This window comes from Hippoglossus hippoglossus, chromosome 5, assembly GCF_009819705.1.
Source record: "Hippoglossus hippoglossus isolate fHipHip1 chromosome 5, fHipHip1.pri, whole genome shotgun sequence".
In the NCBI taxonomy this organism is placed as follows: Eukaryota; Metazoa; Chordata; class Actinopteri; order Pleuronectiformes; family Pleuronectidae; genus Hippoglossus; species Hippoglossus hippoglossus.
This window is the reverse complement of record NC_047155.1, coordinates 3212128-3283448: the sequence shown is the minus strand read 5'-3', so window position 1 is coordinate 3283448 and position 71321 is coordinate 3212128. Positions and strand designations below refer to the sequence as shown.

Genomic DNA, 71321 nt, shown 5'->3' with positions numbered 1-71321 from the left:
GTAAAACTTTAGCCGATGGAGAACTGTGTCACTTTAATCATGAAGGAATAACGTGATCATCAAAACTGGTCCAACTACAACTGTCAAACCTTTAAAGGATAAATGTGTCAGCCTTATCTCAGCTGCCGCACACACACACACACACACACACACACACACACACACACACACACACACACACACACACACACACACACACACACACACACACACACACATTCCCCTCCCTGACCTTTGACCTACCAAGGGCGAGCCCCTGTCTTCCAGCCAATAAAAAGTCAGTCAGCCGGGCTGCCCACGTCACAGATCAGCTCACGATGTCGAACCCTGAACTTACATCATTTAGTGACGTGGGTCAAAGTTGAACTGCAGCTGCTGGGGGGGGGGGGGGGGGTTACCACACCGAGTGGACACAGTGAAAACTGTGTGTGTGTGTGTGTGTGAGTGTGTGTGTGTGTGTGAGGCAGAGAGAACTGGTTACGTGAAGACGATGTTACGTCCCGTTGCTTAATAATTCCCCAGCAGCCACACACACTCCCTCACCCCTCCTCCTCCTCCTCCTCCTCTTAATGGGACATACCAGCCTATAAAAAGAAGGAACCCTCTCCAGCAGACACAACTGACCGAGACAGAGGAACAGACCTCAGCTCTCTCCTGAACGCAGCCCACAGACCCCTCAGCTGTTGAGGCCAAGCTGAAGGCTTCCTGCTCCACACGAACTCCTGAAGGTAACAAGCCGGGTTCTCTCTCTCTCTTGCTTTTCAGCCGCGATGCACAGGGAAGCTGTTGCATCATCCAGCAGCTCTGTCACATTTTTAACCAGCAAAATACTTTAAATCTGACAAATGAACGAGTGTGAACGCTGACTCTCGCTCTTCAGCTTGTTCGGAAATCCTTATCAGGCGATCTTTTGAATTTTAAAAATGGGCGCTGACGTTGACACTTACCTTGTGACGTCCTCACATCCCATTGACTCTTCACCATCATGCATTTCAGCTTGATTCAGCAAAGCATTTCACTTGGTGGTTGTAACTGAGCGTAATCTTGACCCTTCTTGTTTTTCTCCTCTTTCTTTCCCATCCTCGACCTTTCAGGCTCGTCCACTCCTTCTATTCCTCTCTCGTCTCCTTCTCTCCGTCTTCCGCTCTCTCTCCAGTCCGGACCACCTCCGACATGCCTCCTCAGCTCCAGTCCGAGAACCAGAGCGGACCCAGAGTCCTGCAGGGCGACCTCAGCGCCCTCAGCCCGGCCGTCAGGGAGTTCGTGGACGCCAACGTGACCCTGTGCCAGCCCGACTCCCTCCACATCTGCGACGGCTCGGACGAGGAGAACCGAGCCATCCTGACCCAGCTGGAGGAGCAGGGGATGATCAAGAAGCTCAGCAAATATGAAAACTGGTGAGTTCTCCTGGAGTTCAGGTTCAGTTTTAGATCTTGGGTCTTAGATGGATTTCTGAGCTGTCAGAGCTGAGGCTGTTTTCCTGATGCAACCTGCAAATCACACATCATGTTGTCGATACAGACAATGAGCATCAGTCTGACGTCAGCCTCTGTGCATAAACAACAAACCATGGAAAGATTCATGTTCTCAAAAACCTGTAAATCCAGCTTGTTCAGTCCCACACCTGACAGGCCAGCTGACGTCACACAAACATGAGCTCAGATAGCACGGCCCTCAGGCGAAAACTAATCATTTAATACATTTTTTTGTACGTCATTTTATACTCATGAACTTGTTTTGACTTTGCACAAAAAACTAAAGCGTGACAAAAAACTGGAAGATAAAACCTCAATGTCGTCTTCTTCCTCCTCTTCCTCCTCCTGCAGCTGGTTGGCCAGGACCGACCCGAGGGACGTGGCCCGCGTGGAGAGTAAGACGGTGATCGTGACCAGGGACCAGAGGGACACGGTGCCCACGCCGCTGGGAGGCGGAGTCAGCCAGCTGGGACGCTGGATGTCCCCGGAAGAGTTCGACAAGGCCATGGCTCAGCGGTTCCCCGGCTGCATGAAAGGTGGCGCAGAGAAAATTAAATGTTTGATTCCAATTACCCTGAAAGTCACATTTCATAGGACGAACAAACAAATACAAAAACATTTGTAAACCAAAAAGAACATTTTGGAAAATACAACTTCTTAATGTTAACTTGTCTGACTCTCCGTCCTCAGGCCGCACCATGTATGTGATCCCCTTCAGCATGGGTCCGGTGGGCTCCCCCCTCTCGAAGATTGGCGTGGAGCTGACGGACTCTGCCTACGTGGTCGCCAGCATGAGAGTGATGACTCGCATGGGGAAGGCCGTGCTGTCGGCTCTGGGAAACGATGACTTTGTCCGCTGCTTGCACTCCGTCGGCTGTCCGCTGCCGCTCAAAAGTATGTCAGCAACGTCATCCTGTTCCTGAAAAATACTTGTGCAACTGCTTTACTTCTGCAAATACTGCAGCTACAGCTGTTTCCATTTAGTCTCCCCTTATGAAACTTTTAAATTCACTACATCCAGATCTTTTTTATTTGGATCTGCACCAAATTTCACAACCTCAAATACCTCAAATACAAACTGTCCACCGATAACATTTTAACCACTTTGCTGCTTCGTCATCCAGAGCCCCTGGCGAACAACTGGCCCTGTAACCCGGAGGAGACGTTAATCGCTCACATCCCGGACCGCAGGCAGATCGTTTCCTTTGGCAGCGGTTACGGAGGAAATTCGCTCCTGGGCAAGAAGTGCTTCGCCCTTCGCATCGCCTCGCGCATCGCCAAGGAGGAGGGGTGGCTGGCTGAGCACATGCTGGTAAGGAAGAGGAAGGAATACATGAAAACAAGTTTAACATTCAGGGATCGATTCCACCCGTCCATCCAAAACTCTACAACCTATCCAGTCTTAACAAACTAAATATTTCTTCCTGTTCAGATCCTGGGCATCACCAACCCTGCTGGAGAGAAGAAGTACATGGCCGCAGCCTTCCCCAGCGCCTGCGGGAAAACTAACCTGGCCATGCTCTGCCCCACGCTGCCGGACTGGAAGGTCGAGTGTGTGGGAGACGACATCGCCTGGATGAAGTTTGATGATGAAGGTGAGAGGAGAAGCACACTCTTAAATTCAGATTAACATCAGGGATATAACAAGTAAAGAAATATTAACATTTCCCGTTTCCCTTCATCAGGAAACCTACGTGCCATCAACCCAGAGAACGGCTTTTTCGGCGTTGCCCCAGGAACCTCGGTCAAAACAAACCCCAACGCCATGGCGACCATTGTCAAGAATACCATCTTCACAAATGTTGCAGAGACCAGCGATGGCGGTGTTTACTGGGAGGGGATGGACCAATCGCTGCCTGAGGAAATCACCCTCACTTCCTGGAAGAACAAGCCCTGGAGCTCAGAAGACGGTAAGACCTTCACAAGATGAAAAAGACATTAGAAAGAATGAAAAATGTAGGGAAATGAAATTAGAGACAATGGAAGGTCAAAGATTATTCGTTTGACAATACTTGGACAAATTTAAAGATTGAGGACAAGAGTTAGAAAAAAAAGCTTACACTCGTGTCTTTCTCTCTCCACAGGCGAACCCTGTGCTCATCCCAACTCTCGTTTCTGCACTCCGGCCGGCCAGTGTCCCATCATTGACCCGCAGTGGGAATCCCCAGAGGGAGTCCCCATCGAGGCCATCATATTTGGAGGGCGCAGACCAGAGGGTGAGAAGGAACTGGGTGGAAAACCTGGAAACTATATCACTGATAAGAGAGAGGAAAGCAGAACGGGAAAGACTCTTGTCTAACTTGTGACTCTGGTTGGTTTCAGGTGTCCCTCTGGTGTACGAGGCCTTCAACTGGCAGCATGGAGTGTTTGTTGGAGCGGCCATGAGGTCGGAGGCTACTGCTGCAGCTGAATACAGAGGTCAGGATCTGTTCACGACATACGTTTATCTGAGTTTTATCACGAGCGAATCAATTCTTCTCAGCTGAAGGATCATGTTTGTCATTTAGTACAATGTGATCTTGGGATTAACGGCATAAAAACAAGTTATCTTGGCTTGGACATGAAACACACTTCAAATACACCACTAATACATTCATTACTGTAGTTTACCGGAAGTCGGAAAGATAGTTACTCATCCCCCGTCTCCGTCTTCTCTCCAGGAAAGGTCATCATGAATGACCCATTCGCCATGCGCCCCTTCTTCGGCTACAACTTTGGACAGTACCTCTCTCACTGGCTGAGCATGGCTGAGCGTCCCGGGGCCAAGCTCCCCAAGATTTTCCACGTCAACTGGTTCCGCAAGAGCCCGACCGCCGGCTTCCTCTGGCCTGGTTTTGGCGACAACATCCGTGTTCTGGACTGGATGTTCAGAAGGGTGAATGGCGAGGCCGGCGCCATGCCCTCCGCCGTGGGCCACCTGCCTTGCCACGGCTCCCTGAACCTCCAGGGTCTGCAGAGCGATGTGGACCTGGATGAGCTGTTCTCCCTGGATCAGGAGTTTTGGCAGAGGGAGGTGGAAGAGGTGAGGAACTACTTCACCACGCAGGTGAATGACGACCTGCCCGACGAGATCACACATCAGCTGCAGCTCCTGCAGCAGAGAGTGAAGCAGATGTGAGGAGGGAAAACCAGAGGGGACACGTTGGGCATGTTGGTGATTCTACAGCTTGTCCTACACATTGTAGAATGGAGAAGATAGAGGAGTTCCACAAGGTTCTGTGTTGGGACCAATGTCTTTTACCTATTATATGCTTCCTGAAGGCAATATCATCAGAAAGCACCATGTGAACATCCGTTGTTATGCAGATGACACCACGCTGTATTTATCTATTTGCCGTAAATTGGATTTAATTGAACTTAAATCATTCTAGAACATGACAGAAATTTTACAACAACATTGTAGAATAGAATTTTATTAATTCTAGAACATGTCAGAAATTCTAGAAGAGAAATATTTTAAATTCTGGAACAGAATGTGAGAAATTCAAGCATATTTCACTATTGTTTTTCTGAGGGAATGTTTTTACGAGGGACGCAATTTCTTTTGAGGATTTCTTGCTGATTTTTTATACTTTTTAAAATTGTGCAATTTGTTTATTTGTTCGCTAGAAATAATCTGTTTGTTGAGATTTATTTTTTGGGGGAAAAAAACTGGGAATCGTCACATGAACAAATGGAACATTCGTCATTCACCCCCACTCGTTAGCACCAAGACTTCTGATCTGAAGGGGAAGTGTCTCCTCTCGATCCACCGTGGAGCTGCTGCACAAGCACAACGTTTTAAACTTATGTTTAAATATATTCTCCAACTGTTCAACTGCTATTTAATAATAACTTATTATCGGTGCACATCACACAATCCTCGCCGCGTGGATTCATATGGACCAAAGAGTAAATAAGTCCAGGTTGACTCAAGTTTGTTTGATCTCTCAAATATGAGGGAAATATATGTTTTCTGTTCCTGATGTATTTTTTTTGTCTTAAATTATTTTTATACTGTCTCAGTCTCTAGGTTCTGTTTTGTTTTACTCTTGAATAACACAGAACAAAATAAAGGTATTTAAACGTATCAGGGATTCAGCCTCGTTTCTTAAAGGGTCTTGTTACTGCTGTTATTATTACAGATTATTAAAAAATAGAAATCAAACCTCCTCCGCAGGAATTCCTCATTTACAGACTCTGGAGGACAAACAGTTTCATATGTGTTTAGATGAGCATCTGTATGATACGACAAAAAACATTTCTGTTTGATAATCATGCAGGTCAGGAAAATGGCACGAAATAAAAACCAGATTCATCAGGCATAAAAATCCCGATTCAGCAAAATGAGAGAATGAAGCAGCATCAGACACAAGTTTTATTTTGTTAGTGTCTGATGCATAATCTATAAATTAAGACTCGAGTCTTTGTTTTACAATTTATTCACTTCTCAAAAGGATTATCTTATCTTATCTTATCTTATCTTATCTTATCTTATCTTATCTTATCTTATCTTAAATAATCAACTGGAAAGAATCGAGTCACAGACTTTTGTTCTTCGTCTGATCATATATGATGAAAAACACTGGAGGGTGATAAGCCTCAATCAGACAAACTAACTTTTTATATTGTAATAATGCTAATGTATAATGTAATGTGTTGTTGATCACCATGACATCAAGTATCTACTGGTTCCACTGGTTCAACTGGTTCAGACACGAGCTGAACAACATTCTGTCGACAGTGAACTAAGACTCTCACATCTGTACATACAAACAACACAGAGAAGTGACCTTTAACATTTTGTGCAGGAATCTGTTGTTTCTGAGGCATAATCCATAAATTAAGACTCTTTGCTTAACAATTTATTTATTTAGTTCTTTTCTGCAGATTAATTATGTTCAGTCTCTGAGCCCAGTGGCTAAATCATGTGACGACATATTAGTCTCTGGGAGCAATGGACATTATTTTGTGTCTCTAGTCTCTAATTCGGCTCCAGATAATAACAATAATATTATTATTATATCCATTATATATCCACAATTAACATATATGCAAATGTATCAGAGGTGAACCATTAAGCGTTTTCTTCCTTTGGCGAGCGAGGCTGCGTCTGGAGCTCAGCATTGGTGAAATTTAAAATTTGTGTGACAGTCTCCTCGGTGGTACACAATGGATGGATGGACAATATCCTGTTTGCATAAAATCTATTTTTGGTGAAGCTGATTTGTGGAGTTTATTTGCACTTAAACCAAAAATAATGACACAGAAAGCAACACAAGTTGTTAAAGCACAATCAGTTAAAAGCATCGTCCTATTCACCAGGAGGAAGAATCACCTCCTGACTGCAGGAGCTCAGCTCTCATATCTGCATCAGGCCCAATGGCTCCTGCTGAATCGCTCTTATTCTGACCCTTTTTTCAAATTTCAACTGAAAAGCTGCATGTCTCTGAAACTTTCCCTAAAAGTCAGAGTCTCAGGGTCAGTGATGAGCTCAGTGAACAGCAGATGCTTCTCAGTGGGAGGACGTTGTTCTTCACAGTGAACATGAATGAACGGCAGCAGACGCCTCCTGAGGAGGAGCAGTGATTTCTGAGCTGCCGACGCTGCAGCGTTTATCAGCTGAGAAGATGAAACACCTCCGCTCTTATCAGGGTGGAGGTGTTAATGGACTGTGCTGTTCTAATAGCTGCCAATGAAACATTAAAGATTACAACTGAAGGAAATGACTTTGGAATCAGATGGTTCTTCAGGTGATTGACCCACATTATGGAAATTTAGAGACTTTGTGAGTTTGTGTGACTTCACCCGGACACAGAGACAAACGGCTTCTTCCTCTTTCTCAACAGGAACATTATCACATCCTCCAATGTCGATATGATTACATCATTTATTTCTGTTGGATTTTTTATTAATCTGTTTGTTCTATCGTTGTCTTATCTGTTTGAAATAATGAAATAATGAAGAAGGAGATGAAAGAAATTAAGCAACGAAACATGGACGTATCAAAGGTGAGGCCTTATCTCTGTGTGTGTGTGTGTGTGTGTGTGTGTGTGTGTGTGTGTGTGTGTGTGTGTGTGTGTGTGGACGCAGAGGTTGCCGGTGACACACACTCATGCAGGGTCCCGTCGGACAATAACCCACGACTGGACGTCAGCGGTGACGTGGACACTGATTGGTGAACGATGACGTCAACGAGATGTCGCGGAATCTCCTGCAGTTTCCTGAAAGTTCCACACGTCAGAAACCACTGCATGTTCAGATATATACGAATTAACTGCCTATAAATATGTGATTCAATAAGAATAGTTGACTTTACTTTAACCTCCAATGTTTTATTGTAGCGTCTGATTTCTAAATGTGAAACTCACGCAGTAAATATTGCTGTTAAAGATTTCAACAATGCTACATGGTTTGTAGTGTCACATTTTAAAGTTGTGCGATGCTGCAGCTGTGATGTAAAATACTGTTGTGTGTCTTTTATTTAAGGAGAAGGTCAACTTTAATTTAACAAAGTTATTTTTCATGCAGCAGTTGTTGAGAAACAAATGTCGACCTCATACAGCAGCAAGAGGAAAAAACTGTATTTTTACAAAATCATTTTTCTGATTTGCAATACCAACATTTTCATCGTCTGTAGAACCAAACATGTCGGCCTGCACACGAGGAAACATATTCAGAGTATGAACAAAAAGAAACAGTCCCAGTCCTGACTGAAATCTACTGAAATAAAAAAGGTCCTCAAGTAGGACAGTGAAAAGGAAGCAGCAGGTTTGCAGAATCCCTCGAATGATCCTGACTGATCTTTGGAATCAGCTTCAATCATCAACCCACATTTGTCTAATCACCTCATTCATCGTTTTACAACTCATCCGCAACCTTTTCATCAGCTCAGCCAAGTGAGCAGTAAACCGGCCAGAGCACTGTTTGTGTGACGGGCACCGAGTCAACGTGTGAGGCAACGCACAGCGAGCGTCAGATAGTGGAGCGACGGACTGATAGTGGAGCCAGTGATCTGATAGTGGAGCCAGTGATCTGATAGTGGAGCCAGTGATCAGATAGTGGAGCCAGTGATCTGATGACCCAGCTGCTGGAGAGGAAACCTGGACCCAGCAGAGAGGAGAGTCACTCACTGGGAGGCTGATGAGTCACTGATCAGTAAGTGGCTCAGGTTCAACAGGCTGAGAAATCACTGACAGGTTCACTCACTGATCATTCACTGATCACTGAGCGATCACGCCTGCTCCCCATGCTGCTCACCTGCCGCTCACCTGCCGCTCACCTGCCGCTCACCTGCCGCTCACCTGCCGCTCACCTGCCGCTCACCTGCCGCTCACCTGCCGCTCACCTGCTGCTCACCTGCTGCTCACCTGAACAACAGAGTTTCTCTCAGGTCAAGACTGAAGCTAATCTGCCACATGAATCAAGTCAAACCTCAAGTCTCAGTCAAGTCAAGCCTTTGAATTTTATAAAATCAGGTCTAAAGATATTTGAGTTCAAATCCAGTCTCGGTTCAGGTCAAAGTTCAAGTCTCAGGTCAGAGTTCAGGTCTCAGGTCAGAGTTCAGGTCTCAGGTCAGAGTTCAGGTCTCAGGTCTCAGGTCTCAGGTCAGAGTTCAGGTCTCAGGTCAGAGTTCAGGCCTCAGGTCTCAGGTCTCAGGTCAGAGTTCAGGTCTCAGGTCTCAGGTCTCAGGTCAGAGTTCAGGTCTCAGGTCAGAGTTCAGGTCTCAGGTCTCAGGTCTCAGGTCTCAGGTCAGAGTTCAGGTCTCAGGTCTCAGGTCAGAGTTTAGGTCTCAGGTCAGAGTTCAGGCCTCAGGTCTCAGGTCTCAGGTCTCAGGTCTCAGGTCAGAGTTCAGGTCTCAGGTCAGAGTTCAGGCCTCAGGTCTCAGGTCTCAGGTCAGAGTTCAGGTCTCAGGTCAGAGTTCAGGCCTCAGGTCTCAGGTCTCAGGTCAGAGTTCAGGTCTCAGGTCAGAGTTCAGGCCTCAGGTCGCTCAAGACAAATCTCATGTGATGTTATAATTGACAAGTCCGAGTCAAGTCTTAATATATTTGATTCTCAAATCATTCCAGATAACAAGTCAATCGTTGTATTTTTCTCTGCTCGGGTTCCTAATTTCTTTCTTCCTAAAGTTCCTTGAGATTATCTACGTTGTGATTTGATTCACAAATGAAATTTAATCGAATCCTTACCGACAAATAAAGTTTTATTTTTAGATAAAATCTCAAATCCTGTTGTGATTTTTTTGACGAGTCCCAGTTTTAACTTATTGAATTCAAATCCAAGACACACGAGTCATTAAAAATAAAATCCACGTCTGTCGTGTGTCTCATTGTTGTGACGTCCGGCAGAAAATCAGTCAAGTCTCAAGTCTACAGCTTCGATCTATGTCTGTTTCTTCTCAAGGATCTGAGGTTTGACCGAGTGACAACTTGATCAAAGGATAAACATGTGGCATCTACATATCTATATATCTAAATATCTATATGTGGTGATATCTGCTGATTGGTTCAGTTACAGTGTCCAGTCCTCAGTGTTTGAGGCCACATGAGGAGACAAACAGGGTCCTTGTCTCTTCCTATCTCCTTCCCTCTTTCCCTTTTTCTCTCCTTCCCTTGTTTTACTTTCTCTTGAACATTATTAAGCTGTAACACATCTTTTTGTTTCCAGGAGGTTTGGTAACTCGAGAGTCACCGAGTCCGAGTAGCTGAAGAGATCAGGTCTTCAGGGCCGGTTCTGTAAGTTTAGTTTTTATTGATGAACATCTGTTAAACAATAAGATTAAATTAATACAGAATTAGATTCCATATGGTTGAAAAATACGTTAAAAGATTCACCAAATAAAAAAAACTGTGATAAAAAATGTGATAATAAAAATACAGATAATAGCAAAGATGTTTTTCAGTCAGACGAGTAAATGAAGAAGCGAAACGTTCTCCATGATTCATTTCATTTTCACAAACATGATCTGACATCAAGTCACGAGTCAGAAATTTAAAAATAAATCAGAGTCACATGTGCAGTTTTTCTAATCAAGTAAAAGAATATGTTTGTATAAACTGAAAGAGTCAGAGCCAAAAATACAGAAACTAAAAGGAAATATGAAACAGAGTCGTGTCTGTTGAGCGGAGGAGATTTTATTTTTAGACAGAATCCAGTGACTCATAATGCAGAGTGAGCACCTGTGGTTTTTCCTCCCGTCATTTCCCGGTTGATTCACCCGTTTATTAATAATAATTACCTGTTGTTTCCTTCAGCTGAACCCGTTTCACTGCACGTTTTACATCGTAGTTTTCTCCTATTGGACAGTTTATTTCTAAACAGTATTTATTCTTCCCTCAGTATTTTCCTGCCTCTTTTAACTTTTAATGTCCAAAACACAAGTTACAGAAAAACCCACGTCGCCTAAATCTCACTCATTAACTACAGTTACTTTGCAGAATTTGATTTTACAGATATAAATACACCGCTAATCATGTTTTCAAAGTTTATTCAAACAACTTTTTTCTGATGACAATCGTGGAGCTGATCGCTGGAAATACTTTAAATGGTTTGATTCCAGTCTGAAGCTGGTGGAAGAAAATCATTAGAGCCCGACTGATATGGATCCCCCCCGATAATATTAGGGAGTAAAAAATTTCAAATACAGATAAATCCACAGATATTATATATTACAAAATTGTCAATGATTCCCTAAGATGTTGATATCAAACCCCAGTGACACAGAAATGGAATTGGAGTTTGATGTTTTACACTTTAACCATAAACTTTGTCACAAATAACAAATACAACCAAATATACAGAACTAGAATTCAGAGACGTAAAAATTTAAACATACAGATTTTCTGCATTGTTCATTCAGTAAATTAAGTTTACAAATCAGCAAAAGGCTCAGAGATAAATCAGTCTGGCTCATGATGATGCAACATTTCATTCATCTGTAAAAATCAACCTATTCTCTGATCTGGTGTCCCCCCCCCCCCTCACTAGGTGCTCACTATGACAATAGTGAAACTACTAAATAAAGAGTAATTGCTTATTAATTTGAATCGTGTGGCTCCAAATCACAATATATATGATCTCAAGTTGCTTTAATACATAGTGACGTCAAAACGTTAGGAGAGAATATTCACTTTTAAACAAACTCCAGTAAAGAGCGTCACCAGCTGGAGGCGGATCGACATTACACAGATCCTGAGTGTATGCACAGGTGAAGGTAGATAAATGACGTAGTTTTCTATAATATATATTTTTTAATAAAAGTAGTTGCAGTATTTTTATTATTAGTAGCAGTAGTATTAGTAGTTGTAGTATTATTATTATTAGTACTAGTAGTATCAATAGTAGTAGTATAAAACCATAATAATGTTATGACCCTCTTAGTGTGATGGCGCCCTCTGCTGGTAACTTTATACATGACTTTATATGGATTTAAAGATTTTATTTTGGTAGGGAACCGAATAGTTGGAAGTTTCCAAAGTATGAATCAGTGGCACTGAAATAAAATAACATAACTTATACATGACGATAAATAACTAATAAAAAGTAAATAATAACCCTGGTTAACTTCAATTTTACAAGGTTTTATTGTGACGGTTTGATTTTGTTTCCGGCTCTCCGTCAGTTGACCGTCTCCATGGTTACAGGACAAACAGCTGATCTGCAGCACAGACCGTTACTTTGACATTTGACTCTAAAACAATGAAAATGAATGAATCCGTCAGTGTCACAGTTTCCAGGAAGAAACCGAGCGACACGGTGGTGAAGCGTCAGCGGGTTTACGACTTCCTGTACGGTGAGTAAACACAGGCTAACAACCCGTTAGCTTAGCACGTTAGCTTAGCATGTTAGCTCAGCATGATGGAGTGAAGCTTTGATGTTTCTGCTGCAGATCCTGTTCACACGGTTTCATCCGAGGTGGATCATGTCCGGTCCAGAGTCTCCTTACACAGAGTGGTGAGTTTTAATATGATGTCAGTGGGTGATCAAAGGATAAAGAATAAATATTATATTAGTAAAATAAAGTAAAATGATTAAACTCCAGAGCCTCAATCCATGGAGAGGTGACCTGAAGTGGTTTGAACTACTTTCATTCAAAACACTGGCACTTTACCATCTTATAAAACTTAGTAGAATAACTATATCAGAGATAAAGGAGATTTTTGACAATTAAATAAAATACTTCTTATAATTCATTAAAGTATATTGTTATGCTCTTCAGGATGGACCCAGATTTCTTAGAAAATAAAAGACAAATACTTTTATTAACTCTTTGATACTTTGATACATGCTTTTGCACATCTGATGCATGTAACTCTTATTTTATAATCCTCTACTAGTGAGAAAGAGAAACATGTACAATACTAACTAGCTGTTAGCTAGCTAGCTTCTTTTCTGGCTAGCAAACCATAGCTAGATCAAAAAAAAAAAACTCGAAATATAACAGTACCTAACTTAATAGACTGATCGATATGCATTTGAAAATATGCCTTTGATTTTCTTTATTCGGAGCGTCAGTATGGCGTCACAATCATTTCAGATTTACGGCTGAAATGGTCAAAGATGCTTTATGAAGAACAGGATGAGGAAGATGAGGGAACTTCTTAGTCTTGATTCTGAGTCTGAAATCTCCGATGACCTGGATTCTCCTCTCTACTGATCCAACTCTCCTGAATGAAGAAGGCTCCTTTGATGATACAGAAGATATAGATATAGGAGACTCATCTCCTATCACTTCAAGAAGGTTCCTTTGGTTCCTTCTCATCAAAGGAAGCAAAGGAGAAGAACATAAGAATAAAATATGATTAAACTTGTCAGTAAATAAAATGTTTACAAGTCGGACACTTAAACGAACGTAGAGCTGAATTGACGATGAGATGCACCGACACTGATTCTGTTTCCCCGACTCAGCGGCGAGTGCCTGACTTCGGCTCCATGTTCAGCAGCCTGCCGCACCACCCGGGGTACACTCTTCAGCTGGACCCCGCCGACCCCGTCCCAGCGTCTGTGGACCGAGGCTGGCGAGGCTACAGGGACCAGCACAGCGGGGCTCTGCAGCAGCTCACTGGGTAACAGCAGCAGCTACTGGGCGGTGCCAGTTTAAAAGTTTGAATTACTCCTTTCACATATACACTGAACCTTTCGATTATTGATTATTCATTCTGTTCCTGACAGGGCGATCCCAAGAAGGGACGAGAGTCATCGTGGAGCTGATCGCTGGAAATACTTTAAACGGTTCGATTCCAGTCTGAAGCTGGTGGAAGAAAATCATTAGAGCCCGACTGATATGGATCCCCCCCCCCACTGATAATATTAGGGAGTAAACAATTTCAAATACAGATAAATCCACAGATATTATATATTAAAAAATTGTCAATGATTCCCTAAGACGTCGATATCAAACCCCAATGACACAGAAATGGAATTGGAGTTTGATATTTTACACTTTAACCATAAACTTTGTTACAAATAACAAATACAACCAAATATACAGAACTAGAATTCAGAGACGTAACAATTTAAACATACAGATTTTCTGCATTGTTTATTCAGTAAATTAAGTTTACAAATCAGCAAAAGGCTCAGAGATAAATCAGTCTGGCTCATGATGATGCAACATTTCATTCATCTGTAAAAATCAACCTATTCTCTGATCTGGTGTCCCCCCCCCCCCCCCCCCCAGACCTCTGCTTACCTCCACACAGCGGCTTCCCCCTGACGTGATCTATGGTTTGCAACAGTAAGTCCAGCAGCTTCCTCACATTTCATTTACTTCTCATCCGTTTACGTTGTCCTGGTAACGAGCGGAGGACGCAATCCTCCCTTTTTTTGTCCCCTCAGAGAAAACTTTGTGACGGCTGGTGGACAGTATGCAGCACAGCAGCCCACACACGTCACCGTGGGGGTGCAGACGGACTACAGGGAGAATGAAACACAGACAGACCCATACTGCCCCGAGTATGTGATCCGACCGGGGACGACTCCGACAGAGCTCCTGCAGCTCGCTCCTCTGACTTGGGGTAAAGAGAATCAGTCCCATTCCCTCCAGGTTATTCAAACCAGTTTATCTGTAACTTCCCTCACATCCTAACCCCGTGGTGACTCCTCCCCTCAGGTCGCGGTCTGCCCGCAGGCCTGGCGGAGGTGGAGATGATCGAGCGGGCTCGGGCCAAACGAGTCTGGGAGGCGAGTCTCCCTCCGCTGGACGACCTGAGTCAGCTGGACAAGAGGAGGCGGATGATGGAGGAGATGGAGGCCAGGGAGTGGGCGTTCAGAGAAGAAGAAATCCAGAAGTGAGTGGAGCCGCAACATCATTACTAATCAGAAAATAGCATAAACATAAATAGTTAGGTAAACCACTGGCTACCTGTGGATGGATGGATGTGTGGGTGTCATGTCATCCATCCACGTACAGTCTATGGTTCAAAGCTTTGTTCCACTGCCCCCTAGTGGTTAATAGTTATCAGCGTATACAGCAGAGAGAGTAAATGCTAACACAACAGGTTTGAAGGATGTAGTCGACGTATCCAGTTCTCGGCTCATTAAGCAACGTCCTCTTACCGTTGCCGCCGTGTCCACCATTAAACGCGTGTCTCTGTGGGCGGGGCCAGGCTGCAGGAGTCCCGTCTGGTGGTGCTGACGGAGCTGTTGAGGCAGAGAGATGAGGCCCAGAGAGACTTCACAGACCAGAGACTGACCCACAGCTACTTCAAGCTCCTGAACCACAGGCAGGGCAAACTACACAAGACCCACAACCACTACACCCGCTGTAAGACCACCTCTACCTCTATGCTTCTGAATATTCATCACTGGAGGTTTTTGTTTCACTCACTGTTCATCTGTCTTTCCTTGTTGTGCAGCCCTGAGGAAACTGCAAGCGAAGGGCAGGAACATGAAGGGGCAGCTGAAGCAACTCGGCCTTAAAGACTCTGAGTTTGTCCCTCACTCCCTCAGGGGAACTTTCAACAGTGCTCACAGCAGTGCGCCAAAGAAACACCACTTGAACACATATGAAGGTTTGAATCTAAAAGGATTTTTGGACAAATAGATTCGAGCATCTTTCATCTGCTGCTTAGATGACGTGTGACTTTCTGTGAATCACAGGCCTCAACGACTTCGAGGCCCGATCCTCGACCTCGATCTGTCAGTTGCGGCTGAAAAGATCCAAAGACGTCATCAAGGACGTGATCCAGCCGTCTGTGAAGAAAGCGTTAGAACAAATGAATACATACAAGGTAAACGAAAAGATAATTCATCGTCAAGCACATTCGCCTCAGCTGTAAATACACATAGTGACCAACTGTGTGTCCACAGGCCCTGAGGGAGAAGAAGACGGAGAAGCCGTTACGGTTTCTGATCAAGAAGGAGAAGCCGGTTCCTCGTCCCGCCACGCCCATAGTGGAGGAGCCGCCAGAGGTGAGCGACTGGCCCAGTCTGATCCACACACTCAGCTCGATGGTTCTGCGTGATGGTGTTTGTTGATTCATCTATGTGATCCTCGTTAGGGAGACGAGGAGACTGAGCTCGCTGTCGTCCACCTGCAGAAACTGCTGAGGGGAAAAAGCGTCCAGAACGAGGTCTGAACATGTGTAACGGCCCCTGATGTTTGTTTACCTGCATGTCTGTGACCTTTAACCCCTGACTTCATCTGTGTGTGTGTGTGAGAATACGTTTTGTAGCTGATCGGTCGTGTCACGGACTCACAGACACACACACACAGTACACACTTATTGAGCAGGGCTGTGTTAAACTGAGGTCTGGCTGCTGAGGATGTTAATAAATATAAATATATATATTTCTGTCTGTGTTGTTGCACAGATGTTTAAGGGCAAAGAAAACCACATGGATCTCATCCAGGAACTGAGGACGGTCCACGCCCTGCAGAGACAAGAGCAGCAGCTGCAGGAAACCGACAGAGAGCTGATGATCACGCTGAAGAAACAGAGAGACAAACAGAGAATCAAGGTGAAACAGTCACACACAACAGTTTTACAAGTATTTCACATTTTACGACCTCCTCACTCACGGCTCCTCTTTCCTCTCTCAGACCTCTCAGAACGAGGCGTCCCAGGCCAGAGTGATCGGCGCAGAGCTGGAGGACATGTTCGACACCTTGTCCAAGGAGCTGATCCGTCTCCAGGAGGAGCGAAGGATCCACGCCTTCACGCTCCTGGCCGAGAGAGAGCGCCGCACTCGGGAGGCTGAGGAGAGCGGCAGGAGGCAGCTGGAGGAGCACAGACGCAGAGAAGAAGATGAGATCTTCAGACAAGTGCGTACATGGTTTCTGAGCATGTCGAGAAAATACACGTGTGAGCCGGTGGGGGCCATGTTCTGATGTGCTTCATGCTGTGTCACAGGTGGTGGAGATTCACCAGGAAACTGTGGACTTCTACCTGGAGAGCGTCATCTTGGGATCTGTGGAGCAGACGGCGGACGACCAGGCCAGAGAGGAGATCCGCAGGAGGGCGAAGGAGATTAACGACATAGTTTACGCTGCGGAGAAAAGGTAACAGACACCTCAGCATGTCCGCTCAGCTTCTGTATTCAGACATTCAAACCCAGAGATAACACCCAGCCGTGTGTGTGTGTCTGTGTGTGTGTGTCTGTGTCTGTGTCTCTCTGTGTGTGTGTGTGTGTGTGTGTGTGTCTGTGTCTGTGTCTGTGTGTGTGTGTGTGTGTGTGTGTGTGTGAGAGAAGCAGGAACAAACTTCAGTCGGAGGAGATCGTGTCAGAGCTGGTTTACAGTTTCCTCATCCCAGAGGTGGAGAAGATCAACATCAGGAGAAGAGGTTTGTCCGGTTTTACTGTTCAAAATCATAATCAACAACATCCTTTATTTCAAAATGTCAAACGACCAAAACAAAGGTGAAAAGTAAAGAAAAGGTAGAAAACACTCACTGACTTTATCTTTTCTCTCTGTCAGTTCACGCGAGGCAGCAGAAACACTTGCAGGCCGTTCGGAGCATCATTAACGAGGCCGCAGAGGGTTCTGGGATCCCTCCCTCCTCTACTCCTTCCCTCCTTCCCTCCTCTCCTCCTTCCCTCCTTCCTTCTGAAACAGCCTCCGTTGAGGAGATGAGCCGCCAAGAGCAGGATCAGCGGCAGGAAGCAGAACCTCAACCTCACTGAGTAGAGACCTCAACGACAGCTCCTACCGGGTAACTTGGAGAGGATCTGTGTCAGAACCTGGTCCTCTCACTACTGGGGTCCCTCAAGGTTCTGTCCTGGGTCCCCTCCTCTTCTCTCTGTACACCAACTCTCTCGGCTCTGTCATTCACTCACATGGTGATCTGCATCGGCCAATCAGCTGCTCCCTCACTGCGAGGGACAGCTGCCACTCAACAACATCACGACTGTCCTGGCTCCGAAACGGTGGAACGAGTTCCCCAATGACATCAGGACAGAAAGTCTACACATCTTCCTCCAGACTAAAAACACATCTCTTCTGACGACAGCTTGGTTAAGAAGATGATTTCTGATAAACAATTCAAAAAATTTAATAAATACAAAAATTATATTTTAAGTATGAGATACAGTCAAACTGAGTTGGGCTCTGATCCCCCAGCGTTCACCCTGCACCTGAGGAGGAAATTCCACTCTTCAGCCACTATGAGGCACTGTTGCTCTAAATGTAACAGATTTCTGACAGATTCTTTTAGTGATATGTTGACAGAAATGTTTCATGGTATTACACCGAGAGGTGTTTGTTATTTCGTTCACGCTTATTGAAAGAAATGGGGTAAAGAGAGGACATGGTTATGAAAGAGTCATCACGAGTTCCTGGTCGTATTTAAAGTGGATTTTAGGAACGACCTCAGATTTTAGGAACGACCTCAGAACTCAGCTCCACATGAAAGTAAACTTAAGCCCTGACTCCAGCTTCTTCAGCCAAACACTGATCAACACCATCAACTCCTCATTTGTCTCATTTACTCAGTTTATTGGTTTCAGCAAAGAAAGAAACTCCAAACAGATCAAACTACTGGATGTGAAATCAGTTTTCTTTGTGTCACCTGATCGCTGCAGGACTTTTGTTTCTGCTCAAATAAAAGAGTCTCAGCTGCATCAGACCTAAATACTGTTGTTGTTAATCGGACTGAACTTGGTTTAATATTAGAGAACTGACATGTTCTGTTATTATTGTAGTTTATCTTAATAGTTGAGGCTTCATAATTTGAGAGGTTTGGTTGAAGACTAGAAAGTTTAAATGTGTGTGTGTGTCTGGATGTTGGTGGAAGTTTGGAATGAACCTTGTTTATAATTTTGACATTAAAAGAGTCGCCTGAAGATTTGAATGGTGGCATATGTTTCTTGGAGGTGTGGGGGGGGGGGGGCGGTTTGGTTTGATGCGGGGCCCCTCAAAGTCCCTCCTGATAAAAATAGACACAAGAAACTTTGGTCCATCTGCTTGATCCTGGACAAACTTAATTAAACATTGAGGAAAAACTCAAATGAATAAAAAGCAGACGAGAAACAGACGTATTTATAAAACTTTTTTATTGGTTTTTTAAATCGAAGGCTAACTGAAATGTGTCCGATTCATACCATGTTCTGTGACAACAACGATAAACCATTGTCTTCTGTTTGTAACAAACATAGAAGAAAATAACAAACCCAGCAACACGTAGACCATCCAATATAAATTAAAATAAACTGTTTTAATACACAAATAAGCAATTATCATCATTGAGAATAAGTAGGCCTCTATATAACTGCGAGCCATGCTGTGACAGAAAACAGATTCAAAGCCTGAACTCTCCAGCACCGGGTTCATCTCTTGTTCTTCCTCCCGCTGTGCTGCAGTGGGAGATGAATGAGCCCGGTGCTTCATTTAAATTCAGGAGAATCCATCATTTTTCTACAAGAGCAGATCAGGGCTCCTTCATGTTTTCTGCTCCGGGCCGAACTTACAGATTCTCAGAGCTCAGGACCAGACGCATGAAGGAATCCTGACCACAACAAACGGATCTATTGTACAAGTCCCACATTTAACATGCGTGCAGGATTAAACTCGACGACGGGTGGAAGACTTCTACAATAGTCACTGTGGCGGACGAGCGTTGTGTCCTGCAAGATATCGAGGCTTGTTTAAATACGCACACATACATACTGCAACCGAAAGAGAGTGTATTCGTATATTTTCTTCAACATTGTCAGAGGAGCGGCGCCGCGCGGCGCTGATTCAGAGAGCAGAGCGAGCAGAAAACAAGAACACCACGATGCAGAATGAGCAAAAACACAAAGGAGCTAAACTTCTGCTTTATTTTCCACCTTTCTCCAGTTTACTATCGAGTGTTCGAGGTACAATGTTGTTTCTCCTCTTTCAGACGAGTACGAGTGGGTTCGACTGTGTAACTGAAATACTTAGAGAAACTGGAAAAAGGCGTCTAAAGCAAAACGTTCGTCCAAAGAAATGAAAGAAACAGAAAAGTTCAAGTCAGGCGTAACTCTTGTCTTTCTTTTTTCTTTTTTTTAACAGATGCAAGAGTTTTGTTTAGGATGATTCCTTCTTTGGAAAAATGTCTTTAACGAGACTGAAGACAGAAAACTGAGCTGCAGATTCTTTACGAGGTCAGACGGATCAAAAGCAGACAAACTGTTCATCGTCGACTTTAGGGTTACCAGAAACTTATGGAAGTTCATTCATGCCAGAAAAAGGACCGAAAAGTTGGAATGATAAAAAATATATATTGAAGACAGATACAAATTTACAATAAATCCCAGAAGATCAAATTTTTTCATCTCAGGGTTGAGACTCAATAGTTGATGTGGAGCTTTCAACTGTAGTACACAATCCTCCCCAGCAGATGGAGCTGTTTCACAGTTGCCAAGAAAAACATTGTTGGAATTAAAGAAAATTTAGGATGATACTGAAGGATTTTTTTGTCCACGTTAGCTTTTAAATTGAGATCAAAAGACTTTCTTGACCACGGAAACAGCAGGTAAATTCTGAAGTTAAGTCGATTCTTCTGTATTTTTCTGGCATGAATGAGCTTCCATACTTTCCAGACAAAAGTAGGGTCTGTTTTCTGATATTTTGCTGCCGTTCAAAGTGCCGACGACAACAAAAACAGAGTAATTGAAGAGTTTCTTTGCACCGTGATGTGTTTTTACAGTCGGGTGAAGTCTCCGTTGAGACCGGACACCAGAAGGCACACGTGTAGACGCTGGGCCAGGCGAGGAGACGTGATGATTAGCCAGGTAGCGGACTTGGGTTAGCGCGCACAACGAAATCGTACTTGAAGTTGTAAGTGCGAGAGCAGAAACGATCGACCATCGGCTGATCTCAGGTGACGCACGGGAATCACACTCACAGCGGCGCAACTAACATGCACACATCAAACTGGAAAAGGGCACTTTAAAAGCAGAAGTACATTTTCTTGTATTTACACGTCCTCCCCCAGTGATCTGCAGCGATTGCGTGTTAGGTAGTTTTACACTGTCGACGTTGGTTTGAGAAATGGAAAAAGAAAAGTTCTGTGTGATCAGTGGATTGATAATAAAATGACCTTTTTTTTTTGTTCTCAAGTGAATAAACAACAATAAAAACAACAATTAAAAAAAATTTACATTTAGCACACTACGTTAATATGACTAATATTATCAAAAAGGCAAATAGTAGGTGTATTGCAACGCTCTCTGCGGCATCACTATCAAAAACATCTTCATCGTCACTATACTCAATCTCATCATCATCATCATCATCATCATCATCATCCAATCATCACGTGAGACAGTAAGGAGGCGTGGCCTGGGATGATTGACAGCCCAAACTAGCCACTCACATTTTGCCCGTCTCAGCACAGGCAGGCACACTTGTAACGACATAGCAACAATAATATACGACGGACGTTTCCAGGGAGACCGAAAAGACGGCCGGCCAATAGCGGCAAGGGCCAGTTGGAAGGGAGCTCTGTCATTGGACAGCAGGCATCTCTAGGGAACAGGTAGAGCTCGTTCAGACAGGAAGAGGGAAGTGTGTGTGTGTGTGTGTGTGTGTGTGTGTGTGTGTGTGAGAGTGTGTGAGAGAGATAAATGTTTTCTCTATCTTGTGTGGTCCATAATAAGAGTGTGTGGATGAATGAAAGTGCACCTGTGTGTGTGGAAGGTCTGGTTCTTAAGTAAGTTTATTTAGTCTACTGTGTGTGTGTGTGTGTGTGTGTGTGAGTGTGTGTGTGTGCGTGTGTGTGTGTTTAGTTTCTGTCTAGACAGCTGGAGGTCTTTCCCAGGGCAAGTCTGTGTTGTTAACTCTTACTTTGCTTTTGGGAAAAGACGTCGTCCACTGTCAGGTTATAAAACGCTGTGTTGGCTAATATGCTAACTGACACGCTCACTTCCCTCACGTTAGCTTTAATGCTAGGCTAAAGGTGTGGCCCGTCCCAACACACACAGATTCTCATCTGCTCGGACAAGTTTGGGACATTTGGGCCCTGATTAGTTTAACTTGTGCACAATATTCAATTGAGAGTTTAAATGTCATAGTTAAGCAGTGGCTGCAGATTTCAGGAAGCTTCACCGCATCATGAAAAATAAGTAGAAATAGAAATAGTTGCTCTAATGTTTCTGTGTGTAAACATACGTGTGTTGGTGAAGTCAGTGTCAGCATCACATGAAAAATGTCTGTTTCCCCTCCTCCTGTTTTTTATATTTTGTATTGTCAGCCAGCGCAAGTTTCCCTGAAGCTACACTTTTATCCTAAACTATTCTTATTTCTTTTAATCTACACGCCTTTAAATTATTCTAACTAGTATAACCTCCTACAGCCCTGATCAGAGCCTGCTCAGCCTTTTCATACCCGCTGCAAACCCTCCAGAGCAGGGAACCAAACCTTATTCAACAGGGAACGAAGCCGGTCCCAAACACAAGGGTCACAGTGATGGAGGGAAAGAAGAGGACAGGAGAGAAGAGGTGAGGAAATACAGGTAAATAATACGTTTGGGACCAGACTCATTATCTCCAAACAAGGTGATTCAAACTTTGATTGATTCAATCGTCACTCCTTTGTGGTCATTGTGATTTTTCCTTTTCTTCAAGTGCACGATGCAGCCGAGTTACAGCAGCACAGAAACAACAGAGAGAAGAGAGACGTACACGAGAGAGAGGGAAGTGATTCACTAAGAAATGGCTTCTGATTATTTGTCTTAACTTTTCTTCTTCTTACAGGATGTTAAACTCAGGATTCAACACAACACTACCGATCTCACACTGTTGATCTGCTGCTGTGTTGTCCTGAGTCCTTTAAATCTCTCCTCTACTAAATTAAGCTTTTGGCTGCGGTTTGGTTGGGTCCCTCTGGAGGGCGCTGTTGCATAAAGACTGAACACTAGAGGGCGCTGGCTTCATTTGGGCTGTGGTTCCTTCACATCAATACAAACTAACATAACTTGTCAACCTCAGGGTTGAAAGAGTGACGGTCACTACGGAAACTTTTCATATAAGAGCAGCAACTTAAAAAAGGCTAAAACTAGAGATACGTTAAGATTCTACTTTAATTATAATCCAACCTTTATTTCCACACTGTTCAAGAGATGACACAAGACGAGTTGCTATTAACACTCGTGTCACTTTTCAACACTTCAGCGTGTCTAGTTTGAAACAACTCATCCTGCGCTGCGTCCAACACAAAGAAGTTAAAGAAGACGTAACAAATCTGAAACAGATGTAATTATTTTTGAAAGGAGGTAAATCAATCTTATTAATGTGTCGTCGTTACGAGGGCTCAGTATCGAACCTCGGTAGTTTAGTTGATGAGGACCGATTTTCGACAAATGTCAGAAGTTGGAATCAGATGTCGGATCCTTTTCACTTATTGTTTGATGAGATAATTCAGGATTCTCCAAAGTTTGAAGGTTGAAGTATGATAAATAAAGTCTTTGCATCTTTTAAAAGTGTGGCTCTAAAGATCAGAGAATTTAATCTCAACTTAACGTAAAGGTTTGACTGAAGTTTCTAAGTTTTATTCTGGCCGACGCTGGCTGACAGAAGATTGTTGTCTCCTTCCTGGTGCCGTAAAGTGCTCAGAGATGCCTGCAAGAGAGAAACTCGCCAGAGGGGATTGTGGGTACTTGTGTGTGTGTGTGTGTGTGTGTGTTGAAAAGGCAGGAGAGTTGCGACTCTAAATGAAACTGCAGAAACGTTGTGTTCATGTGTGTGTGCGTGGCCACGGCAGTGCACAGTCGGTGTATCACACATTTCGGGCGACCTGGCCTGGCGTCACTGAACCTGCGTCGTTCCCGCTCTCTTCTCACGCGACAAACAAACAATAATAATCTGACATTCAAAATAAAATAACACACAGCAGGATTTAACTACTCTAATTTCTTTCACTGTTACAATACACATTGTCTTGATTAGTTCAGACTTTTGTTCGATGAGACAACGTCTGATTAATGTGAGCAAACTCGTATGTGCTTGACTTGTTTGGTCGAGGTAGTGACAGCCTGCTTTGGGCTTTGGGATTGGCTAACGATTCGGCCACTAGGATGAGAGAGAGAGCTTCGAGCAGGGTTTCTGATTGGACCCACAGGTTAGGTTGGACGCTGACTTGTGGTTGGCTCGCAGGACTCGGACATTTGCATAAACCAGGGATTTTTATTTTTTTATTTTTATATCAATGGTACAGTAATGGTTGTTCCAAGTCCTTTGAATCAAAGTCAGAATCTCTCCCGTGATATGTTCTCATGATACTCGCCGCTGTGCACTGACGTGGCCCCCGACCCTCGACCCCCCCCCCCCCCCCCCCCCCCCCAGGCGGTTTCTCTCTTTGTGTTCGTTTCTCAATGGACAGAGCTCCTTCACAATAAAAGTCTCTCTCACACGTTCCATCTGCGCATACTAAAAAATAGTGCAATTCTTTTTAGCAATTATATAAATAACTCTAAATTCGTGCTTTTAAGTTTGCTCTCGGTTTGCATACATGTGTGTGTATATATCGTCCATTTGTAACATATATACATGCCAACATGTACGTAGCAAAATGTTCAACGTGAAAGTTGGCACCCCAACAGATTACAGATGTTTGTTTCTTTTCTTTTTTTCTAAAACTACACAACATATAAAAACAAACAGAAAAAAACATCTTCACTGATAAGAATCCACCTAGTTTAGAAAAATACCCCTACTTTCTCTATTTTCTCTCTTATCAATCATATTGCGGGTTTTTTCTGGGGTCAACAGTCTTGAACTTTGTGCAAACCTTCTTCAGAAAACATAAAACAAAAAAAAGGAAAAGATTTAAGCGACAACTCCTGCATCAGTTGGTCGATATAAGGCATGATGTTTAGCTCGAGGACGTTTTTTAGCACTGTGCTACAACTCGTAAGCTAGTTTTAAAGTAATGCTAGCGACGTCTAAACTCTTTGTGTGAATATTGTTGAGTGCTAACGTGTCTCAGTGATGCAGCTAAAGCCTGTTGCAGGAGTCGCCGCCAAACGCTGAACTGTGCAGTCGGGAACAAACTTACTGGAGTCAAAGCAGCGATGGGGGGGGGGGGAGATTATCACGAGAAAACAAAACAAATCCTGGAAGAACCAAGGAGACTGCAACATTTCACCGTTTGCCGGGATAGAAACGATCCTGTAAGCGTCGAACAAACAAAGAGAAAGTTCTACAGAAACAAACAGAACAAGTAAATATTTAGAATGAGTGAAGGCTAGTTCAGTCGTGGAGGAGCGATGAGCTGCAGCGAGAGGAGTTGCTGTGGGGGAGAAGGAGGCATCTGTATCCGCCTTCTCCCCCGCCTCCGCCCTTCAACCTCCTACTCGGACATCATCATCGGTTCATCCGAAGTGCACAGGAAACTGTGGAGCAGGAAGTACCAGATGTTCTCCTGCGACCATGCTCTGCAGGAATGATGCGGGTTCCAGATGTTCTTACCTAACGAGAAGCCGGCGTGCGCTGCTGCCTCTCGCTCCTAGCCCGATCCGTGATGAGGGGAAACCGTGTCAGCTACGACCACAACTAACCAGCCCTTAAACCTGTGGAGTTAACCACCGACCAGGTTGTTCCTTGTTGGCTGCTGACCGTTTCCCCAAAGTGGCGAGGCATAATCCTTCCTGCGGGCTAGAAAAGAGGAAACAGTACTGTCACACTTGCTGGGGCTTCTGGGATTTCTCCTTTGTATTCCTTGCGTTCCTGTTGTCCACACTTCCTTGCTGCTGAGGCGGAGGTCGGATCAGACCATGTATGAGCGAGGACGGGGGTGCTTGTGCGGATGGAACAGTCCGATGGTTGTGGCCGGAGTGCAGGGCTGTCGGGTGGTAGTAGTGCCCGATCACCTCGCTGTAGGCCGGGGGCGCTCCCTCTACTCGAGAGCCCTGCTTCTGGTGCCGGGACAAGGCCTCCTGGGCTTCTAACACACTGATGCCTGAATGGACGCTCGGGGGAGGAGCCTGCAGACTGAAAGCACAACAACATAGATAAAGAGGAGTGATACGAATGAAACCACAGTGATTGTAAGAGCAGATAATGAAAGAACTACTGTGCTGCGTTTCACAACATCAAGAATGACGGTGTGACAACCAGAGATATTTGCATTCCTGCCTAAGTAGAATTATCAACATAATACTTTAAACTAATTGTTAAAGACTTAAGCTGTAGTAAGGCATCACTATTCATTTGGTTTTCGGGCGTGTCTGTGTAATTAGGTGCCAAAAACCCAGATGTAATTATATAAACCTGGTAATTAAGATACCATGACCGCAGCCTTAGGATGACAAAGAAAACTGAATGTGAAACATGCCTCGTAGTTTAGGACGAAGTACAAACAGGTATGTGGAGGAGTTTTCATTTTGCAGGTCATAATGAATCTGCGAACACGTGACACTGCGTGGTTACCTGGCCTGCAGACAGGAGTTGGATGGGTCGAGGGGGTGGGAGTCAAACACTGTTCTGTTGGGCGGCGCTCGGACCGACTCGCGGTTCAGCTCCATCTGTTGCTCCGGATCTCGGAGCTGCAGGGTGCAGGGGCCCTGGTAGGGCGGCGGCTCTTCTCCGTCTGAGAGGGAGATGGTGGGGGGGAGGTCGATGAGGCTCTGGGGCAGGTAGGGGTACGTCGGCTGGAAGCGACTCGGGGCGTACGTGTGCTGGAAGCGCTGCGACTGGAGGGCGGGCTGCGACTGGCCGTGCGGCGGCTCCCGCTGAAGGTAGGACGAGTGGACGCCTCGGTCCGGAGGTCGAGGGTTGTAAACCTGGTGCCATGAAACAAACGACATCAAATTACAGCTGTGTCATGACGCAGAACATTTGAGAGTTGTTATAAACCTGCTTTATGTTTTCTTCTTTTGTGTGAACAGCTGGTTAAAGCTGAACTCACCTCATTCAGACCACTGTTTGTCCCGGTGCCCTCAGACGACCACAGACTGCCCTCCTGAAAAAAAACAGACACAGCTTGACAGTGAGAATCTCCTTCAGTTGATCTGTTGAGTCATTTCACTTTAGTTTATATACATTTTGTGCGTCTGCAAACAAACCCAGATTTCCCCAGATCCAGATGAGGGAGTGGATCCAATTAGTTTTTTCACAGTATGTACTCTACTGAGCTGCAGAAGAAGCTTGTGCACTACAGACAGACAGTTCTTTCCAGTTGTTTAAAGATATTCTACTTATTTACTTTTGCATGTAGCACTGAGAGAAAATAGGATTCATTTGAAACTTCTGCACATATCTCTATTGTGCCTTTTGTCCACTAGGGAGCTCCACTGATGCACCACAAACACTCACTGCCTTAGTACCTTTCTAGAGGTTCCCATTTTTATTTAAATGTTGTGTTTTCATCTCAGTGAAGCTGCACATATAAGATGTCCTCTGTCTAAGTACAAGTTAAAACTGGAAAACAAGTTAATTCTCAGATTTCACACATGTGGTTTTTGCTTAATTCCTCTTTGGTTGATAGTTTTTACACAAATTAAGTTTCGTCTAATCAACAACTGTGGCTCCGATAAATCTACATGATACTGGCCTGATTTCTTCTTCCCCAGAATATAAACACACTGTTGAGGAAATTGAAATCGGTTGTGTGTCGATGTCTTGCGGTGAAGAGACGACACTTCTTCACTTCTACAAAAACGTCGGGGAGAAACTTTTCCAGCGTTTGTGCAGGTTGTTGTTTTTTCTCTGCTTCTCATTTCCTGTCTGTCGGTCTGCCTGCGCGTGTCTGTGTGTGTGTGTGTGTGTGTGTGTGTGTGTGTGTGTGTGTGTGTGTGTGTGTGTGTGTGTGTGTGTGTGTGTGTGTGTGTGTGTGTGTCAGTGTGTCTGTCTGCTAATCCAAATTAACTAGGACACCATGAGTCCTCTGAGCTTATCGGGAGCTTCTTTGTGGGTGGGTGCATGTTCCTGTGCACATTTATGCCTCATCCTTTACTCATATCTAATTTGTAGACTGGAGCCACACACACACACCAACACACACATGGTGATTCAGTAGCAGGAAATTCAAGAAGCACAAGTGAAGTCATATGTTTGAAGAGGCCTCAGGTGCGAGTCAGTGGGTGTGTGTGTGTGTGTGTGTGTGTGTGTGTGTGTGTGGTCTAGGTTTTATGTGGGGACCTAAGTCTGTTTACACACTGTGGGGACGTGAACTCCTTATGGGGACAGGAAGTTCCCATTTAGTAAACCAATAACTTTTAGGCAAGACAAGTTTTGAGGTTAGGGGAAGGGACAATCTCGCTTTTTGCAATCATGACTAGTTTTTTATGAATCACAGGAGTCAAACGTTTCTCCACACAAAAACGCAATCATGGATATTTTTGGTCTGTGTTTTAGGTCCAGACGACATTTGAACTAATCTCTATTTGAGGCTATCTGGGAATGAATGTGGATAAACTATGTGATTAACGTGATTGGTCAAACTAGAAACAAAAACCAGAAGCTTCCGGCCCCCAAATCTTGTCCCTCATCGCCTGATTCCGTATATTTTCATATCGAAGCTGTTCATAGAGATTAGTGTCAGGGTTAATGTTAGAGTCATTGTTTGAGTAAGTTGAGTAAGTCAGTGTAACATCCTCTGAAGTCACTGACACGCGGCCATTTGCGTGTGTGTCTTAAGAAAGTCGTCACAAGTGTCGTCTGAAGAGTTGAGTCAGTGTGTTAGCGTTGGCCTGCAGCAAACTCTAATCACTATGATCACCTCCCGAAACTCTGCTTCTTCAAACTCTTCCACAAACAACCGTCGTTACTGAACGTTGTCGTTCAGTAACGACGGCTTCTTAACTCAGACTGAACCAAGTCTGTTGAATAATGACTGTAATTAACTGTGAACAAAAAAGAACATGTCAAGAGAGGTTTTTTTTACAAGATAGTAATTTTCCTTTGTTCACATATAGTTGATATATTATTCATATCATATTTTTAAGTTGGCAATCAAAAGCCTGGAGCCCTGAGTTTGGATAAACATCTCAACATCTCAAGTTACCCACATAACCAACAGTAATCTAACCAGATTCCTTTAAGAACTGCAATGTCAATTAACTTAACTTTACCCACATTGAGTCGAACGGAAAACACAAAGTCTCATTTCATGATTTGATTTTAAGAGAAGTTGAAGAGCCAAGATCTTAATTTAACCTGGTTACGCTCGACTTTCTGCAGTAAATAGATTTTTTAAATGTCATGTAAACCAGAAACCTTGTTTCCATAGAGAAGGACAGAGCTCTGCACGTAGCCATGTAAACTAACATTTTAAATAAATAAACACAAAGTCCAAATAGAGTTTAAACTGACGGTAAGTAGATGAAACGATGGAAACAAATCATTTTTCCACCTGATACTGCACAATAAATGTAAAATTGTAAATAGCATATACAAAAAAGCACACGTGTATGATAATGACTGTCAAGCTACAGCCGGATATCAGACCAATATCTGATCAGATGTGTTACGGCAGTTTGGTTAAATTACATCTAGAGACCGGTTTGTGGTGTAAATGTGGTGTTTGACTCACGTTGGCCAGCGGCAGGTGTCTCCTGCGTGTAGGGGCGTGTCTGGAGAGGAGCGAGCGTGCTGATAGGCGGTAGTGGTTCAACAGACAGGTGATGACCACCACCATCACCATCATCACCACCACGATCACCAGGATCTGGACGAACTCCAGCTGGGCTGCAGGGACACAGAGGACGAAGATCAGGGTCAGTTTACTCGTCGCGTTACAGTTGTACAACGTCCTCTGTGGCTGGAGAGGATTCTGGGGTAATGATGATGTCACAGTGATGTTATCATTGTTATTTTTGGCTTGAGCTCAATGTCTTTCACATAAACCAGCATAAAAAAATTGAGTAATGGAGTTTGCAAAACATGGACATTTACCAAGCAAGAGGAGTGATGAAAAAGATTCTATCCAGATTCTGACCCCAAAACACTTTATTTAAATAAAGATATAGGATAATAATGTTTTATTAGGGATGTAAAATCCAACATTCACAGAACATATGCTTTATAGGTTTCTTAATGCAGCCCGGTATTTCAAGTTAAATTCAGTTTTGGTGCAGAGGCTTGAGCCGCAGCTTCAGTTCAGACAAGACCCTGAACTAATTGTCTTTCCCAGATCTCTCTCTCCACATTTCACGCTTGACCTTCTGCCCCGTCATTAAAGGCTTAACATCCCCAAAAATATCATATTTATTAATAAAAAATAAGAGGTAAATGTGGCTCATACGTGGATTTTACATTTTTTTTTGGAAGGCTAGGTTACAAAATGGATCTGGCTCTGGTTTAAATAGTTTTTAGACATCAGTGATTGAATGAACAATATCTGACACTTCTGCTTAATATACAAATATGACAGTAGTGGTAATGATTAAAGATCTGTTGATAACTATTGATAAGTCTAAATAAAATCGATTAAAGTATCGTTTCAGTACATGATAGAATTATTGCTGATGTGGGCTTGTAAGTACATTTAAAAATAAACTAATAGAATAAAAATCAATCAGTTTATTGATTAGATGACACATGATTCAGTAAAGTTTAAATACAACACTGAGGTTTATATGTTTCTGTGTGAGAGAGAGAAAAGGTTTTCAGACAGAGACCAGACAGATCTATTCCTTATGCAAAGGTCACTGTGACACACACACACACACACACACTAGACCAGACAGGGGAAGCTTTGTTTAGAGACAGTCCGCTTGACCCCCCCCGCACAGACACACACACAGACAGACACACACAGCATTTTTCTCACACTTTCTTTCCACAGGGAGCAGACAGAGGTCAGGGCCAAGTCAGACACAGGAGCATAAAGTGGCCTGCAGACAACAAACACACACTCTCTCTTTCTCTCCCTTTCTCTCACTCACACTCACACACACACACACACACACACACACACACACACACACACACACAACTTCTCCAAGCGAACCAACACACAACATAAACTTGAAATATTCTGCATCAAGCTTCCACCAGTTTAACCTGTAGGTCCTCAGAAGGATAGAAACACGGCTGCTGTGGCTGAATTCACACTCTAGAGCCACACAGGTAAAAGTCGACAAACGCACTTCTGATACGATCAACACAACCAAAACAAAAGTCCACAGAGCTCATAGAGGCTAAATTTGAATGACGGCCCAAATCTGGTTTCAGAATAAAGCTGATGATGATGAACTTTGAGGTTAAATATAGATTTTACGGCAAACTCCACCTTGACCATTAAAGCATAATTAGAGGTCAAAACATCTTGACTTTATCTACTCGTAGACGGGTAATGATCCTATATCATATAATCCTATATCACAACACTGAAATATATAGCCTCTTATTACATTGTCTGGAAAGTCAGAAACCACTTTTCTAATAAGGAAAATTCAGTTAAAACTAATAATGGCTCATAATTGAATCAGAATTAGAAATCGAATCTAATTGAAATTGAATATATTGCAAATGATCCTGGGAGAAATTGGGTTTTCGTTACAGTTGTTCCAGAAGAGTCTACAGAATAAAAAGAGATATGAAAAATAACAAATTCAGAGAAAAATGTAAAAGAAATCTACAACCGTTGCTTTCAAACTATTTTTTAAACACTTACAAAAGCTAACCTATTGGAAAAACCTTGTACAAATGTGAACTGGCATTTATACATTTACTATAATTTGTAATTATGTCAAATAAACGCACAAACACGACAAGTAAAAACAATTTGAAAAACCAGGCCAACCAAAAGCCGTCGGAGGTGATACATTTTGAACGTTTTGTTAGATTTAATTGAAGAGAAAAGCAGCAAATCAACACATTTGAGAAGCTGAAAGCTGAAAGTTTGGTGTTTGCACAGTTTTAACTGAGCTGTTTAATTTTTCAAACATTCATTCAAAGAAATTCAATTAAAAAACAGGCTGAGCAGCATCACTCTCCAAACCTGCAACACGTCATCAACCTCCAGACTCAACAACTCAACAGACAGAATAAAATCACCACGTGCTACCAAACCATCGCTGTCTCCTACAGTTGAAACTCACCACACAGTTGTGTCTGAACACAGTTGTCATGGTGGTGTCTCCCTGGTGGAGGCTGCATAGTCTCGTCGCTCTGTGAGATCTTTGCCTTCTCTCCGATTGCAGATGTCTATATTCCACTGGTTATATCATGAAGGTATTTCCACAGACCGGAGTCCACGAGGCCAAATCAAACTAAAAGCAACAAAACTAAAAGAAAACTAAAAAAAACAAAAACTCCCCGCTGCAAAGGAACTCCACACTACATGTCCTGTGGATGCTCTGGTGTGTGGGGGTGTGTGTCCTCGCCGGCAGACACACACACTCTGAGCCTCGACCAAGCTTTGTCTGCAACTTATTCTCACACACATTCCCACACTGTCCAGACACACACACACACATTGAGGAAACAGCTGACCAGACCCCTCCTCCCGACCACCACCACCCCAATAGCTGTGAACAAAAGGGGTCGATGTGTAGGGGGAGGGGAGGGGGGGGGAGGGGGAGGACGAGACAGAGAGAGGAGTGAGAGAAAAAGTCGGGGGAGTGGTGGGAGCGTCTGGGAAAGACAGATGGGTCAGAGGGATGGACAGAATAATGATGAGAGAGAGAGACATGGGGGATGGGGGATGGGGGGGGGGGTTAAAGCTTGAATATCTCATCGGGACACGTGACAACTTCAGGAATTTAAATAAATAAAAAACTGATCTGCTCAGGAAGGAGTGAACATGATTCATTAAATCGCTATGGCAACAAGACGTACGTCAAAAGTAAGAAAATCATAATTTGTAGCAGCTGTGATGACGAGCAAATCTTTACACAACACTTTAAACGTACTAAATTAAAGGGAATCTTATGAGCGATTTTCAGCGCGTTGCTCAATATGCAACGTGCGGCCCGGCATGGAAGAACCGTATTTTACCATCTCTCTCCGGTAAATGTCCATGGCCGTAAAGCAGCAGGAGGCAGGACGTACACATTCGGCTGTGGAGAGCTCAGTGGTTTTGTTTACAGCTCATCCACACCGGCGTCGGTTCTTATCACCAACAGCAAATATTGTCTTTCCGAGTTGACGTCTTTGTCTGCGTCTTCTGGGTGTAAGGCTCAGGTTCCGGTTTCACGTCCTCCACGTGTTAGAAACGTCATCGAAGCGCCAACATCGCTCGTGATTGAATCCTCCGGACATTTTGCTGCTGTATCCTCACGTCACTCAAACGTTTTACTAGGGGGGCTGTGAGGACAAGTTCAGGAAAATGTCCGGAGCAACTGACAAACAAATATCTAAGTAGAAGACACAAAAGACGTAAATTGGGTGAGACGATGAGATGCGAGAGCTTTTGCAGGCTGACGCTGGTGCTGCACCACAACATGATTGCTCTGGAGAGTAGCTCCTGCTGGGTTCTTCGTATGTGAAAGACGAACTTCAGACAGAGTTTCACACATTTTCCGGAGTTCATAACAAAAAAAAAAAACATCACGAATGTATGGATTCGTGGAACATGAGGGAAAAGGGGTAAACGCAGTATAAGGATATATTGCATTGAATTACAACCGGCAGTCACAAAACACAGGATCAGAAATGTAAACAGTTTTCATCAGTCAATAGTCCTGAGGACAGACTTAGGATGATTATTAATTCATGTTTATATTATTATATTTTACAGTTTGAAGCTGTAACTCATGAGGGATAATGTGAACTGCTGCGCAAAACTGAGGTTACTGAGTTCACACAGTCACACGGTCGCTACACCCACTTTTACACTTCTGCTTCTATTTTAATAAAAACAGCAATTAACATAGATTAGATTCCTCAGGAAGAAAGGAAGGAAGGAAGACAGTCATAAATACTGTGGGAAAACAGAGGGATGGGTGAAGTAAAGGAGGAAGGGAAGGAAAGACGGGGGGGAAAAGGGCAGAGAGGACAAGTGAAGGATGGAAAAAGTAACAAACACAAACACACACATGAAGAAACATAAACACACACACAGAAATAATGAAATATAAACACATTCCTCTGCTTATTAAAGAGAAGTGTTGTCACTGTTAAAGGCAAAAGTGAACGGACACTTAGACACTCTGAGTGCCAGCCGATGTGTGTGTGTGTGTCTGTGTGTCTGTGTGTGTGTCTGTATGTGTGTGTCTGGGCACTCGGCCTGCTGACAGCTTGTCTGTCTCTGTGCTCTGTCAGCTGGTGCTGAACTGCATCTTTCTGCCAAATCACTCCCACAACTCTCTCCTCTCCTTTCCTTTTAGTCTCTCTCTCTCTCTCTCTCTCTCTCTCTCTCTCTCTCTCTCTCTCTCTCTCTCTTCCCTTTCATTCCCTTCTTCACAATTTCCCTTCCCCTCTCTCTCTCTTTCCTTTTCTCTAACTATTTCCGTTTTGTCTTTTCAAACACATTCTTTTCAAACACATCCACGAATGTCTTATTTTTGCAAAGAGATCAGAACTACTGAGTCACACTTCACTGTACGTCACCCGTACTTAGCATGTATATAAACATTTAATAATACATAATAAAAACAAATTGTTAAAGACACTATACTGTATATTAAGAAGATAGCTGATTTTGTTATTATGTAATAGATTTAGTTTTAACAATAACCATATATATTGTATTTTCCTTTTATTCCCACTTCCATTTAAAGGACCAGTATGTAGGAATTGATGCCATCTAGTGGTGAGCTTACAGATTGCAACCACCTGAATATCCCTCACTTCTCCCTTTCGAAGCATGTGCGAGAATCTATGGTGGCCCTCGGGTATCATAAAAACAACACAGGCCCTCTGTTGACCTAATGTTGATTCTGGGATGCTGTACAAACATGGCAGTGCAACATGTCGGCCTCCGTGGAAGAGGATCCACTCCTGATGTAGATATTATCCTTCATACTACTACCACGATACTTTCAGGTGATCGTGCACTAATGAAAAGAGCATGGTGAATATTATATTCCATTTAGTTCCCGTCAAATTTAACACACACACTATTATCATGTTGGTTATTACATCATTACTCACAGAGGCAGACAGATTTGTTTCACTGCTGACAAAATGTAATTTGCTGTTTCCGTTCAGCTTCTATGATTTGACGCATCATAATTAAAAGGAAAAACCTGCTATTGCTAAAAAATACTGCTCTGTCAGACCAGCTGACTGTGTGTGTGTGTGTGTGTCTCTGTGTGTGTGTGTGTGTCTGTGTGTGTGTGTGTGTGTCTGTGTGTCTCCCAGCCTGCAGCTTGTCAGCTCTCAAACAGAGGGAGGTCACGGGGTCAGTCAGCAGACCTCCTCCCTCGTCTGTCTTGTCTCGTCTCTTATTTTCCCCCCTCTCTTTCTCTCTCTCTTTCTTTCTCTCTCTTTCACTTCCTCCCTTACCTCACTCCCTCCGTCCCGCAGACCAACAGGAAAACTATTTTCTCATGTCATGTTTCCATCCAGATGTTCTGCACATTGTCAGAAGGTGTAACACGGTTACATAATATCAATACACCGGTTTTCCACTTCAGCCAGACAGAGGAGAAGATATATTTAAGCCATGTTTAAACCACTGACTGTAAATAAAGATGGACGACATGACAGCTACCAGAAGTGAAGCCAAATTTTCTTGATTGCCCCCTGGTGGCTGGCGGCAGAATTGGTCATAAATCTACACGTTAATGGTTTAAAGTAGCTATTTGAAACCGTGATCACTACAGCACAGACTCTGGCTTCCAATGACGCCATCGCCACATGATGACGACGTTGTATCTGGTATATATCATTTCTGGATCGAGGGAGGAAGTAAAGACGTCTTGTCCTTCTTTATTTACAGTCTACGGTTTTCATATCCATTCCAGCCATTTTTTGTGTCAAGATATAACACATTTTACAAAATGCAATTACACCGTCTCTTTCTCGCTTCTTCTGACATTCCATCTCTTTAGGTCTTTTCTTCCTTTCACTTTTGACTCGACAAAAATATTTTTGAAAGGACATTGAGAAAATCAGCTGGTGAAAAAGATCCTTAAGGCCAAAATCATGCTTCGCTGAAGATGCACAATAAAACGCTGGTTCTTCAGAAAATGGGTTTCTGGCTCACACGAGATCTCAGCTACACGTTCATACGTGTGATTCCTATGATAGAGCAGTAAAGCAAAACACAGGACAGGTTTTGAATCTGCCTTGGTTTTAAATCAACAAACATATTCAGCTCGTTGTTTCTGCTAAGTACAAACACATTATTTATTGAACACGTAGTTTTCTGGAACCTCTTTCACTGTCTGTATTTTGCACTGAATCCAGAAATACTGTGTCTACAGGTCAAAGCCGCCCACCACCCCCACACACTATTCAAAAGACTTTCTCTTTTTGTTCCCTTTTCTCCATATTTTATATAATATTCTGTTATATTGTCATTTATGTTTTATCCATTATGTCCCAGAGTTTCTCTATGTGCAGGTTTAAGAGCTTGTTTCAAAGACTTTACAATTTTTTTGCCAGGACTTATTATGCTGATCAAGTAAGTGATCAATTCATTAATTTAATTGTAAACTGCAATTAAGTCGTCCATTTTTCTACATATTAAATGCAGGAAACGGGACCTTGGTGTCCTCAGTGGTACAGCAGCTACAGTTCAAACTGTTGTGTTTGATCTTTGGCTTCAGATGCATGTCCTCAACTGTCCTGTGATGTCTTCAGTGGTGTGTAATCAGGCCTAAGACAATTTTACACATGGTTTCCAGTTTCAACAAGACGACCACTTGTACCTCTGATGAGGACACTCTCATGTGAATGTTTCCAAGTTTTCCTTCGAACTGAGGCGCTGTGGACTTTCTGTATTTCCTCACATAAGATTCAGTTGTCAGCTTGTTCACCAGCGGGGGAACAGTCAGTCACAAATCAAAATTCAAGCCTGTCTGTCACTGTCACACCCTCCGACGCACCAGCTTCAAATCCTCTCTGGTTAATACTTAGGAAACTTCCACACTGATACGGTTTAGTTTCAAAACTCATCACTTTACGTCCTGTGGCCAAACTAAATCAGAGACTGACCCAGTTCTATTTTCAAAACTCAGAGGCTGTGACCAATAACTAAGATGCAGACACTTCACATTTGCATATTTTTTGGTTCTTATCAGTCGACTACCAGCAGTGAATGCAAAGCATTGCTAACATTTACTGTCAGTAACAGTACAGGTCATAAACCCTGCGGGACATGGACCACACGTCAAACATAGATTTCTTAAAGATGGTTTCTGTCATTTGAGGTCGTTCTGATGTTTGTCCAAGTGTCCATGTTTCTGATAAGTTTGGTTTTCATTAGTTATATGATGCTATAAAAACCTGACTGACAGCTGACTGACTCACGATTGGTCGAGCACATGTATCGTCAGGAAACCGATATTGCGGTTCAATCCCCCCCCACCCCCACCCCCATCACTGCTGCCAGCGTTTATATCCGGGATATTTTGGCTTCATTTCTGGATTGTTGTAGGAAGTGGAGCCATCTTTATTTACAGTCTATGATAGGAAATAAAAGTCTGTTTGTTTTGATGATTTTTAAAAATTATCTGTCCCTTGTGAGTCAACAACTTTATCTAGATACGACACTGAACCTCTGCAGTATCCTTGTAATAAACTCGCTCCTCCTCTGGGCAGATTCCTGACCTCATCCGACTTTATTTGTCAGCACTGGAGTCACAGTTTTTTTTTTTAAAGTGCAACACAGGAGAAAAAAAACCATTAAAACAGTTTCACTTCTGAGAGAGAGAGAGAGAGAGAGAGAGAGAGACACAGAGAACGAGAACGAGAGAGAGAACGAGAGAGAGAACGAGAGAGAGAACGAGAGAGAGAGAGAGAGAGAGAGACTGCTGATCTCCTCCCTCCCTCTGTGCTGTTGTCTAGACAGGAGGCTGTAAGCCTGGCAGGCAGACACTCCATGGTTAATCTAAAGCAATTAGCTCATTTGTCATCCGCTGCCTGCTCTCCCTCTATCTGCCTCCTCCTCCTCCTCCCCGTCCTGCTGCATTCAGCTAAAGGTCACAGGCGGTCATTGTCGAGTCAGATGGCTCAGAGAGAGCAAGCAGACAGCGAGAAGGAGGAGGGGTGGTCAGGAGAAACGAGGGAGGTGGGGGGGAGACGATGACATGAGGGTAGAGGAGAGAGAGAGGAAGAGAGAAAGATGGGGAGGAAGAAAGAATATGGTGGGGAGGAGGGAGGTGGTGGAGAAAAAGAGACGAAATAAGAAAGGAGGACATAGGATGCAGAGGAGGAAGGAAGGAAAGGAGAAGAGAAAGACATTTAAGAGATTTAGAAAGATGCAAAGAAGTAGAAATAAAAAGGGAGGAGAATCAGAGAGTGAGGAAGGATTAAAAAAAAAGTTAGATAGGAGTGAGGTTATAAGGAGGAAAGGAAGGAGAGAGGATTTAAAAAAGAAAAATCAATGACGAAAAAGAAGAAAGGGAAGGAGAAAAGGACAGGAAGGGAGAGAGAGGCTTGCTAATTTCTCCCTCCCCCTCCTTTCTCAGTCCACGGATGACTCGACAGTCTGGGTAGTCAGAAATAGCACAGACAGCTGTGTGTGTGTGTGTGTGTGTGTGTGTGTGTGTGTGTGTGTGTGAGTGTGTGTGTGCGTGCGATTGAGAGAGTGTGTGTGTGTGTGTGCGAGAGAGTGTGGTTCTGTATGTGTGAGACAGAGTTATAGGTCATAGGTGCACACAATTTGCTTGCCAATTTCCATGAGAAAGGCTATTTGGAGGGGGGGGGGGGGGGGGGTCTCAAACACACACGTACACACACACACACACACACACACACAGAACTCTCCATTGACTTTGGACGCCACGGTCATGGTGCAGCCAACAAGTGTGGGAACTTTGGTCGACAAAACTCCCACTGTTGAAACCAGCATAGGGGGGAGGTGTGTGTGTGTGTGTGTGTGTGTGTGTGTGTGTGTGTGTGTGTGTGTGTGTGTGTGTGTGTGTGTGTGTGTGTGTTGAGGGGGATCAGTCATCATGCGTCCTTTTCTTGTTATCAGTCTCCTCTCTGATTCTCATCTGTTATCAGTCACTTTCAAATTCAATACGTCATTTTCAACATGTCTACACGTCACGATTCCCCTAAACAGGGCCCTCACTGTTGTATGAGTATTTGTGTCAAGTCTGCGATCACATTGTGCACATTTGAACGTAAATTACTTAAGCTGCTTCAGACACGAACTCTGGAAAAATAGGTGTGGACGTTTTCCGCAGTTTGTCTCACATATGGAAAAATGCAGCAGACGATTTTCCCGTTCAGATGCGTTCACAGCGATTGTGAACATTTCTGGGACGTTCAGACGAGGGGTCAGGCCTGGGCATGACGTATAAATTCCATTTTTGTTTACAGCATTTTTGTCATCGTCTTCTACATGTACGGCTCCTCTTTTTCATCCCGAGGTATTTGTATTCTCCCAGTTTCACGTGTGCCATGTGTTAGAAACCTTCATTGCATGTCTGAAAGCAGCTACATACACAAAACCAACGTCAAATCAAATAAAAACACCATATCGATTTACACAGAAACAGAATCTAACCCTAAAATGCATTACAGACTTTCTAGCGGTGGATAATTATTTATTAATTATTATTATTATTATTATTAGTAGTAGTAGTAGTATATTGATTATCTCATATTGTCCAATCGCTGTATTTTGCAGATCACAAAGCCACCATTTAAAAAAATACTGCAAGATGTCTTCTGCAAAACATATACAAAACCAGAATATCAATAGAAATTGATGAAAAAAAATGATAAATTCAAGTATTTTACATGAGGTTTGTATTTTCACAAACATGTGGACAGCAGAGGAAGAGCTAAACTCAAAAATGTTATCCCAAAGTTACCCCTCTCCCCGGCTTCCTGCGACTATTGGCACTCAAAAACATTTGCAGAGAGTTTGATGAAGCAATACAGGAAGCAGAGTAGATGAGTGTAAAGAGGAGACGGAGGATTAATCGGAGTAGATCAGAGCAGACGAGAGGAGAGTGGAGCATTAGTCTAAATTTAGCGTGCTAATCCAGGGAACTCCCATGTTAAACTGTGAGTCCCATCTGCAACGCTAGCAATGCTAATGCTAACAGCGAGAGGGTCGCAGACTACGAGTGGACTAAATATTGAGACCATGAAAAGACACAGGGCGTTGAACCAGCTCTCAACAACACAAACAGGGAGCTGTGACATCTGACCCACGACCTGACAGGTTTTCTAATGACAGGCGAGTTTGTACGCTTGATTAAGTTTGGGGATTATTATTAAATTGCTTCTTTGATTTCTATCAAGTGTTCTTCTTCTGTGAGTTACAGAGAACGCTACTGGTGCTGATCGGCGGGAAAACAAATAAATGCTCTGTTTTGAAATCCAGCGACGTGTGTGTTGTTATGTCGATGCACAGAAACTACTCGGTTAGGTTTAGAAAAAAAAAACTGTTGTTTGGATTAAAGAAAAACACTTTGCTAAGATTACAGAACATTCTGTCATGGTTAGAAAAATAAAAAACATGCTGCAGGTCACCGAACAGTCATGGACAGAAGAAACAAAACAGGACTGTTGGTTTCACGACGGAAATCCAAATAAACGCTGGATCAGCATCTTTATAAGTTTAAAAGGGTTCTAGTGATTATTTATTTACTTTCATCATCTCAGTCCCCCGGGTATATTCATATACACATGATGTTTACTTCTACTTCTACTGTATTAGCGCCGTCTATCTGGCTACGCTAACTCAGAGTAATATAATGTTACAAAAGAGAATTTCAAAGTAGGTAAAAAAAACAACTTAATATGTATTATTTACAGGGTTTCTTTATTTACTTTTGTTTGATTGTTTTGAATATGAAATAAAAAAAACACCACACTCTTTATGTCAGCGGGTATTTGCTTTATCAGCATGTGGACTTTGTATTTATTATCCTCTGTCTGGCACCTGGAGGTTCGTGTGTCACTTCTTGATTTTTGAAACCTGTAAGTTTCCATTTCAGCTCCGGAAGCAAAGAAAGAAAATGTAGAATATAAAACACAACGTCGCTCCGAAGAGGTAAATTCATTTCTATTTGAAATTAAGTAAGAGTTTTATGTTGCAAGTTTTTTATGTTATATTTCTGCTGATGTTATTTCCCTTCTTTTCAGAAGATGGTGATTAAGCAGCAATCAACGTCTGAGAATGTACGTCTACAAAAACAGGAAACTATAATAAGAGTCAATACCAAAGCAATATAAAATCTATAATGCAACGCACTGAGGACATGAAATCAGAGCGTCTAGACACATTAACACGTAATGCAAGACCTTATTATAACAGCAAGATTTAAACAGAAGTCTGACTGCACCGAAATCACAAACATCAGACAGAGACAAAACACAGACAAACGCAGATGACACAACTGGAACTGCAATGGACACACAACTACACACAAACACATTTATACACACATATGCACAGAGCGAGAGCGAGAGAGAGAGAGAGAGAGACATTAATGTTAACAAGTGAAAGTTTATGAAGTCACACAAATACAAAGAGCTGAAATCATTTATATCACTGCGCGACACACACACACACACACACACACACACACACACACACACACACACACACACACACACACACACACACACACACACACACACACACACACACACACACACACACACACACACACACACACACACAATGTACTTGCTGACCTGCTGAGTATTCTGTCTGAAACATATGAAAATCAAACCTCATTATCAGCTGCTTGTCTGGGTCTGCGAGTGTGAGTGAGTGTGTTTGAGTGTGTGTGTGTATGTGTGTGTGTGTGTGTGTGCAGTCTCTCATTATAATTCTAGCCGGAAGGAGCTAGACTACCCCTGTCGTCTCGCACCCCCGCACACACACACACACAGCCCAAGGTACACAAACACACACTGACAGACACAATCAGACCTTCGTGCACAAAAACACACACTGCTCTTTTGAATGTGAAAGAGAAAGGGAAGTCAGACAGAGACGCAGAGGGCAGGTCACATGCAGTCGCCTGTGTGTGTGTGTGTGTGTGTGTGTGTGTGTGTGTGCGTGTGCGAGTGCAGACTAGTGTGTGTGTGTAATGGCTTTGATCCAATGTGATACTAGACATAACAGTAATCATTAACAGTCTGTACTGAGTGTTTTTGAACACATGCACACATTCACAGTGCAGCAGGTTGCAAACTCACACAAGTGATATGGTCTGCACAGTCAAGTACTGCTGAAGTGCCTTTGAGCAGTAGCTTAAAAATCTACAATATTTTAAACTGTGTGGTAGGGTTATATGTAATAAAATTCCATTTAGTGTTGTTTCAACATCAGTTAATCTGCAGATTTCTCTGGAAAACTGTGATAAATGAGAGATTATCATCAAGTGTCTTATTTTGTCTAATAAACAAAACAAAACCCAAAGATGATTAATTTACTAAATCAAAACATTTTTATTTGTACATTCACATCGTCAGTTACATACTAAATCTATCTTTGCACAACTGCTGCCGAAAAAACAACAATAGTTTTATTACAGATTCTAAAACTCAATTTAAGTTGAAGTGACTCACAACTTTTTTTACAATACAGAATGGTTTATAGACATTATCTTATTTTATTCACTTATTTGTATTATATTATAATTTGCCTTTTTTTTTTTGTTGCTATTTTACTTTTTAAAATCGATTTTGTGATATTTCCCTGTGCATAGTAAAGTAAATAAAGTTTGATTGATTTATTAATTGCGACACACAATGACGATCTGAGTGTGACTAGAACTTTTTTCCTTTTCTCTTCTCCATGATTATTACAGACCGTTCAGTGACAATCAAAAAAGGGACTTAGTCAGAAAATATTCAAGGATAAATCTGTTATGCTGAAGCTGCAGGTGTGTGTGTGTCGTTTATGCTTTTAACACCAACATTACTGTGTGAATGTGGATTTTTAAACCTCGAAAAGATAATAAAAGAATCCTCTCTCAATGCCAGTAGACAAGTTCTCCTTTCAGGTTGTTTTTTCTGTCGTTGCGTCATGTTCAATGTCACAAACATGTCTTCAAACTAAACACGACTGGATGACATTCGGCTGCTGCTTGAACAAAGACAGATGTAATATGTGGCTGAGTTGACAAAGAGTCACAGACATTATCAACAGAGGCCACATGTGTTGTTGCATCACACTGGAAAAGAAGCAAAAAGTGTGCATGTCCACGCGGATGTCGTGTTTAGATATAACTGCCGAACGGAGCTGAGGCCAATAAATACCTGCGACTACTGCAGAGTTTTCTGACCCGGGAATGAACGTTGACTTTTCCCTTTCACACTGACGACACAGGCCAGATGTTGGTGTGTTTTTCTGTCCAGTGTGAAAAGAGCTTTAGATAAGGTGAAGCAAGGGGCAGTGAGTGGAAGATCAAACAGGGATGTGGGTACGTGTGTGTGTGTGCGCGAGCCAGACATGTTGTCCCTGTCCAAACAGTGTTTGGCTGCCAAGCCAAAACCAGCTCAGCCGGTCCTTACACACACACGTGCACACACACACACACACACACACACACACACACACACACACACACACACACACACACACACACACACACACACACACACACACACACACACACACACACACACACACACACACACACACACACACACACACACACACAAAGGGTCAGACAGACATTCAGAGTGTTCAGACATTGTTGTGTCTAGCCAGGTGTGCGTGTGTGCGTGCGTGCGTGTCTGTCTAAACAATGCTAATGACTTACATACACATCTATAACTTCACCGTTATATTAACAAAAAAATGTGTCCTGTAAAGTGGGTCTGAACACTTTCCAGAGTTTGCCTTTCACACATGAAGAACGCAGCAGGGAATTGTGCAGATCAAACACATTCACAACAACACGAGCCTGGGTGGAGCGTGTAGGAGGCAGCACATGAAATACATTTCACTGTGGACCGGCGTCGGCCCTTATCACAACAAGCGATGGAATCTCATCTTTCTACGTCTTCTACACACGGCTCCTCTTTTTCATCCTGAGATATTTGTATTATTCCAGTTCAACATCCGTCACGTGTAAGAATTAACCTCTGGATACTTTCTAGTGCAGGTCTGAGAGGGTATTTCTCTTGCTGATGAATCCAGTGTTATAACCCTCTCCATTAGCTATGACTCGCTTTATCCAGAGCAGCCGACTCCCATCACTCTACAGATCACCTGCCATTTATTCACTATACTATCCACACTACTATCTCAGACTTTCTGACTAATTCTGATGGGATCATGTGACTTTAACTTTCACCCGCGTCAGGCCTTTCTGGCTGTGACTGATCGTCTTGGTTTCACCCAGAGAACAATATAAATCAGGTCAGATAAAACTGTAGATGCTCGTCATTGGCCCCGAACCGACACAGACACCGGCTTAAATAAGTAACATTAACCCTCGACATCTGTGTGATTTCTCTCTCGGTGTAGTGTTTGATCCACCTTCTCTTTTGATCAGCACATTAAAGACGTGACATCACTTTAATCCCGCCTCGTCTGTCCTTGGTAGATGTTGAGACTGACTCGCATGCTGCAGATTGTGCCGTCCAGTCTGAATTGTTGTGTCGCGTCTTGGTTTATGTTCAGGGTTTTGTGGGAGGGTGTCGTAACGTTGTACAGATTGTTCAGCCCCCCCTTGAGGCAAATTTGCGATTTATGGTATTGGGCCGTATAAATAAATTATCACCATAGACGGTTTATAAAGATGGACCAACCTGACAGCTAAAGCATCTTGAACGTCCCCTGGTGGCTGGCTGTAGTATAGGCCAGAAACCCTGTCTCCTCCATGTTAACAGATGGGACATGGACCAAAAACAAAAAAGATGTACGATGTGAAAACGGGGTGAACCAGGATCGACAGCTGAGACCCACTTGGATGATCGTGTATATCAGGAGGAATTCTCTCAGCCATCGTCAGCTCAAGATGGCAGCGTTTGTATGCAGGATATTTTAGCCTCATTTCTGGACAGGAATTGGAAACATGTCGTGCATCTTTATATTCAGCCTATTATTATCACATACTCTGCATATTTACAGAGCTTTTAAGCCACATTTATTTATAGTTTAAAGCAATAAAGCTCCTAAAAAACCCCAGTGTATCAAATACATTTCGATTTTCTGTCTTTTTTTACTATTTAAAATCCTTATTTACCCACAGAGTCGTGCACAGTGCAGACTCTGTACTCATAACTCTTGGCAAACAGCAGAAACATGTGAATGTTTCCTCTATTGCAGCATCAGAGCGGCTCAGTGGCCAACAGCCGAAACATTAGAAGCACCTGGTGCGGAAAATATCTTTTCTTCCTCAAAGACTGAAACCTGAAATCAGCCCAGATCCTCGCCTCATCCTCCGCATGAATCAGCCTGCCTCAGCTTTTGTGTCTTCACGTGTGTCTGCGTGTGAGAGCGAGACGACCTCTACTTTAGACAAAACAAATGTCAGCGTAAACCCAAACAAGATCACTGTAACAAAGCCATTCAAATGAAGCATAGCAGAGAAAGTTCACACAAAGAAGAGACAGACTAAATGGCAGTGAAGTGAAGCAAAAAATATTAAAAGCGAAAATATTTTATTGTCTGAGTATTTGCTCTTAGATTTTTCAAGGGCTTAAATGCCCAAAAAGAATTTCAGAAATTCTCCAGTCGATCATTTTCATATTTTGGCAAAAAAAACCAAAACATGCATGGAATTTCTGTTTCTCGTTCGGTATGTGTGTGAGGGAAGAAAGTGAATTTTCTATGTGCACAAGTTAACAGCTGACAGTGACTTAGGTTGTCATCTCTGCAGCATCAGTGTCAGAAATGTTTACCATGAGTGGATGTGCAGCTGGGTCATGAATGCTTAATGGATGGATGGATGGCAAACAAGCTGGGAAACTGGCTCAGTGCCGACGAAACGCAAAACAATATGGGCCTCATATATATATATGTGTGTGTGTGTGTCTGTATGTGTGTGTGTTTGTGCCAGCTGGCATGGGTCTGTTCGCTGAGCGAGGTGTGGGAGGTTGTTGGACACAATGCGAGACGCGATTGTATTTCCGACGCTGCCAAGAATCTGTCAACTCAGGTACGACGGGAGGCTGTTGGTTTTTTTTAGTTTTTTAGGAAACATGTTGGCACGCATTCTACTTCCTGTAACAGGATTCTGTCGCATCTCCTGTTCCAACGAAGGAGAACAAAGACTTTTTTAAAAGAAGTTCTTTGGAAAGTCGTACTTTCCGAAGTTAATCTTTCAAACTCTCTAAAAAAAGAGCAAAGCCATATGTCGATGGTAACATGGCGTCTCGCCTGTTGCAGCAGCTCTCGTTATTTTTTAGCGCTTTCTTTTCTAACTTGGGATTCATTCCTCTTTTTATTACTGTGACCTTTCTTCTCGTTATGGTTACGTTGTATTTAATATTTTCTATTTCTTATGATCCCTTGTGTTTATAATGGTCTCGAGGTTCAATGGGCTGTGAGATGTGCTCACAGCCACATTTGGCAAAACTGTTTAACTCTGATATGATAAAAGGCCAGTACTACAAAATGTATTCAAAGTATAAACCTTGATAAGACACCTATGTTTGGAAGATTTTAACATTATTTACTATACTTTTAAATTAAGAGTTTAGCACCTTCCCCTTCCCTTCATCATCATCATCATCCTCACATCTTGTGGTTCTCAGGCTCATTATGACTTGGGGGGGGGGGGGGGGGGGTGTAGTCAAAATGTTGTAAGCAAAGACGTAACCATATCAGTCTAAATACATGGACCAATATGTGTTTCATGTCAGTGTGGGAGGAGGCCTTAAAAGAATGTGCAGATGAACACAGTAAATACTCCACCTCGCCGTGTGATGTTAATTTACTCCAAACAGTGTTTTATTCTGGATTTATTTTTGGCCGACACCTCAATAAATGTCACTTTCACCTCAACGGCATAACCTGCACATGCATTTAAAACAATTAAAGTCACATCTCTAATTTGCATATGAAGTTGAGTGCAGTGTCTGGGTGGATGTTCTGACCTGCTGCTTTGTCTAGACACATTTTTATTGTCCGCTCTATATATATGTGTGTGTGTGTGTGTGTCTGGTGTGTGTGACAGTCAGAGAGGGAGGAGATTGTTGCCGTTGAGGTGGAGCTCAGTGTGCGTTGGGCTGTGTGTTCATAATAAGAATAATCTGTGCCTTGTCCCTGTATGTTTGAACACTTGAATGTATGATGATAAATGTTAATAATATAAACAGAAAGGTGGAGTCACAGCGTCGTCTGTGCGTGGGGTTTTTTTCCGGATGCAAATCATGTGGTCCCAGCTGTTTCCTATAGGCCAGAGGGTAAAGTGAGGCAGACACAGTCCTCCTCATACGAGTCTGTGAATGTCTGAGTGTGTGTGTGTGTGTGTGTGTGTGTGTGTGTGTGTGTGTGTGTGTGTGTGTGTGTGTGTTAGGGTCAAGCCCACGGTCATGGACGTCTATCTATGTCATGCGTGGGGGGTTGAGAGTGTGTGTGCATGTGTTTTGTGTCTCCTTGTCTAGACTGCGTCTCGCACTCGGGACCAGACCGATCGACTGAGCAACGTAACGTCTCAGTGTCAGCGTCTCACCGCGTTACAGATTTAGCTTGTGACACAACGTGGAGTACGGTAACAGAACAACAAATGTATATATCACTGTGTCAGCAACACGTCGGGATAACTGTCATGACTTTGCATTTCAGTAATTTTCATAGATTTCTGCCACGAAATGCATGAAAATGTAAGAAACAGCCTTTCTGCCCATGTTTGTCTTAATTTTGCTTAATGGACACACACACACACACACACACACACACACACACACACACACACACACACACACACACACACACACACACACACACACACACACACACACACACACACACACACACACACACAGTCTTCCTCTTATGAAGGAGTTGAAGTTGTTGACAGATTCAGCAATAACGGCAACTGCTCCAAGACTGATCTCACACGTTGTCAATGATAATTCTTAATAATCATTTCAAATGTCACTACAGTCCACATGTTGCTGACAGCCAATCAGCTTTCAGCCTGTCAGTCAGGCGTCACTCAGTCAGTTATTAAATATGTGGTTTCAGCATGAGCGTTGCCAGCAGGTTTGATTACTTGAATGAGTCAATAACCCCCTGATTATTGCCTCACACACACACACACACACACACACATCAAAATGAAGTGAATGATATGAAATCTATGAATGTAATCAATAAATTCTGTGGGTATGAAGGTTAAAGACGCAGGGTCACAGTGTAATGACGACACAGTGTGTTGTCTACACAAATATTGGCAATACATGGCTCAACACAATGAAAATGAGAAGTAAACTGTGGTGGAATATTACAGAATAATACAGATACACAGACGCACACTCCCAACACCAGACTCCATTCTTGCATCAATGAGCCGTCGCTCCCTCCCCCCACCCTGCCTCCTCCTGACCTGACCCCCGACCTCTGCCCTCGCAGAGACCCAAACCGCCTCACCTCACCCCCTCCCTCTGCGCAGATGCAGAGTTTCATATGCAAAAACCAAACCCCCATCAGCGCACCATGCATTTACATACTTGTATGAATATCTGAATGTTTAATGGTGATTATGTTGCTAAACGTATACGAGTGTAGACAAATCTGTTCAGTGACGTGGAGCTGGTCCTGTGTGTGTGGGGGGGGGGGGGGGGTGTTCAGCTGCAACATGAAACTTCACCACTAGAAATACACCTTTAAATGTCAAATCCGCCAAGTGACAAACTGTTTGAAATAATGACCTGAATGTCAGCATAACATCAAATGTCATCCACCTTCTGAGGGCTAAGGAAGGACTTTGTTTTTGGTTCAGTTTTAGTAAGGAAGCTGTGTTTTCCTGTTACACAACGGGCCCTCAGTAGAGCTCATATCTCCACCAAGGCCAGACAAAGGTTTGTGTGTAATATTGTTCACAATCAAACAAATGGACAACGGCACAGACACAACCTCCTTGGTGGCAATTCAGTTTTTTGGGCAAATTCTTAAAAGACAAGCTGTGTTTTTATAATTGTAGTATGAACAGATCACAGTGGAGCATCGTCCTGTGGCTGAGCCAAAGTCACAACACATATTATTGTGTTAAGAAGACTAGACAAACAGTGACTTACCCAGGCTCTGACCAAATAAGGAAAACAAGTTTGAATGTGTAAGAAGTTTCCATCTAATGTTTTAAGAAGCAAATTGTTGTTTACTCTGGTTTGGACTAGAACGACTGCGAGAGACTACATCGACAAAAGATACAAAAAAACCTTTCAGTCTCACAAAAGCAGTAAATTGTCATTTGCTTATCTATTCATTACAAGCTTTGTGTCAGTATTTGCCATGAGAATAACTTTATAAAATGTGAACACACAATGTGTCGCTGCACTCAAGTCTGCAAACTTCATTTTCCCCTGCTAATGTGGAGACCACACAAAAACCAGCACAACGCACTACAATACAAACCCTCACCCCAGACTTTGTTTTTCAAACTACGTAAACAGACGACAATTAAAGTATTTAGAAGACCAGACAGAGATGCAGGTTTTTTTCTTCAGCCTCAGACTAATTAAAGAAAAACAAGAGGCGATCTCTTTCACACTGCGGAGCGCTGCATAGTATGAATATAACAAGCAAACAGTCATTGCCTTTATTTATAGAGCAGCCTCTTGGTCCTCAGACAGTCTCTGTATGGATTTATTCACAGTGCGAGACAGACATATAGAGCCGACTCCGACTTCAGACTAATTAATGGGACAATATAGGTCCAGCAGACTACAAGGGCCTCAGCTGAACACTGTCTTATATGCAGATCATATGCAGAGAGCACACACTCACAAACACACACAACCCCCAGAGTAACAGTGACCTTGACCCCCAGACGCTAATGTTGCATGCATCTACATATGCATGATTTGGGGTTTTTTGTTTTCTGTGTACGTGTTATTGGAATAATGAACAGCTGAGAGCGGGATACCAAATTAACTTTTTGACTCACGGGCTAAGGAGGATGGTAGAAAAACAAATCCACCTGCCAAGCATTTGTTTTTTTATTTGCTTGAATAATATGTTTTTGTGTCACGTGAACATTTGTTCCAGTATTTCATGTAGATAATAAGGTATTAGGTTGAATAGAAACTTATTTAAGTACATTGATCAGGGGTTCGTAAATTCCAATTCGAACTAGAATGGCATTCGGTGAATTCTTCCACCAACGCCCAACAGTCCCCTTAAATCCAACCAAGTTGCACCAAATGCACACACGCATTAATAAATGTCCCTTAAATATGCCTGATTATTTTTTTCCATCGCCATCCATGAATTATTCTCTGGGAAATCAACAAAAAATCCTCCCCCACAATGTCAAAGAAAGAGAAAACTAACTCCTGGATCCTGGAAAAATGTAAAAGCTTCTTTCCTGACGCTGTTAGATGTGTGTGTATGTGTGTGTGTCAAACTCCAGCAGAGACAGAGGACAGGAGCAGAGCGTCCATAAATCAAAACGCAGAGGAGACTCTCTGGATACGGTTTTATTGCACGACTATTTCGGTGCAATCATTAACCCACAAGTGCGGCGAACAGTCTTCTAGGAATTATCCACCAAACGGAAAAAATCTACCCACATTTGGCGGCGCTTGGCAGGTGTTGATTTCAGACCCTGGCTGGGACGTGGGATGAAAGGCACGAAGAAGTTAGAGAAGCAAGAACGATGGAAGCAAAAGAGGAAATTATTTCAAGTTTTTGTCAGTTTGGCATTATGCTCAAAATAGTATAGTACCCGTGACCCTCTGCTGCCACTGCAAAGCAGAAGAGGCCTGTAACAGCAGAAGCAAATAAAAAGGTTTTGTTGGAGCACTTGAGAAAGCACTGCGCCATAGCTGCTTAATCTTTGCATAACCTTAACCGTTAGCAGAATAATAAACTCATTCTTGACAAAAGTCAGAGTCATACTTCATTTCCCTTTAGAAGTTTTTATGTGCACAAGATTATACTGTATTTTCCCTTTGTATTTGATTTTGTGACTCAGTTATTAAAAGTTCTTGTGCTGATGATTGAACCAGGAGTGTTTCACGTGCATCAAAGCTAAAGGAGAGGGCTCCAGCTTTGAGTTGAGTAACATTTGTCTATGGGGAAAAATGAAAGGAACTTTTATTTCTGGAAGCAGGGGCGCTTGAAATAGGTCTTTCCACTTCACATCTCTGTAATGAAAGAGAGGAAGGAGGGCAGAAGGCCGAAATCAAGGATGGAAAGAAGGAAACAAAGAGAGCACGTTGCCAGGACAAGTCAAACATCTGGATGTGGAAATCAGGAAACGCTCTTTTGTGCATTATAAGCTGCTGCTGACGTGCCCTTAAGCAGAGTCCTCAACCCACAGCTGCACCAGTGACGCTGTGAGGGCAGTGGACGACTTATTTGGAAGCAGGAAACAAACAGGAAGCAGCTGAGTCGACTTTCTGCGTTTAAATAATTTCTTCAGAGACAAATTAGTTTCCGTTTGTCACACTCAAGGATTAAAGTGAAGTATAAGAAACAGAAATAAAAGGTGGTTTGATTCTCTACACACAAAGAACATCAACCACGTTTCTTCGTTGCCAGAAAAAGGCAAATGTAGAACAAAAATGTTTGATATACTTTAACAAATCCTCCTCGACTAACACATCGCATACACACACACACACACACACACACGGATACACACACACACGCACGCACACACGCGCAGCTCTGAGACAGCCAGACAGAGGTTTACATAATAAGTCTAGGAGGCCAGCCAGAACAGGCTCAATCATTTAATTTCCATGATTCACTGAGAGAGAAAGGCGACAGAAAAAAAGAAAAGAGAAGCCGTCAATGAGAACGACAAGACGGTGACAAGAAAGACAAACACCTCCTAACAACTGACGGCCATGTTTGAAAATATAACGGATTCCTTTTCTTATTCATATTCTTGTGTATTTCATTTCCTTTCACATGTAATCAGCCCCAACATGTGTCAGCGTTGTAGCTGGGGGCCGATACCGATATAGGGAGTAATACATTTACGACTGTGACATATTGGCCGATGTATTTACAGGTTTCAACCAGTTACTTTGAAGACTTCTATCAGAGCTTCATATCAGAGCCCCATGATTAAATAAAGTCATGTGGCCTTGGTGGTGAATAAACTGGGAATTGCCCCATTATCCTCACAAACCACAGACAGAGGTTTCTGTCTGTAGGTTTCCACAGTCTTTAACAAAGCTGAGGCGAGTGTAAAATAAAAGTCTTCATATTGACAAAAATAAGCGCCAACACCGCTGTGAATACCTATTGATTTTTATCAGAAAGTCTGGTTCTAGTATCACTATCTCAAAGATTTAATCAAAATCGCGGTAATATCAAACAAGAAGTGTGAACAAACAAATCATCCACCTATCATACGTTGACTCCGTCCTTGTTTTTTTCCGTTCCTCTCTCTGTTCCGGCTGAGCGACAGTGACACAGCACATTTAAGACAGTCACCTCAGTTAAATGGTGTAAAAAAAAGTTGCTTCTGGTTTCGGCTATTATAGTTGATGAGATCAAACACAAAGCTGAGTGGAGTTTGCCTCAGGATGTATTTTTCCCATTTCATTTCATGCTGTCATAAGAGGGATCGGTATGATCCTGCTTTTTGCTTTTCACACTGATTCATGAACATCCTCTGCGTGTCACATGGGAGCTGCAGCCTGAGCAGGATGTGGAAACTTTGTACCGACTGACACATGACAATGACAAAGTGACACACGTCAATAAGAAAGATGAGTTTCAGACGCGAGAGTGACTTTCTGTCGAGCTATAAATACTGTAAATACAGACATGATGGCTGCTGCTGCTGCTTTTGTACACGTTTAATATAAACCAGGAGTGGTGTGGGGCGACGTGGCCTCTGAGAAAACACAATTAACTGGAGGTGACGTGATGTCCAGCGCAGTAGCTAGACATGTCACATATGGTCAGATAATGATGTCATGCAACTCGAAGAGACTCAATAGAGCAGAAGCATCAGACACTGAAGTCCCGACAGATAATCTCTTCTGGTTTTATCAACAAGCAGGTGCAGTTTCGTCATTTTTAGCCAATAATTACTTTTTCTTCCGTCAGTTTAAATGATAAACGTCACATTGGTTCTGAAAGTGACTTGTTACACGGTCACAGTGAAACTTGGCTATCGTCTGGTGTATTTGTTTTGACTTCACGTATTAACTTAGAGAGGGGACTTGAGAATTTTGTATGACAAACGTACTTTTCACACATTTTAGGTTCAGACTAAACTGGAAACTCAGAAGGCCCGGACCAGGTAGGGGTGATAGCAAACTCAAATCTCTGTAAGATTAAGAGTGGACGTCATAACTTCACCTATGAGCGTAGCCCTGCTCTGTAAACTAACGTAATTCACTCTCTCACTGAGCATTTCTTGCATTGCAGCAACATGGATACTCCTTGTCTTCATAAATTGAGTTTCCTTAAAATCCATCAAATTCACAGAAGCTAGAGTAAGTTTTACCATTTTTTCCGATGTATCTATAAACTTAGTTTCAATACTGCAGGATCCACAAACCCGGCGAGTTGTCAGAACCTCTCAATCAAACTTTCTTTCATATTGACAATAATTTTACCTTTTCACCAGTTAACCAACATTTAATACTTTCTACTACCTCTTCATCTTGTGTGTCTATATGTTTTTTTTACTTAATGAAAGAGTGTTGACAGTTTAAGCCAAATGGATTTTAAACAGATTCAATAAATAAAAAAAAAAAAACCTACAGCAACCTAAGCCGGGAGCTTTTTTCATTCTTAAATAATGTGTCATCAGTTAGGGATTCAGTGTCTTGCTCATGGGTACACAGGTGGTTGCGGGGATCAAACTCGCGGCTTAACGCAGGGTACAGTTACAGGAGTCTGAGCAGAAAAGACCAACAGGCACATTGTGTCCTTCCTGCTACCAACGCAACAGTCACTTCCTGTCCACAGGAACACTCTGACTCGTTTCCCTAGAATTCAATAAACGCCACTACCCTCCAGCTGAACTCACACACGCACACGCACACACACCTACACGCACACACTCGAACGCTGTAGGTAACGTTTATGTTGGCTGTAGACACAGACTGGGGAGGTGTTGATGTTAAGACGACCAGACGTTTAGTAAGAAATGTACAGGGAAACCAGGCTGCTGGTAGGAAACCATTCTTATGAGCTGATACCAGCAATGACTTCACCATGCACACACACACACGCACGCCTGCACGGCTAGCCTATGAGTAATGCTGATGTCATGTGCTTTGACTAGCGATGTCTGCCGCTCAGAACAGATGTGTAATACATAGGAGTTTGCCGTGTGTGTGTGTGTGTGTGTATAAGTGTGCATGCGTCTGCTCTTATATGTCAGTGGGTGTAACAGGTATATGTAACCCTACAATTACAACTCCACAGATCCAGATGAGGGAGGATGTGCAGCGGAGACACTGGGACAGATTAATAATAGTTTAACGTGAGTCAGGTTCCTTGCAGCTCCTTTGTCCGGTAAATCGGGATTTACAAAGTTATATAACTGAAATGTATATATGCTTTTACTATGTGCGCAAGTTGCATGAACACAACAATCTTTATACATAACAGGATTAGAAGTGGGAACCGGTCTTTTCCCAGTTCAACCAGAGCTCAGCTAACTGAGTTGCTTTATGTGTTTTAGCCATGAGTTGTACCAATGACTGTATAGTAAAGATGAACAGTAAAGTTATGTGTATGAAGTTTTAAGCGTCTATTGGGAATATTTTAGTCATCAAAAACATAACTTTAATGGCTAATTAACCCAAACAATCTGACCGTTTTTAAATAACTTGCCTAATTTCTTTCACTCCTCTAATTCCGCGGTTGTAGATGGAATTTTGTATCGTCCTAATGGTAGTAAACATTAAAAAACATATTAAAACGGCCTCTCCACTAAGAAAGTGTCCAATCTACTCTGGATAATCCACCGAACACAGCACTGTCAACAGTTTTTACAGGGACTATTACATTGAACTACGTTGCTGTGGAATTTTGCATTGCGATGGACCCACAGCTCTCTGACACAGATACTTGAAAACCTGGACAAATGAAACCAAAACTGTCGCCGTCATTTCTTTATTGTCTATTTAGATGAACTGACCCTTGAAGGCAGCTTTGCCTTCATGTGACAACATCTGTTATGAAGTGAGAGCTCATTTCCCAGATGGCTCTTTTGAAGTGAAAGTCTGGGGAACCCCTGCTTATTCTATCAGGTCTGCATCGTCTTTTGATCACCTCATCTCAAGTGAATAACGTGAATTTTCCTGTGTTGCACTTTCTTCCCGCGTCTCTTTCATCTTTCCCCACCCCACTCCGGTGCACACCGCCTCGTACAGATGGAACTTCTCGCACATAACCTTGTTTTTGTTTTTATTTACCGGATAATGCTTTGTTCGTTCCAGAGTCTAAAGGCAGGTTTTCCGTCAACTCCTACTCAGTGTTTCTCTTTTCTTTCCGCAGCGTTTCTCTCTTCTCTCTTTTGGCTTCACTGCCTCGACACCTTGTTCTTATTTTCCAGAAACATCACTCTCCCATTTCTTCACTCTCCCTCTAGCCTTCTCTCTCCTCTGCAGGTTTATCTGTTTCCCTTCTTGTGTCGTCCAGACTAAACATCACGTCTATTCTCAGACAGAGGAATTGTATGTGTGTGTCTGGCTGCATTCTTATCATGTCTTTCTGTTGCAGGTCCAGACAATCTGTATTACACTGACTGATTGTTACCGCTACAACTATTAGCACGGCTACTGTTAAGATTTATGTGGACACGACTTTCTGGAGATGTCGTTAATAGTTTGAGTCTTAATGTTACAGCATGCAATGTTCCCCTGACTTTGTGGAAACAGTCTGGGGCCAAGTCCTGTTTTAAAATGACAAAGCCTCCATATACAGGCATAGACCGAACTTAAAGATGAATGAGGCCTCTCTACTTCCTCCCATTGTACAAAATGAAGCCAAGATATCCTTGATATGGGCACCACCATCTTGCACAGTGGTACAGTATGTTTGGTTTGTATGTGGCCCTGACGACGGCTTTGAAGGAGGCGGACCCTGAATTGGGTTTCCGCTTGCGTATATAGGTCAATACAATAATGTTATTCCCAGTTTAATGTGGAAGGACTTGATAATCTTAGATAGAGCGTGGACAAAGGAACACCTTTGAGAAAAACTGGAACGCCGAATGTGACATTTTCATCTTCTTTAAAGTGGTAGGTCAACACTGAAACAGAACTAAAAGGAAGCTCAGACGAGACTTTTCTTTTCTAAAGGCAGCTGAAAATGTTTTCCATGTCACGCGGAAGGTCTAATGCCATTTTAGTGGGCCGGAATCGAGAGCATCGTGACTGGTGTGGAATAACTGTGTGGTATGAAAAGACAGCGTCTGGACAAAAGGGTTTGCCGTGCATCGCAAGTCAGAGGATGGGAGCTGAAATCGACACCATTACAACACTCATCCCCGCTAACCATGTTTTTAACTTCCTCTCTTCTTTTTAAAAGACTGAAAAGTAGCCCGGCTCTTCAGGAGCACTTACCCAGAGGCCGTTTGTGCACTTAATTCCTAAATCACTAATGTTCTGCTTTTATTCCTGTCTATAACACAGAGTGTACGATGGTGGGCTACACAAATCAGCTCGAGGTACTGGTAACACGCCCATGGGAACGCTTGTTTTCATTATTTATTATTACTTTTTTGTAATTTTTAAATTCCTTCTTTATGTCCCAGAAGGTTTTTGTTTCAGATTTTTTTCCCCTATCAGTTGTGTTGCAATGGCAATAAAGTGTTTGAATCTTGACTGTGAGCCAGACCTGGTTTTTTTCCAACATCATAAAGCTCCAAGGAGCAAATCTCCATAAAAGCCAGGTTCCAAAATCCGGTGGAAAGCCTCCAGAACAGAGCAGAGATCAATGACCAAGGAATTACATGTTCAAGCATCAGTATGGGGATGATCTCCAGGTGACCACCACCTTTTGGACATGTACGACTACACAACATATGTATGGTACTATAGATGTTTACACTGGCCTGTCAAAAAAGCCATTTATCGTCATTGTATGTTTCTTATCACGTCTTTGTTTTCACACAGTTCATCTCATAATCTAAACCCTGGTTAAGTCTGTGAGTAGTTGATTCGTATCTCACCAGGCTGAATTCAGCCCTGCGTGTTTATCATGGAAAATGAACTCATTACATGGGTATTTTTAAAGTCTTATATTAATGATTCATATTTCAATTGTTTACTGGATTAATTGATTCATGTTTGATCAATCAAATGTCAAATCGTTAAAAAAACACTTGATTTGTCCAACCAACAGTCCGACACAAATATTCAGTATATGGCTGCAACAATAGGTAGACTGTTGGAAAATTAATCAATAATTATTGTAACGGTTGATTAATTATTAGCCATTTTATGAGCATGTATTGAACAACGTTGGGTCTTGGACTGTTGGCTGCATAAAACAAGATATTTAAAGATATCACATCCGTTAGGTTTAGGAAACTGTGATGAAAATCATGATTGTTGATAAATCTGTTAATCATCTCTGGTAGTCAACTCTCATTGGTATACTTCCACCATCATTACAAATAAGACCTTTCAAAAACAATGAATAGAATTGTTCGTCTATGGGAAATTAATGAGTTATTTTTAAGATAAAAATCCAGCTTCTCCAGTTCAAATATTGGCATTCGTTAATCTTGAAAATGTAATATATTTGCCTTTTTTCCTCCTGGATTGATTAATGGAAAAAATAAGCGACTGATTGACTGACAGATCATAAGAACAGATAAAGTTGCTTGTCTTATTTGAAGGCATTCAAGTTTTCTGCTGAACACACACACACTCAAACACACACACACACACACTCAAACACACACACACACACACCTATCTTAATAAAGACTTTGCATCGACTTCCATCCATTGTGGACAGCCTAACCAATCCTAACCCCTAAACCTCACATATCCACAATTCACACCTTATAACCAGGACCTCACAAACTACGTTTTGCCTCATGATAAGTGGGTATTTATGCTGGAGAAGGTCCCGTAGAGGCTACACAACCCAGTACACACACACACATTCACACACCTTACAATAAAAGATACTGGTAAGTTGCAGCTCTCCCACGAAACAAGAGAGCTGCTGTAAAATCAATGAATTTCAAAGTTGCTTGTCTTTTTTTGAAGGCATTGAAGTTTTGTGAGTCAGCTGTGCAGGTGACCTCTGCTGAACACACACACACACACACACACACACACACACACACACCCACACAGCCATCTTTATCAAGACTTTGCATTGACTTCCATTCATTGTGGCCAGCCTAACATATCCACGATACACAACCTAAACCAGGACCTCACAAATGATGTTGTGCCTCATGATAAGTGGGTATTTATGCTGGAGAAGGTCCTGCAGAGGCTACAGAAACCAGTACACACATATTCACACACCTCACAATAGGAAAATTGCATACACACACAGTCCCCTTGCTGGGAATCAAACCCCTAACCCGGGGGGAGGGTTTTTAAGTGCCTTGCTTCACCCAGCAACACAAAAATACACAGACATCAAACTCGTGTATAAATCGACACAGGGATTTCCCGGACACGACCACACACACGCACACACACACGCGCAGAGAGAGAGAGAGAGAGAGAGAGAGAAAGAGAGAGACGTGCACGCGCCCGCCCGCACGCACGCGCTCGCAGGCAGACGGCGAGACAGACGTCTGGCTTTGCTCGACATGACGAAGCGGCGACAAAAACTTCCAGCTCCCGCTCCCTCCTCCTCCTCCACCGGCGGCGGCGGCACGGAAAACCAGCACTTACCGGCGGTGTAACATCCACCGTCCCGCAACCCCCCCCCCCCCCCCAACACAACTTACACGCACTTTTTTTAAAACCCGCAGATAAACCGTTAAAAAAAAACAACAACCCCGCACACACACACACACTCACACACAGACAGACAGAAGACGTGCATGTCTGCGTTTGTCCGCCAAGAGAAGCGGACCCGACCGGAACCCCGTTGGAAAAAGGGCCAAGTTGTGCAGAAATCCGCCTCCATTGCGAATAAAGCGGCGAGGAACTCACCTAAAAACACCATGTTAGAAACAAGGCGGCGGTGGGGCTCACTTCGGCGGTGTGTGCGTGTGTGTGTGTGGGGGGGGGTGGTGGGACGCCCGCTGGTGCCTTCGGTTTTGGGTCAAGTTCAACACCGAGCGTCGCGGAGCACGGGGGGGGGGGGGAACTTAACGTCTTTTGAGTGAAGCTAGCGATTTTGTTTACGCGTCTTTAAGCTAGCGGCGCTGGTTTGCGATGCGTGAAAAAAAAAAAAAAGCCCCCCCCCCCCCCCTCAAAGTTACAGTGTGCTAAAAAAGCTAACAACAACATTTAGCTAGGTCCACCCGGCTCATACATGTCCCCCCGTGCCCCAGTGTGACCGCTGCACCGCACGGCGACACGAAAACAAACAAAAAAAGATGCCGATGCCCCCCCCCCCCCTCGACTCGGGGAGCCGCCGGACACCGGGGGGGAGAGAGAGAAGAAAGCCCCCCCATAAAAAAAAAGTGAAGTGAGACAGAAGCAGAAACAAACATGGAAGAAATGGAAGTTACTCACTGATCTCCATGCTCTGGAGGGAGGTGAAGCGCTTGCAGTTACAAGTACAGGAGACATTGGCGGCGGTGGTGTTTGGAACACCCATCAAGTTCAACATTTACAGCCTCCGGAGAGCAGACATCCGCGGGTCCCGGGGTGGAGGGCGAGAGGAGAACCGGAGAACTCCAGAGAATCCTCCCTTTTCCTCTGCTTCTCTTCCAGCCTCCTCTCCTTCCTTCCTTCCTTCCTCCGCTCCGTGCGTCCTCCTCCTGTCGGGTTCTCTCCACCTCCTTCTCCTCCTCTTCCTCCGCAGCCGGTCAGTCAGTCAGCCAGTCTATCTCTATCTGTGTCTCTCTCTCTATCGGTGTCTCTATCTCTCTATCTATCTATCGGCTCACTATCAAAGTGGCCGCACAGTCTTTACATTTACTTTGCTGCTGTTGTTATTCGGTCGTGTAGTTCGGTTACTTTGACTGTTCGGTTCCGTTCGTTAAGAACCAGCCTTCGTGTCTTTACGCCGAGTGACCGGCGACTAAACTGGACGTCTGCTCCTCTCTCTCTCTCTCTCTCTCTCTCGCTCCTCTCTCTCTCTCCCTCTCTCTCTCTGTCTCTCTCTCTCTCTCTCTCTCTCTCTCTCTCTCTCTGTCTCCCTCTCTCGCTCTGTCTCTCTCTCTCTCTCTCTCTCTCTCTGTCTCTCTCTCTCTCTGTCTCTCTCTCTCTCCCTCTCTCTCTCTCCCTCTCTCGCTCTGTCTCCAGGGATTTCTCAGTCTCTCTCCATCTATCTCTGTCTGCTCCTCTCTCTCTCTCTCTCTCTCTCTCTCTCTCTCTGTCTCCCTCTCTCGCTCTGTCTCTCTCTCTCTCTCTCTCTCTCTCTCTCTCTCTCTGTCTCTCTCTCTCTCCCTCTCTCGCTCTGTCTCCAGGGATTTCTCAGTCTCTCTCCATCTATCTCTGTCTGCTCCTCTCTCTCTCTCTCTCTCTCTCTCTCTCTGTCTGCTCCTCTCTCTCTCTCTCTCTCTCTCTCTCTCTCTCTCTGTCTGCTCCTCTCTCTCTCTCTCTCTCTCTCTCTCTCTCTCTCTCTCTCTCTCTTTCTCTCTCTCTCTCACTCTATATCTCTCCCTCTGTCTCACACTCTCTCCTCTCTCTCTCTCTCTCTCTCTCTCTCTCTCTTTCTCTCTCTCTCTCACTCTATATCTCTCCCTCTGTCTCACACTCTCTCCTCTCTCTCTCTCTCTCTCTGTCTGCTTCTCTCTCTTTCTCTCTGTCTGCTCCTCTCTCTCTCTTTCTCTCTCTCACTCTATATCTCTCCCTCTGTCTCACACTCTCTCTCTCTCTGTCTGCTCTCCCTCTCTCCCTCTCTCTCTCTCTCTGTCTGCTCCCCCTCTCCCCCTCTCTCCCTCTCTCTCTCTCTCTCTGTCTGCTCCCCTCTCTCTCTCTCTGTCTCCAGGGATTTCTCAGTGTCTCTCTCCCTCTCTCTCTTTCCCTCTTTCTTGATGACACTGTCTGTGTCTGTCTCTCATTTCCAATTTCCACTTGCTTTTATAGAACATCACAGTCTGCCACTGCATTTAACACGCACACACACACACACACACACACACACACACACACACACACACACACACACAAATACATAAAAAGAAAAGCCTTTTAACCATTTAACTTGTTTTAATTAACGCATGTACCTCAGAAGGCTTTTGAAGACCTCAAACAAAGAAAATCATTTCATCGTGGATTGAATGCTACATTTTATTGAAAATTATATTCAACATAATTTCCCTTTTGTCTGTCTTTGTTTAAAAAACCTTCTTAATAATTTAATAAATCTTGGACTTTTCTGTACAGAAGACACCATAATCCTTATCATCAATCAATCGATCCAATGTGTCACAGGGCTGAACAAGGTGCAACATCCTCTGTTCTCATCCCTCAGTCCCTCTCGCAGGACAGACACAAGTGCAATCGATGCAAAATTACATCTGCTGGTCCTATGTTCTACAATGGGACCGTTTAGTTTAAAAAGGCATCGAGGTCATGGTGTCTGTGGTGTCTGTGGTGTCTGTGGTGTCTGAGGTGCACAACTGAAGGTATGTCCCTAGCATCCGCTGGTGGCCGCTAACACCCGATAGCATCTACTGGTAGTTGCTATCCTAAATTGTGCAGAAGTCCTTCAAACAAGGGTTGTTCTCCATCTTTTCCTAAATTCTAAAATACAATATTTACATTAGAAGTCTTTACCATAATGGTAAGGTACCAGATTCGTAAAATGTTTTGCTGTTTAAAACGTGTTTTTCGGGGTCCCTAACATAGGCTGTTGCGCAGTAGCGGTCGGTGGAAAGAGCAGAGGTGCACAGGTCCCACCAAGTCAGTTTCAGCTGTCAATCATGAGGTTTTACCCTGTTTTTATATTACCTTTACTACAGCCAGCCACCAGGGGGCGATCACGATGGTTTGGCTTCACTTTTAGAGAGCCGTTATGTCATCCATTTTTGTTTACTAACGTACCATCAGGAGCAGATAAAGTAACACATTTTTCTTTGAGTCGCTCAGTATTTTGTCCCAAAACCCACACAATATGATTTTATTGTGACGAGATGATGACACTGAAAGATAAACGATGGTCTTGAATCATCACCGAGTCCTAAAATCATCTTTAATAATCCTGTGGATGTGATGTCTGCATTTCTTTCCATCCTATGTGGAAAGTGCAGCCGTGTGTGATACTTGCCCAAACTAAATCTAGATTTAGAAACCTCTGAACACACAATGAGTTAGCCTTCAGTGTCCGACCCCTTGCTACTGAAATTCAACACTTTCTGCAGCAGCTGCACGATGAAAACCCTCCACTAGTCTTCAGCTGCTTTATTCACCTGTATTTTGTAGCCTTCACGAATAAAAGGTCAAAACAGTGGTGATTTGAACTTGAACACTGCGGCTGAATGTCCTGTGACAGAACATGAAAACACAGAATATTGTTTTGTTACTCAAAAAGGTAAGCGACCGTTTCTCATTAACACTTACACATGCAGGCTGAAGCTCATTAAGAAGGTAACACACCTGTTTACAACAAATTTCCATATAACCTGAAAATATTCATCCCAAAAGGGCTGTGAAAGCAGAATCAAAATGTTAAATATCAGTGTCCTTGAGTATGTGTGCGGGTGTGTGTGTGTGTGTGTGTCTGCAGTGGATCAACGTGTGTGTGTGTCTGCAGTGGATCAACAGAGCCAGACAGCATTGCGTCACCTCCATGATTGACAGACCCCGGGGACCAATGAGGCGGGACTGAAGCAGCGTGTCTCATCTGAGTCAACTTTGTAATTAGGTCTCTGCTGAAGTTTTATAGCTGCATGTTAAAGTGGTTTTATTGGCCAGCTGGACTCACAGAAGATCTAATCACACGGATAAAGAGAAATATACACACTGTCCACATTCATTGCTCAGAGTTTACAGGAAATTAAACTTGTTTCCTTTTGAGAGGAAAAAGAGAGATTACAATATGAAGAAAAGAAATATGGCAGGTCGTAATGACGGACTCAAACTCGTGACCATTTACATCCTGAACTGCTTTTTTTTTTGGTGGATGTCGTTTGAGGGTCAGGTCAACCAAGCTAGAAAATACTTGATCTCGTCAATACTTATGATTTTTTGTGAATATAAAATTAATTTTAAAATATGTTAAATTTCGAGATCTTCAAAGGCACATCAAAGCCTCACCAAATAAAACTAGATGCACCTTTTTCTGTGAACACCAACTACAGTAACTGAACAAATTCCGGATTTAAATATGATAACGTAAAAACTGTTGATTCTGTATTTTCTTCTTTATCTGTGGTGTTACCTGACTTTACTTATGATAAATGAGCTGGTTAACAGGGATTATGGGACTTCAAGATGATGACCGTATATAAATAAATGCATATAAAATCCTTCAATGAGAGGCAGGTGTGGATATTCTCTACTTTTAACAAACTACTCACCCTGATTGTTATTAAATTCAACAGAATGTCATGGGCTCCGGCACAGTGGTGCAGTGGTTAGCACTGTTTCCTCCCCGCGAGAAGGCAGAGGGTTCGAACCCTGTGGAGTTTGTATGTTTGGTTAATTGCAGACTGGACAAAGTGAGTGAATTTGATTGTGACTGGTTGTTTGTCTCCTCAAAGAATAAACAGTATAAATGTTGGATGGAGGATTTCATGGTGGCTTCATACACCAGTGTAAAACAGTGTGTACAGCCTCTGCTGCTCCCTGCTGGACTCCAACAGTACTGCCACCAGTGACACCAGGCCTGTGTCGACACTGGACCAAGTGATGGACAGACCTCCACCTCCCCTCGTACTGTTGTTATCAGGAACTGGATCAAGTGCAGTGAGATACTGGATTATCGTTCAACAGATAAAGTTTGAAAATTCTCTCATACTTATCTCCTGGAGCTCTGGAGAATAAACTTTTGGGGAAACTTTTCCCTTTGTTGTTGAGAGTTAAGCGAGCAGACAGTTCTTGGGAAGAGTCTTCAATCACATCTATTTTGACCCATTTACAAATTAATGCTGTTGCTGCTGCTGCTACTACACTTAATAGTTAGTTCAGGCCTATGCTTTTGGGGGATTTATGCAGCGATAACTCCCAAACTATATCATCTAACACAGAACAAAGGCACACACATGCAAAGAAGTTCTACTTTTGCTGGATCTAAAAAACGTACTGTTGGAAAAGTCAGACAAAAGAGCTGCACACAGTGCTGATATTCAAAGAAAATCCATTTTAATAAAGCAACATTTCAATCTAACAGAGATATTTGTCAAACTTGACAAAAATAACCTCAGTGGCATTCCTTCCATAACACAGTGAAATGCCCGAGGTGTTACTTAAAAAACTAAATAGATTCAGCTCGATGTGTATCTCAGTGGAAGAAAGATACAACCAGGATGTGATGCTGTCACGTTGCCTTGTCATTAAAAGTGCCTGCGAACCGTCAGTCTGATATGTCAGAATTCAATGTTTTGACAATGTTTTGACTCTGCATGAGTTTTAATCCCTGTCAATAGTAACAAACCTTAGAATTCAAACCACATGACCACTCATGTAAAATGGGCACGCCCATCCAGACTAAAAGGGCCAGCAGCGTATCCAGACCTCAAGTAGTGTGGACACCAGGATGCATCTCCGCCACCATCTCAAGGAAAAACTCTGACACTCACCGGTAAAGACGTCAACGTGGAAAGATAACTGAATTTGACAGCTTATGGCGAAAATGGCTGTCGCCAGTGTCGATGTGCTACAAACCAAAAAAATCCTGATTTCAACAGTGGAATGTATACGTCACCCGGACTCCACCCAGGTATTTTCCTGTGAGCGAGTCTGACTCCAACAATCTCCTGCTGCTTTCTTCATATCAAAAATAGAAACTCCAGACAATGTCCACAACCAAGGCATCATCTAGAGTTTATGTCTGGAAAGTGCTCTATACTGTTTGTTTACATCTGTGGTTTGTGATGTAGTGAAACTACACAGGTGGAGCTGTCTGTATGAGGCCTTGGCGCAGGCAGCAGGATGACACACTGATAGTCAAGCTGTGAGTCAGTTTACCGTCTAAATGGTCTGAGTCACCAACACGGACACCCAGGTGTGGTCATTCTTTGTCTCCCTCCCTCTCCATCCCTCTCTCTCTCTCCGTCAGTCTCTCTCATCCCCTCTTTATCGCACCCTTCCTTTGAAGACTGAAGTGGGTGAATCACTAGGCCGGTTCTTTCCCTGCCCGTCTGGCTCTCTTTCAGAATGAGTGTATCTATTTATCACTGTCTTTTCTGGTGCTCAGACTGAAATTGCAGTGTATTAGGAGAAGGGGCTGCACCGGTGGAGGAGGTGGAGGAGGGGTGGCTGTTGTTTCAAGGAACTGGTGAGAAGACGAAACACAATCCAGGAAGGTCAGTTTGAGTAATAGCTCCTTGAGTTGTTGGGAGGTTTATCATGATGCCAAAACTGCACACATCGCGGCAGCCAGTTAATTCACCGCCTCGTGCTCAATCAAACCAGACCAGCGTCTTTCTCTAATCTAAACCGAGTGCAGCCGAAACACAACCATAAAAACGTCTCATAATGCTGTAACTGCCACAGTGGAACTATTTCTTTGGATGGAAATCAAGGAAAAACCCAATGAAAATGTTACCGAAATTTTAATTAAGCGTATTGACATGTTTTGGCAATTGACAGATTCCTTCCATCTATGATTCCCTAATTTAACCAAAGTTAACATGAAGACGAACACTTGAACAAACATCAGTACGATAAGAACTACCTAATATTGACCTATACTGCGGCCGGCCAACAGGGGGCAATCCAGATGTTTGGCTGTCATGTCGTCCATCTTTATTTACGGACACGGTCGAACCCAGATCCTTCTTCCTTCTTACCGCTGCACCACTGTGCTGTCCCTTGTCGGATGTCTCATTATGTTTATAGAAAATTGTCTGAACATATTTAATTATGTGTACATCGGAAAGGATTTTTTTTCCGCTGAGACAGAGCAAACGTAGATAAAAACAGGAATGGCCACCGAGGACCAATGTTTGCCTGAGCAATATTGAAACATTCGTTTTGCTGTAGTGAAAGAGGTAAACACGTCCTGACTCGCTCTTCAAATAATTGGTGACTCGTTAAATATTTAACACAATTTACTCATCATGCAACAAGGGTCCCCTGGCAGTGAGTCAAGCCATGAACGTTGTGGCCACCAGGGTGCCCCCACCTATCTTCTGTTGGTGGCTGCTACTAATAACTGATTTAATGGCTCCATTATACAGAATTCAAGTGTCCCATCAAGACATGACAGTGCGGCAGTGAGCTAACGTGCACAACGCCAGGACCCAGAAAATAATAGCAGCTAAATGCAAATCAGCGATAACTAATTTTAATATTCACACCCGAGTTCTTCCTGCTGTGACAAAATGTACTCCTGTGAAAACAAAATAATGGTTGGACTTTACGTTATCCTTTTCATTCGTATGGTTTGTACCACTACGTTTTTATTTGAAAACGTATCAACTCCGTCACAGATGCTACTCCAAAGTTTTTTTTAATTCATAAAAACTCCAGGGCTGAGATGATGAGAAGGAGATGTTTGCAAACGATGATGCAGACACTCCCAACCGCTTGCTGATTGGTTCCTCTCCACCGTAGCCTTCGCTGATTCGCCAGGCTCCTTTCATATGAGATAATATAAGAAACTTAGAAAACATTGGGCATTAGCCTCAGCTATCACTGTAAAATGCAACATGGATAAATAATTACAAGTGTTTGTCTTTGCTAACAGCTGTTGACAAACATAGTATTAGTTTAAAAATGCTGTTTTCAAATCAAAGTGTTTGCATGTAGCCTAAAGCTAATTTTCAAAGGCAATGCTACTGTTGTCCTTCATCCTCCATTAGGTCTCGTCTTGTCATCAAATTTGTTGTTCTTGTATACGTCGTCACGTTCATTGACCTCTTCCAGGTTTTTGTGATTCTTTCTCCTTTTCCTCTCCTCCTTTTTCTGCATCTTTCCTGCCCCCCCCCACACACACACACACTCTCCATCTCCTTATCCAAATCCTTCACTTTGTAATTTTCTCTCCACTTATCCTTCTGCCTCATGCCGTCTTTTTCACTTCAATTCAATTTGCCATGCATTATTAGTGAGGGAGACGAATGCATGATTGCCAAAACAGGAATAATTTATTTTTGCATCTCTCTCTCTCTCTCTTTCTCTCTGTCAGTCTTTGTCTCTCGACCCAGGTGTGTGGTAACTGCGTCTAATGCCTGTATTCGGGTTAATAGCCGTCAGAGTCTTAGCCGGTGGCCAATCCCGTTGCAGGTGGGATTAAACAGGGATTAAGCGTGTTTCTCTGTGAAAGCAGACAGACAGACTAGCACTAATCTGACTTTAGCCTTGTACCGAAAAAATGGCAGGCTTGTGCAATCCCACTCTTCCGCAGCTGCATTTTGTGTACAGTGTGTGGGTGTGTGTTCATCGTTCTGTCTTGCTTCCACCTTCATGGGAAGCAAATGTCGTCTGAAGAGCAGAAACGTGAGGGAAGAAGAAAACTCCTCACGTCTACAGGGGTTAGTTTAGCTGCAGGGTTTGGTGTTAAGACCACAGTCGGGATTAGAGCTCAGGTATCAGGGTTTACCGTCACGGCTAAAATGCTTAACATGACTTTTAATCACCAGCAGTGTTTCAAAGGACGGCGAACGTTTCCCCAAACACGATCAAAGAAAAGTTTCTGTAGAGGTTCTCAACAACAGGAAAGAAAACTGATTGTTTACAGTGATAACATATTTCAAGCATGTTTCAGACCAGACCAGTGGCTGCCAGGATGAAAAAAAAAGAAAGGTTAGCAACAATTTCCAAAAACTGCATACAGAAAATGTAATTTACTGCTCGAACGTTATAAACCTGCAAAGCCATTGGAGGATTTTACATGTTTCTCAACGCATGATGGTGCCTGACACGTAACCACAGCAACTACCAATCACAGGTTCATAGTCCGCTTTCGTGCTAACGTGCCACGCTATCCGTCCATGCAGCGCTAAAGGGAAGAACACAGGAAATAAACTCCACAACCAGATGCAGGAGTGCTTCTAGGGACTTTGAGGGCTCCATGCAAAAGGGAACTGGGGGGGGGGGGGGGGGGGCTACATCGAACCAAACCGACCCTGATTTGCTGGTTCATGTGCTTACGCTTGAAAGCATGTAAATGAAACACTGTATATTCAAAAGTGAAGCCAAAGTTTCTTGAACGCCCCCTGGTGGCTGGCTGCAGTATAGATCATAAAACCTACCTCAGCTATGTTCGCCGATGGGACATTGACCAAACTAAACAGTAAAAATACACTTTGAATTCATTTGAAATATGGTGTCTGTAATATTAGGTGTTCTTGTTTCTGGTGTGTCAGATGTCCACTGGCGCTATAAAAACAGGTTCAAACATCATGATTGACAGCTGCATGGCGGGACCTCAATAACGTGGCTGTGTTCCGCAATCGCTGCTGCACAGATAGTGCACCGGATAGTGGGAAGAAGTGGAGACACGTCATCCATCTTTATTTACAGTCTATGTGGGGAAAGTTTAGTATTTCTCAACTTCTACCACATGCAATGTAACCACAATGCAATTCCTCCATCGCATGATGTCACCTCAATTCAAAGTGGATGAGCTGCATTTCCATTTAGGCTTCCAGCATATATGTGTTTGAAGACCCACCTGGTTTCTCAGTTTGGCCACCACCACTTGTGTTTCAAGCAGCTGACGAGACAGGAAGTTGGACCAGGCTGCAGATTGTCAGACTTAATCACAGTTCACGTCCTGTTTTCAGTCATCTCACCTTCCCCGAATTCCTATCGCAGCTGTGACCTTGTGCACGTCTGGTACAAGTTGTGCTCGCACTGAGTTTTGCTGCAGCGAAGGATTCTCAGCAACATTTCAAGTTCGCGTAAAAATAAAGTGGGAATTAAATGCTATAAGGAAACACCAGACAAATAAGACCAACGTTAAAATACACTTTCTGTTCTCTGAGAAAGTATGCTCTGATTAAAGCTTGACATTTGACTAAAATCTGTGCTTCAGGATATTATAAACAGGTACACGCCTGGCTGCACACACACACACACACACACACACACACACACACACACACACACACACACTGTCGCCCTCTCCTCTCTGCAGCAGCTGTGTGAGGTAATGTCTGTCTGTGTCTGTGTAACACCCTGCAAGAAAAACAAATCCACCTGTCTCTCTCTCTCTTATGTTTTTTTCTATCTCATTATCTCTCTCTCTCTGTCTTTTGGTCTGTCTGCCCCCCCCCCCACCTTTACCTCCCTCTCTCTGTCTCTCTCTCTCTCTCTCTCCCCTCTGTCTGCACTCGTCTTTTCCTCACTCGCCCACCCCCTGCTACTCCCCCGCTCCCGTTTGAGGCTCGATGCAGTCGACTATTAAAAATGTCCTCTGTCAAGATGAGATTGTGTCGAGCACAAAGAGGCTGCGGGAAACAGGCGGGAGGTAAAGTAGAAAAAAGGGTAGAGAGATCAAAAGAAGAACAATGGATGGAAACACAATAAAGAAAACAGGAGGAGTGGAAATTAAATCACACACACACTTAACATTTTCAATGTGACATATTTATTTGTCTCTTTAACCTGAATAGTGAGGTTCCCCCTGAGGCTTTGAACATGCTTCTCTGGGCTTCACGTTAACAGATGTGCACAGGTTTCATTAAGAAATGTTCACATGCAAGTTTATTTTATTCTCAGACACAATCATTGAGTCAAGGCTGAGATGAGTCCACGTCGGAGCAGTTTTCAAGATGTACAAGTACAAAGTACAGATACAAAGTACGAATGAACAAAATGAAGTGAGAATAAACTGAAATGCTGCGTCATTTCAGTTTATTCTCTCTCTTCCTTATTCAGAGGATGTCGTATCGGTCGCATCTGGCTGATACGACATCCACTGAATAAGTTCAGTGTTGGTGCTGTTGTTGATCCAGCGCATTGCTGCTTCACACAATCACGTTAATTTAGTTATTAATTGATGGTGTCTGACCACGAATCAGGATTTTAACGGTCAACTTTAACCCTGATGTTATGGCTGTGTGCGTCTTGTGTGTTGCAGGTGAAGTGGATAAACTCTGGAGCTAGTCAAACATACAAAAAGTAAACTTCAAGAACTGTATGTGTCCTAATAACCTCTGATTAATGTTGGTGTTTATTGTAAACATTTAGAGTGAGTGCAGGTTAGCAGGGCAGTGGGGAGGGATGACACGCTGTCAAGATCAATAATTTTGCTATCCTATCCATCCTATGCTATCCTATCCATCCCCGCCACACCTTTGACCCTACATGCCTTTGATCCTCCATGCCTATGATCCTACAAGTCTTTGTTACTTGATACTTTACCCTTGACATTGTATGGTCATGAGGCCAATCAACGTAAAACTGACCAAAGAAGCTCATTAGCACAGCCACGAAAAAAGAGAAGTTGATTTTCCTTCATCCTGTTCCCCACATATTCTGAAAGGAATAAAACCCAGCAACATGTCCTTCCTGACCCTTGGTGTCCTTGGAGGCACCACTGTGACTAAAACTGTGAGTCGATTTGACCATTTCCTCCCACCTGGAGAGAGAAATGCACATATTGATAAGGATAACAATTCAGCACCCATGGTTACCACTGAACTGCCAAAATCAGAAACTAGCGTTGAAGAGAAAGAGGACAATCCTTTGGCCACTTCAGAATCAGAGCCTTCAGCTGTGTTCAACAATGAAGAACAGGATGACATTGGACCTGCAGCAGCTGTATTAGACGTTGCAGCATCATTGGATATGACCAGTACTGCAGCTGTGTCCCAAGTTGCTTCAGCTTTGTATAACGCTGCACACACTGTGCACCATGCTATGTCAGAACTGGAAAGGACCTGCCCCTCTTCTATTTTGTCACACGTTGCAGCACCACCGGCAGAAACCACTGCTGCAGCTGTGTTCCACCTTTCTAAAATCTTGTTCGAAGCTGCAGATGCTGTGCTCCACTCCTCAGTAGCACTGCACCAGACCGGTTCGACTGTAGCTCTGTTTGACATTGCAGCGGCTGCCTTTAACACTACAGCTCTACAAGATGAGACAAGTGCCTCAGCTGTGCTCAACTTGGCTCTACAT

At 43.2% G+C, this 71321-nt stretch overlaps 3 protein-coding genes across 6 annotated transcripts; 2 read left to right on the top strand and 1 right to left on the bottom strand.

Annotated features, from left to right (window-relative positions):
* The first annotated feature begins 592 nt into the window (after positions 1–592).
* Positions 593–5544, top strand: pck1 (phosphoenolpyruvate carboxykinase 1 (soluble)). Of its 2 annotated transcripts, none has more exons than XM_034585213.1 (10): positions 593–728; positions 1095–1397; positions 1827–2011; positions 2166–2369; positions 2600–2787; positions 2908–3070; positions 3161–3385; positions 3560–3691; positions 3798–3893; positions 4136–5544. In XM_034585213.1, the coding sequence occupies exons 2-10, from the start codon at positions 1174–1176 to the stop codon at positions 4591–4593; spliced, it is 1875 nt and encodes a 624-aa protein (XP_034441104.1). In that variant the 5' UTR covers positions 593–728; positions 1095–1173; the 3' UTR covers positions 4594–5544. The 2 variants fall into 2 exon arrangements, with proteins under 2 accessions (XP_034441104.1, XP_034441105.1); XM_034585214.1 differs by having other exon boundaries at positions 600–728; positions 1157–1397.
* A 6542-nt stretch (positions 5545–12086) lies between these two features.
* cfap91 (cilia and flagella associated protein 91) lies at positions 12087–17731 on the top strand. Of its 2 annotated transcripts, none has more exons than XM_034586509.1 (17): positions 12087–12246; positions 12343–12407; positions 13362–13519; positions 13626–13685; positions 14134–14190; positions 14292–14470; positions 14566–14743; positions 15062–15219; positions 15311–15466; positions 15555–15685; positions 15765–15866; positions 15956–16027; positions 16269–16415; positions 16498–16719; positions 16808–16956; positions 17151–17239; positions 17374–17731. In XM_034586509.1, the coding sequence occupies exons 1-17, from the start codon at positions 12153–12155 to the stop codon at positions 17577–17579; spliced, it is 2223 nt and encodes a 740-aa protein (XP_034442400.1). In that variant the 5' UTR covers positions 12087–12152; the 3' UTR covers positions 17580–17731. The 2 variants fall into 2 exon arrangements, with proteins under 2 accessions (XP_034442400.1, XP_034442399.1); XM_034586508.1 differs by having other exon boundaries at positions 17148–17239.
* Positions 17732–23869: 6138 nt separating this feature from the next.
* On the bottom strand, positions 23870–60176 carry pmepa1 (prostate transmembrane protein, androgen induced 1). 2 transcript variants are annotated; one of them, XM_034584658.1, is made up of 5 exons: positions 59655–60176; positions 29389–29543; positions 26764–26817; positions 26286–26638; positions 23870–25847 (listed from the first exon to the last, which is right to left on the bottom strand). In XM_034584658.1, the coding sequence occupies exons 1-5, from the start codon at positions 59749–59751 to the stop codon at positions 25535–25537; spliced, it is 972 nt and encodes a 323-aa protein (XP_034440549.1). In that variant the 5' UTR covers positions 59752–60176; the 3' UTR covers positions 23870–25534. The 2 variants fall into 2 exon arrangements, with proteins under 2 accessions (XP_034440549.1, XP_034440550.1); XM_034584659.1 differs by lacking the exon at positions 59655–60176 and adding an exon at positions 31901–32428 and having other exon boundaries at positions 24503–25847.
* Positions 60177–71321: the final 11145 nt, after the last annotated feature.

What these genes read in the sequence shown, in the direction of transcription:
- pmepa1 (XM_034584658.1), bottom strand. Translation starts at nt 59,751, where the DNA reads ATGTTGAACTTGATGGGTGTTCCAAACACCACCGCCGCCAATGTCTCC. An exon ending in GACACCTGCCGCTGGCCAAC is followed by an intron (nt 26,818 to 29,388) that starts GTGAGTCAAACA and finishes GTTTTTTTTCAG; the next exon opens with GAGGGCAGTCTGTGGTCGTC. An exon ending in AACTCCTGTCTGCAGGCCAG is followed by an intron (nt 25,848 to 26,285) that starts GTAACCACGCAG and finishes TTGTGCTTTCAG; the next exon opens with TCTGCAGGCTCCTCCCCCGA.
- cfap91 (XM_034586508.1), top strand. Translation starts at nt 12,153, where the DNA reads ATGAAAATGAATGAATCCGTCAGTGTCACAGTTTCCAGGAAGAAACCG. An exon ending in GAGTCTCCTTACACAGAGTG is followed by an intron (nt 12,408 to 13,361) that starts GTGAGTTTTAAT and finishes TCCCCGACTCAG; the next exon opens with CGGCGAGTGCCTGACTTCGG. An exon ending in CGCTGGAAATACTTTAAACG is followed by an intron (nt 13,686 to 14,133) that starts GTTCGATTCCAG and finishes CCCCCCCCCCAG; the next exon opens with ACCTCTGCTTACCTCCACAC.
- pck1 (XM_034585213.1), top strand. Translation starts at nt 1,174, where the DNA reads ATGCCTCCTCAGCTCCAGTCCGAGAACCAGAGCGGACCCAGAGTCCTG. An exon ending in GTTCCCCGGCTGCATGAAAG is followed by an intron (nt 2,012 to 2,165) that starts GTGGCGCAGAGA and finishes CTCCGTCCTCAG; the next exon opens with GCCGCACCATGTATGTGATC. An exon ending in GGCTGGCTGAGCACATGCTG is followed by an intron (nt 2,788 to 2,907) that starts GTAAGGAAGAGG and finishes CTTCCTGTTCAG; the next exon opens with ATCCTGGGCATCACCAACCC.